Here is a 72,089-nt window from a genome sequence, read left to right as displayed (position 1 = left end):
AGTTATGGCATATAAGAATGTTAGAAAATGTCCAATTTCTATAGAAATTAAAAGTAATTTATATTGTCATAATTTATAAATAATAATATAATAATTAATTTATATATGTCATAATTTAATATCCTGGAATGTTTTATATGAATGGTAATAATATCTCAGAAAAAAAGAACTGTAAAATAATACTCTAAAATATGTGTCATTTGTTGGCAGGAACAAAAAAGATTTTCTCCATGTATTGTACCTCTAGCTTTGTGCTCTAATAACCAGACAAAGCCACTCAGTACTTCTGACAGCCTGAGTCTATCTGCACTTTATCTGAATTTATTACTCACCATTTGTTATACCGCTAATAAAAACAGTATAAGATACTATCTTGTCACATTAAATCTGCAACAGAAATCTTGTTATATTTCAAGAAATGATTTAATATTTTAGTATCTAAAATACTGGTGTAGAATGAGGTCTACCACCATTTCTGTGAGCTGCTAACTAAACACTGACTGGGCTAAAAGTTGCAACATTAACTGCATGGGAAAAGCTTTTCAACTTCTTATTGCACAAAAGGGCACTTTGTGCTTAGGTGCCTTGTGACTAAATCAGTACAGCACAGCCAGGGCTCAGGACCCTACACAATATTTCCAAGTCATAAAGTAATGCTTCTAGCTATCCATAGCACTGTAACTTTTTTGAAAAGTTGTTAATGTAAAGAACAACCTTTAAAAGTAAAAAAAATCCTCGAATGAAAATAAAGAAGAAATATCCTTGATCATTTCTTTAAAGTAGCTACATAAAAATGGCAATACTACAGTAAGCTAGCTTGGAGAGAAAATAAAGCTGTTATATTTGTATTAAGCCATTAAACGATCACTTTTTGTTCCTTAGAATTTCTGTAGTTGAGACCAAATGTTGTCAGGTTTTATCTAGAACTAGCCCAGGGTATTTTTTTGTGTATATTGTTATCAATATATCAAATTATATTAAGATATTACACCAGATTTGGTAATCCTATTTAGAATATATGGAATCAAGGTTTAAAGTGAATGACATGCACAATTTAACTGTTTTTTTATTCCATCTTTATTATAGACTTTCTTGATGGCAGAAAAGAAGCATTTGTTGTAGAATATTCATGCATTCTGTAATATATCACATGAGAAAAACAAGCTTCCCTCATCTCTTTCCATCTTAAGTTAAATATATATGCATATTTTAGCTGCAATTATTCCAAAATGTAGAAAACTTCCAGAAATAAAAAATTTCTTGTGATTTTTAGAAAACATCTTGAAAATGCTCATTTTATCAGGGAGTGAGAGAAAAACAATTCCAGGAAAACTATTCAATGTTCAGTTCCATAAATGCTTACCCTATGACTTATCCACGTACTGATTTTTTCCAAATATTTCATTTTTTATATTAATTTTCTGCTCACACCTTAAGTCTCTTATGTAATTTATTTAAAAATTAGAAAAGTACAAAGAAATGTACTGTGTAAAGTATTACCACTCGCAGTTTTAATCCTCAAGCAAAGATGGTGACAATATTAGAGATAGTGATAATTATTGTTTAGAAAAAACAATGAGAAAGGAAGGAGGAAAAAAGGGAGGAAGAGAAGAAAGGAAAGGAGTTAATATCTAGAATTTCTGATGAGAGTAGTAGACATAACTGATAAATAGCTTAAATTTAACTGGGGGACTATCATATACCTATGCCTCTGCTACAAGGGGAAAAGAAAAATCTATCCACACTATTTCTTCCAAGACTGGTTACCTCATCTAGAAGACTCTGTGATTATTCTTAACATTGGTTGCCTGGAACAGAGGACAGAATGAGCTGAGCAGGTAAGTTATTAGTATGAGACAGAGTGGCCTTTCAGATTCTGTTGTAGTGCAGTTTAAAAGAATTTGCTTCTAAACCCTTGAGTGTATATGTATGTGCATGTGTGTGCATGTGTGTGCAATTTATGTGCTTCCATTTCATATGACCTACTCTATGTCAAGAAGGGAACATGAGAGTAAAATCTGGCACATCTGGATCACTACAGAAATAGAATTTTATATATGTACAAAGGGTACATTAATAAATTCACACTGTTAAAGCTTACAATCAGTTTTTGCAAAGCAGAAAAGTGTCAGTGTAAGCTGTGACAAGACTTTTCTAGACTCAGAGAGTCATTGACTTTGTCCCTAAATGCAGGGAAGGCATGATTATTCTTCCTCCATCACCATCATCACCCCACATCCTGAGAGGAATGATTATCTTTTACTCTAAATCTTCCTGGTGTTTTCCTTACAAGACCAAACCAAGTTTCTTCACAAAAGTTTATAGAAAGTACACAGAGGAGGATTAGATGTAACTTACAAAGGTCACTAGCTAATTAACTAGATCCCCACCCCCCAATCACCTGCAAACTGGCAACCTTCTATGTCCATAGTATTTTAATTCTCAAATTTGGTTTTGACTCAAAGTAATAAAAGCCTTTCTCCAAGATTGCAGATTATGCCTCAATCAGCCAACCAAGTTTTATACTCCTATACATTTTTGTGTATTTGAGTTTCTCACATTGTATTACTGAGATACCCAAAAATGGAGTACAAAAGCCATTTTGAACCTCTGCTCAGGCTTGTTTCTGACCCCTGAAGTCTTGAGTACTTTACACTGCCTTCTGCATAGCCACTCTTCCTTGGCAATCTGCTTTAACAGAGCTTACACTTGCACTTTAGGCACCTAACTTCACAAAGACCAAGCTTTTCCCAGCTCCCCACTTCAGCAAATTCTTGAAAATGGGAAATCCTTTGTTTCTAAAGATCTTTCAAAAGGACCTGGGAGAAAGAGCACGGGCTTTGAAGGCAGACAATTGTGGGAACAATTTTAAGTCCTGCCACATATTAGTTTAGGGATTTTGAGGAGGACATTTGACATCTGTGGGTCTAAAATTCCTTATTTGTAAAATAATAATCATAAAATAATAATGATAGCTTTCCTTATTGTTCCAGATTATTGTGAGGGTTTATGAAATATTGTAGGTGACCAGGTCAAATACTGTGTCACATCATCCTCTGATGGATATAGTGCCCAAATTAGACCATATAGTTCCTATTTTGCTGAACTGATGGTAGGTGTCCACCATCTACTCTAACTGCAAGCAACAGACCAATCATTAATTTCTACTTCATATCGAGGTCACTGCCATTGGCTTCTGAGTGATGAGCAGCAGTTCCTACATCAAAATGTCTCACATAGCAAATGGGGCAACTCAGTACCTCAATTCCCAATTAACCTAGGAACAAAATCCATGAATTAAACAAGAAAACCTTGGATGGCCCACCAAATTGAAGGACAGCAAAGACTTTTCCTTATTTAGAATAGGCTACTTTAATTCTCAGAAGACTCCCTTAAAATCAAGCAAAAGTTTGCTAGCATCACCTTAGATCTTATGGTGTGATTCCTCTGAATTCAGTCAGCAATTTATAATTCTTTTCTCTTATTAAACACTGTATTTTCCCTCTGGATCAAAGAGATGTTCCCTGATAGTAACAAGAGTAAATATTGCAGTAAAATGATTTCCATCAGCCAAAATATCAGTCTTCATGCTTATCTTTATACCAAAACACTTTGAAATAAAAGGTTAAATGGTGCAACTCTAATATTTTTAATTTGTTCAATCTTCATTTTTTCTAGAGCAAGAGCTCTTAGCATGTGGTGGAAAAAAATCCTTTGGGGTCCCTGGGAACTTATGGGCAGTCCATTACATCCTCCCTTTTCTGACTACATATCTGTCTGAGGATGAACTTTCTTCAAACACTCCTACTAAAGCAACACATCACACCAGGTTGAATGCAGAAGCAGATATCTTCTGCTGTCTTCTAATAAACTAGATATTAAAGAAATTGCCAAAGTTTAAAATAATGCCACTCCTCTTGCTAATATTTGGCTTTGAAACATAGAGGGATTTTTTAAAATGTAAAAGCACATTATTTATATTAACAGGTAATAGGTTTATAATTGCTATTATAAATAAAAATAAGTATTTTTTAAAATTTCTGATTTAATCTCTAATTTGATAAACATCTACATAAGAGCTCCCAAATTCAAACAGTCTGATGCCTACATTCAATCTTTTTTGTATTTCTCCTGCCAAGGCTCACATCTTATTTAGGCAATTATAATCATAGTAGTAGCAACACTATATAGGAGTACAGAAATTTGGATTTTTCAAACAATTTTATTTGCATTATCTTATTAACCCCCCCACCAGTCTATCAGGTGAACATAGTTACCACTTGCCATTATTTTGATGAAGAAAGGGTAAAATTTATACAAAATGACTAGTCTGTCAATTGGTAGGTAGTGAAACCAAGCAGGACCCTGTGGGGCTCCTGGGTAAAAAAGCCTTTTTTGTGTCCTTGGTTTCTTGTTTGTAGGCAATAGGCTTCAGCCTCCATGACCTTCCTTGTGTTCCAAAGGGCAGGTTCAAGGAGTTGCTACTCAGAGCAGGGAGGGGATGCAGAGATTAGGGAGGAACAGTCAAGAAATAATAGTGCAGCCTTGGGACAGGATTCTGGTCCTGACTCAAGAGATACATATAACAATATCTTTGAGCTCTTTTGCAGAACTAAAACCCCCAACACATGGAAGATGTTAACTACTTGATAAAGCATTTTTCATTCCAGAGAAAAGGTCACAGTTCGATAACCTCGAGAACCACAGAAGCTTATCAGGAGACTACCTGAAGCCAGATTACAGGAATGCAGGTCCTGCACACACCCTGATCCTTATCAGCAACCCTGCCCATGAACCATTGCTATAAAACTCCTCACCAGATCCTCCTCTCCCCCCGACCCACTGCTGGGTTGGGACACACAGTTTTGAGGGCATTAGCCCACTATATACTCCTTTGCCTGGCAAAGCAATAAAGCTATTCTTTTCTACTTCACCCAAAACTCTGTCTCTGATATTTGATTTGGCACCAGTGCACAGAGGCCAAATTTTCGGCATCAGTAGCAGTGTTGAAATGAAAGCTAAAATCTACTGACCTTTAAACTATAAAACCTCTAATTAAGTTTAAAACTCAATCAGAAGTCAAGCCACACAATTGTTCCTCATTCCAGTCACAAGATTACAGTTACATTTGCATCAACAAAAGCTAATCCCTGAGGAAAAATCTTCTTTCACATTCTTAGGGTAAGAAATGTTTACTAGGGGCTTCCCTGGTGGTGCAGTGGTTGGGAGTCTGCCTGCCAATGCAGGGGACATGGGTTCAAGCCCTAGTCCGGGAAGATCCCACATGCCGTGGAGCAACTATGCCCATGTGCCACAACTACTGAGCCTGCGCTCTAGAGCTCGCAAGCCACAACTACTGAGCCCACGAGCCACAACTACTGAAGCCCGTGCTCTGCAACAAGAGAAGCCACCACTCACCGCAAATAGAGAAAGCCTGTGTGCAGCAACAGAGACCCAATGCAGCCAAAAATAAATAAATTTATAAAAAAAAAAAAGAAATGTTTACTAAACAAACAAAACAAAATACAGTTCTAGGAAGATTGAAATAACCCAAAGCTTTAGGCAATAACTCTTCATGTGCTTTGCCATAAATATTATAGTACAATTTATTTATATTTGTGGAAAGTTTACTAACCTCCACCCTTGTATTTCCATATTGTATCTTAGTTCTAGGCACAGCAAAAAAATTTTTTTGACTTTATTTTACTTTATTGAATTAACTAATTAAATTTTTTTCCTTTTCTTTTTTTAATTTTTAGTTTAATTTTTATTTTATTTGGGAATATAGTTGATTTACAATGTTGTGTTAGTTTCAGGTGTACAGAGAAGTGATTCACTTATACATATATCCATTCTTTTTTAGATTCTTTTCCCATATAGGTAATACAGAATACTGAGTAGAGTTCCCTGTGCTATATAGTCCTTGTTGGTCACCTATTTTGTATATAGTAGTGTTTGTAAGTTAATCCCTATAGACTATCATACTAAGTGAAGTAAGTCAGACAGAGAAAGACATATATTATATCACTTATATGTGGAATCGGAAAAAAATCATACAAATGAACTTATTTACAGAACAGAACTGGACTCACAGACTTTGAAAACAAACTTATGGTTACCAAAGGGGAAAGATGGGGAGGAGGGAAAAATTAGGCACAGCAAATTGTAACTGCCACATACTTCTATTGCTTAAACTGATTTTTTAATCTTGATATTCATGATAATCTATTACTCAGTTTTAGCATCCCACAAAAGTCTAAAAATCTTGAGCAATAATTCAGAGAGTGACCTCACTTTCCACCTCTTGGTGGTTTAAATACCTAATTATATAAGATAACTTCTAGAGCAGATAGCTCTTCCATTTTTGAGCAAATTTAATTTATTTACCAGTAACATGGTTTCCCTGAAGATCTACTATTCCTGGGAGGTAAAGGCATAATATGATTTTGCTGCTCCATAATATAATGATAAATTGTCTACTTTGGGCATTTGTTTATATTAGCTTTTCCCAAAGAGCTTTTATATTTTAAATGTTAATATTACTTACTTCATATATATGTATATATATGCATTCATATTTATATATACATATGTATGTGTATATAAAATGCTTTACAAGTGTGCGATGTTTTACAAACATACTGCCACCATCTCATGAAACTGTTGTTTCAAGGAATACACTCTGGGAGACCATGGGTTACATACTGTCATTCTGAATTTTGATCTAGGTATTAAAGATAGATTTTGGTACATTTTTCTTAGACCATTCGATAACTAGAACTTCCCAGTATTAACAAATACAGGGAGGCTTTTTAATCCAGAGAATCATACTGCCCTACTGTGTTTTCTTATTGATTTGTTTTTGGTTTCATTACCATTTTCTGACTTATTAAAGCCAGGAGTGAGTCCTCTCAAAAATCTTTTTTGTTTTGTTTATCAAGTATTAGAAAAACTAAACAGAAATTTTGGTCGTATTTCTCAAGACAAACCACAATAGGTTAAAACAACTGAGAGCAATAACTGAGTAGAATATGTTCAGACTGTTCTACTGACTCTGTATTATTATCCTTATTTTGTTCTATTTTCCCATGCAATGTCCAACCCAAGAGTCAGTCCCTGTGGATTCCCAGAACATTTCCCTGAACAGTCCACTTCTCTCAACTCCAATGCCACAAGGCTAGTGAATTCCACCATCATCTCTGCCTATTGCAATAATCTACTTCCTTGTTTCCAGTTGTGGTGTTATAACAATTTTTCCAAAGGTTATCACTCACTGCTTAAAATACTTTGACTTAAAAAATTCCTTAATCTGACTTAAAATGTTCTTTCTGATCCCACTTTGTTTTCTTCTCAACTTCCACATCTTTCCCATCATCCACTTTTCCAACCGCATTGGAATTTGTATTCTTTCAAGCTAATTTTTGCTTGAAGGAATCTTTGTACTAGCTTCTCATTCTGCATGATATGCTTTCTTCACTGACTTCCGCTTATTGTGCCATTCAAATTTCAACTAAATGTTACCTTTACTGATCACCCAATGTACAATGGCCACATAATATATTTGCATGGAATTTACCATTACTTGATATTATTTGTGCTTTTTGAAAAAAAATTTCTCTCTCTTTCCACTAAAATATAAACCCAATAAATGCTATCCTATCTTTGACATTTACACTAGTGTCTGATATATAGTGGTCCATAAGTATTTGCACAATCAATGTTGAGTGAATAATTAACAAACCAAATAGCTAAAAATCAATTAGCTTGAATATGTAGAAGATAATTTTTTTAACAGGTTTGCTCTAATTCAAGACATTTTTCAGTAGTCAGGCTGATGAAAGGTGTTTCATCTTAGAGTTTTAAAGTTTTTCCTAGGACTAAGCTTTGCTTTAAGGAGAAGTTTTCTATTACAGTGCAATTTTCACTGCACTACAATTTTCAACAATTATCACAAGAGCCTCATCGAGCTGAGCAATATAAAATGCTTTAACTTATAGCCACAGAAAGTGTTCCCTATATTCTCCAGTTTCAGGACTGGGGGGAAAAAACGTCCTCTTGTTACAAACAAAAAATATTTTTAAATGAATCATCATGTCTAAATTGTACTATAATAAAGTATTATTTTTAGAATAGCTTTGTTGAATTGAACACACTAGTGAACTGTCTTCTCTGTATCACTATCTCAATGATACTGGTAGAGACTAATATATAATTATTTGAATCAAACTTTTGAAATAAGCATCTTTTAGCAAATTTTCAATATTGCTATTTCATATTGAGTACCAGATGTCAGAAGAGTTGAAAACATGTTTATTTTGGTCTTTTGGTCCTTCAGGATTTTTCTGACTCAATACCATCCTTGTCTTGCATGGATGTGTATTTAGCCTCATTGAGTGAACAGGCTTTGAGGAGCAGCAATCTGCATACTCCTAAAAGAAATGATTTGGCCACCTGCACTTTTGGAAAACTGTAAAAAAGCTGTAGAAAGCTTTCTAAGGCAGGAAATATCAATAAATAATATTTTAAAGATTTTGGATCTCTGAGGAACATCGAGTCTCATTAAGGTGCGAGTTCTTAAGTTTAAAGAGAAATAGACATGGAGTGAGCTTGATGATTTACAAATCTGGAAGAAAAAAAGTTAGCAAAGTTTAATGTGATTGCTATTTCAGAAGAAATGGCACAATGGCACATTTGCAATTGTCAAACAGCATGTTCAAATTAGTTTGGATTCTCAGTATTTCTCTCTGTGTCTCTGCGTCTCTCTGCCCCCTCCATGCTCCTGCCACACCCTACCCTTCCCTCTCTTAGAGAGTCTCAATGCATGTTAGCTATTAGATGTTCTGGGCGTTTTAACCAAAGAAACTTAACTTTGTTCCATTCATGTTTGTTTTATCATGAGTCTTACTAACACATTTATGCAGAATACAATCTGGGAAACTACGATGTATATGGTAATACTTGGTTAATCGGGATGCCAGAGAATATGGGGAAGACTATGCCTAGACTCAAATGTTACTTCTTCAAAGCCATCATATGAAATTGAACAAAGCTTACCAATTTACAGAGCTAATTAGAAGTCCCTTTTTGGAACTTCCTCTGAAGTCTGTCATTTTGAGTAATAGATTAAGTTTTAAATTTACTCTCATTTCCCCCAAACTGCTAAAGCTTTCCATATTGTATTTCTTGCTTTAAAACTGGAGAAACTGTGATAATGACCTTAGGCAGAAAAAAGAGGTTAAGTCTGGTTTAATCAGTTTTGTAAGAAACCTAAAGATACCTACCTTCAAGTTTATATTTTTAAATTATTTTCATTTTAACAAATTATTTCCAATTGCTCTAAAGCTTTTCAGAACTTCTACTTCTTTAAAGACTAATTAAATATATTTTAATACACCTGTTATTTGACAAGGGTTCATGAATATTTATCCTTCTAGAGTCATATTTTGGGGAAGATTTTTATTCTCAATTTGCAGCTATTGTACTTAACTAATGCTATTACCAACTTTACCTTTCTAAATGTATGAGAGTTCTTCCAAGTTATACTGACAATTCCTTTAAAAGCCTAATTAATCAATTACATTAAAATATTTGTAACTGGTAAAATGCTATATTTCAAGAAAAATGTTAATATATTGATAGACTATCCAATATATTGTAATAATTATGCATAAGTATATACTTGGAAAAAATAAGTCTCCAAGTCTTACCAATGTTAATATGTTTTTTCTCTACAGAATTAACTTTGCCTATACTGGTTAACCCTCTTGGCCTAATGCAAGAATGTGAAGATCTATCTGAACACAAGAGAATAAGAATGGTTGTTTTATGATATAATTTTTAAACTACTCTAAGTTTTACATGTAAATATATTATGATGTGTAAGTCATTTTCAAACGTCATTACCTTATTATTACTGATAAGTTACTTGAAAGAGCCGACCAGTTGCTTGTAGCACAAAAATAGGATAAAACCCTGTGGCTGAGATGCATTTGTTTAAGATAGTAGGTCTCAAAATTTTTTACTTGAGTTAAGGAGGCAGAAAAATCTCCAATGGAGAAATTTAAAATATCTGAGAAGATAAAGCTAATCAATTTACAGCAGGAGAATATGCACATCCTATAATTTGCTTTCGGGATACACTTATGACAATTCTCATTTGAACTGCTGCACATGTACCATATTTTTATCACTGGTTCTCTAGTTCTGTCCTTGGACAACATAAAATAGAATACCTTAGGGATACTTATGTTACAAACAGGTTACAAGTCATAGCTCTAGACCTACTGAATGATTTAGGATAAACATTTTAAAATAACCCTTTTATTGCCATTAATAAGTAAAGTTTGAGAGACAAGCTTCAGTTATGGTAATCTTACATATGAAAATTACCACATATTAGTGGTTCCCAAATTGGGGTGTTCACTCAAATATCAACCCAACAAATGGACTGGATAATGATGAAGATAAATCTATTATAATTTGTGTTTGCAAGAATAGCAGTCATTCAAAACCACAACACAATCAAAATAATTCTGGTCATGTACTGATTACAAAAAGTCCTCCACTAAAGTTGCAAGATTTCCAATTATTTAAAAATACAAAAGTGCAGGAATAGCTTTACTGTGTTGCCAAACATTGTGTGATAGTGAGAATTCTTCCCCAAATACTAACTTAGATTTATGAACAAGTTTACTAAATTAATAGTTTAGTTTAACATAACAAATATTAGCACTCCTAATCACTTATTTAGTAGGTATTACTAAGTAGCCATTAGTCATATGTAATATCTTAGCCAAAAGTCTAAGATACTGTACAGATTTCCATTAAGAGAGAGAAAGGAATTTTCACTTTCTATTAGTTCTTTGGCCCTGAACTTAGTACAAGTTTAGTACCATTTAGAACATATCCTCCAGTCACTAGTTTGATAAATAATTCTTAAGGTATCATCCCAGTTCTTAAACTCTCAATTTTCTCATCTGTCCACTGATGATAATATTAGTAGTTAAATCTACCTGCCAATAGTTTTGTACAACAAAACCACAGAATTGATATGAAGATAAAAGTTGATGGGTGATTGTCATGATAAGTGATAAACATATTTAATTTATTTAGTTTGGTTCAACCAATATTTATTGATTGCCTTTTACTTTTTTTGAAATTGAACTATCTTTATATTCACTTTTAATTCATTTGTCCATTCAACAAATATGTATTGGGCACCTATTATATGCCAGGTATTCTGCTTGTTAAGGAATTGAGGCCAAAGGTATAATATTCTGGTCCCTTGGAATTATTCATCTGGTGAGGGAGACATAATTTAATCATAAAATTACAATCATGTTAAGTGCTATAAAATACTGTCACATGGCACTCTAAGCACATTCACCATGGGAGTCAGAGGGAATAAAACTTGAGCTGAGATGTGAAGAGTAAATGCAGGTGAGAAGGCATGGAAGTAGATCAAGCAACACTGGGAAGTAAACAAATGCATGAGTATTCCTGAAAAATCCAGAATGAGTAGATCATGACAAATTTTTCTTAGGATTCTATCAGATGGTGGAATTAATTACCTGTGGGCAAATTGGGAAGCTTTAAAGATTGAAACAATGTTTCAGTGAGCTGAATAATGTTAATGTAAGCTACACCATTAAAAATCAACTAATTCAGTCATCATAGATAGTAGCAAACTTTATATACTACTGTATCACTTTAAATTGTTAGGTCAGGAAAAATATGCAAAAATTAAGACAGGTACAATTCAGAATAAAAAAGAATTTGTATGGTCACTCAGATAGTACTGTTTTCTTACTTTAATGTCATGAATTTATTTTAATTCAACTATCTTGTTTTGATGAACCATAAATCACTTTCAAGCTGATGCAATTTGTATTTGTCATCCTTTTTGCCTATCAAGCTTCTAGAACCTCTTTCCTTTGGGGAATTACCCCACAAAAGGAGGGAAATTCTCACCTTAGAAGCTGAAAATATCAGGTATGAATATTTCTGTTTTTTTGTCAGCAATGATAGGGCATATGGGGCAGGTTCCTCAAATCTGGAGCCTCAGTTGCAGCCCCGGCACCTTGAGAATTCTAAGAGTAATCATACATCCTGTTTTACCTGAGATTGCCTTGATTCATGCATATTGTCCCAGTTTAATTATTAATAACCTCTTCTACTCTCAGGAGTCCTGGTTTGGACAATAGATAGTATGGTCCCCTTAATCACATGGAATATTCTCTGGTGATGGTAGGTACAGCAGGACTGAATTCAGAGTTCAGCAATGGCAACTGGTCTAGTGGTAGTTTTTGGTGTCCTATGATAGGGATGCAGGCTACAGCTTTTAGCAGTTGATGATGGAAGAAGAGCTTCCTTGTGTGGGTCAATTCTTGGAATTTTTTGTCCATCTAGCCTTTCCTGGCCACACAATCCTCTTCTCTATGCCTCCCAGTTGGGGAAGTAAACTATATAACACTGTTTCCTTTTCTTTATTTTCTTTCTTCCTTTCTTTATTTCTTGTTTTTTATTCATTTCAAGTTTACTTGGGACCCTTTGAGAGTCAATTCTGCTGCCTGCTAAAAGCTCTGGATAGGCTACCCAGAAACAAATTATTTTCTTCTCTCTTAAAATGTGGGGTAATTACCTTTTCCTCTTAATCACCAAGTTTTAGTTTCTAATTATGGAGCCAGAGAAATAGGACTTCTCAATATTCTCTAATATAGTAATTTATTTTGGGGTCTTTTGAATGTTATACATTCTTCTTTTTAAAAAAAGAACAATTTTGTTTATTTTTACAGCATTCTGTTATAATTTAATTGTAATAATATTCAATTAAAAATACCCTTGACACAGCTCTATAACTGTTGCTGTTTATAATGGCTCAAGGGAAAATATTCAAGACATCGTAACTATTATTATGTATATAAAATTCATTTTGTATTTATTGCTATAAACATCTTGTTAATGGACAACCAGTAAATTATTAAGAGGATTATAATGATGAGAAATAATACCTATAAAATAGTAGATACCAATGATTAACAGCATAATTACTATTTTTCAATGACTGAGTTCATATAAGTCCAAAGTTTGAGTTCCTTTGAACTTGAATTTTTTATTTTCTCTTGAGAGGTCAACATGATTCAATTCCAAAATTATATTAGAAAAAGTTATGGTTTCAATCCTTAGTTGTTACAGAAAATCATCTCAACATATTGCAACTCTAGGCACTGATTTAAGCAGGACTGTGCATCTTTTCCTAATTCTGCACTCAGTAACGTCATGTGGGTAGTTTGAAATTCGCCATGATGGGAAGATTTTCACCATGGAAATGAGCAAACCTACAAATCTGGGCTTTACTCTCCCCCACTCCACCTTCCCTGTTGCAGACTGGTTTTTAAACAGTTACCGGCATACCCCTGATTTAAAGTTCCAAAGGAAGAACCTCTCTTTTTCTTAGTAGGATGAAGACACAACATTTATTTGGACCTAATAAATATAATTACTTTAATTTCTGTTCTTGCATATGATACAGTAGATCATATTAAGATAATGGTCCTACTATAAAACTAGGAAACCCTGATTAAACTGTAATAGTTAAAGACATCATTGCAACAGACTAGATGAATGAAGTACCAGAGAGTAGAGAGCCCTTCAAAGGTAAGCTAACTTTCCTTCCCTGCCCCCCACCCCCGGCAAAGGCATTGGGTAATTGTAGGCTTGGGCTGAACATTATGACTATTATAAGTGATGAGCCTCTATTGGGGGGAAAAGAAGTAAACATTCAAGCCCTAGCTGCATGCAGCTGGAGGAACAACCTGGAATTTTAGCAATAGCACAACATGATGGAGAGCTAGGACAAACACTTTTAAAATGAGTAAATCTCCCATAGTCATAAGTACTTAGGAAACAAATATCTTCTAGGGTAGAGGCAAGTTTCAAGCACAGGGTTAGTCTCACTCTCAAGATATTTGTCAGATTTGGTTTCTTGGTGTTGGAGACTAGAGGAATATGCTGAGAAGTCTAAAGAACAGAGCTCAATTTCTAATACTATTTTCAGGGTTGAGGAAAAGCCACCTCTTGGCACCCTCTTGAAAGCTCCAAAGACCACATTCTAGAATTAGGAACGGACCATAGGAAGACCTAGTCTTACTAAAACTGCAAAGTATTTTCAACTGCTTCAATCACTAATTGGATTGATGTTGTTTCTCCTTCACCACAACTATCTAACAGAGGGAAAAAGAGAAAACTCTTTTGGAAGATAATATCATTTGAAGCCCATGGTTAATTAATATACAAATTCTAGCATACATCCAAAAATTACCGTAAATGTGAAAAATAAAGAAAATTTGATTGTTATTCAAGTGCAAAAAAAGAGAATAGAAACAGACCTATTAGATAATTGAGATATTGAAGACAGCAGCAAAGACTTTGAAATATCTATCAGTAATGTGTTAAATAAAATATAGAAAAAGACAAAATAGAAAAAATGATAGAACATATCAGTGGAAAAAGAAATCTATAAAGAAGGATAAAATAGGCACTATAGCATTGAAAAACCAATATATGTATTAAGAACTCAATGGTTGAACATCAAATTAGATAAAAACAAACCAAAGATTACTGAAATTGAAGAGAGATCAAGAGAAAATATCCAATCAGAGCATAAGAAAGGGAAAGGAGAGAAGTAATGGTGCAGAAGCAACACCACAGAAATAATAGCAGAACATTTCCAAAAACTGATATTAGTTATCAACCTACATATTCAAGAAACTCAGCAACCACAAGCAGAATATTTAAAAAACTGCAATTAGACACATCAGAGTCAAATTGCTGAAAACCAAAGACAAAAGAAAGAATCTCAAAAAAATCCAAAAATGTGATACACACACACACACACACACACACACACACACACACAATGGGATATTACTCAGCCATAAGAAAAGAATGAAATAATGCCAGTTGCAGCACAATGGATGGGCCTAGAGATTGTCAAACTGAATGAAGTAAATCAGAGAAAGACACATATCACATGATATCTATTATATGTGGAATCTAAAAAAATGATACAAATGAACCTATTTACAAAACAGAAGTAGAGTCACAGATGTAGAAAACAAACTTATGGTTACCAAAGGTGAAAGGCAGGGGTGGGAGGGATAAATTGGGAGATTGGGATTGGCATATACACACTACTATATATAAAATAGATAACTAATAAGAACCTACTCTATAGCACAGGGAACTCTAATCAATACTCTGTGATGACCTATATGGAAATAGAATCTAAAAAAGAGTAGATATATATATATGTATAAATGATTCACTTTGTTGTACAGCAGAAACTAACAACGCTGTAAATCAATTATACTCCAATAAAAATTAATTTTAAAAACATCCAAAGAAAAGACACATTGCCTTCAAAGAGTGGGCAGGTGGAGAGAGAGAGAGGGAAAGAGATAGACTGATATCTGAGTTCTCACTAGAAATCATGGTACTCAGAAGTCAATGGGGTAAATACTTAGACTGCTGAAATAAAAAATAACTGCCAACTCAGAACTCTCTCCTCAAAAAAATTTTTTAAATACTTGAAAAATGATATTGAAATAAAGTTGTAAACTAATTTTCAGACAAACAGAAAAGTTATCGCCAGGAGGTCCGTAATAAAAGAAAAAAAAAAAAAACCAAAATGTACTTCTTTGAAAAGGTCATAAAAATGAAATACGTTTGGAACAACTATTAAAGAACAAAGAGAAAAAAACTGTCTATAACAGGAATGAAAAAAAAATCAAGGGAGAGAAGGTATTATCTACTACCTCATGCAAATAAATTTCACAGTTTTATAAATTGGAAAAAAATAGTTATCTCTTTCTCTCTCTCTCTCTCTCTCTTTCTCACACACACACACACACACACACAGACACACACACAGACACACACACACACACTCAGACAGGACCTGATGGCATCACCAGCGAAAGTACTCCTTGGCAACATCTATTGAAGGTGAGCATCTATTGATGAGTACCCTATGATCCAGCAATTCCACTCCTAGGTTCATACCAAATAGAAATGTGTACCTATCCTCACCAAAAGTCATAGATTGGAATGCTCTCACCAACATTATGCTTAATATCCATTTTGGAAGGATTCAATAGCCATCAGTTTTACAGTATATAAATAAATTACAGTATATTCACCCAATTATATACTATACAAAAATAATAATAAAATATAACTGCATACAGAAATATCCATGAATGTCACAAACATGTTAAGTAAACTACAGTAAGCACAAAAGAATATATAGTGTATTATATCAAGTACAAAATCTAACCATAAAATAATTTTACTTATTAAAGTACCAAAAATAATCAATGGCATTAGTAGTCCAGTAATAATTAATCAAGGTGTAGGTGTTTAGCAAACAGAAGGAAGCATGATAATATTTGGGGGTATTAAAATATTTTGATACTATGTATATCAAATTTAAAACTTAAGTTTTAAAAAACATCCTCTGAGACACAAACGATTCAAATTAATTTTACAGATAAAACAAAAATCTGGAGTTTGTTATAGTTTAATAATCATCACTGATTTGGATTATCAATCACATCTATTGATCTTTTACATTTTATGTATAAGCATATGCTTTGCAATTTTGAAAGGGCTATATGACATCTTTTTATAATGTTTTTATAACATCAAATTATTTGTATATTTACCTAATAAATATCTGTTCAAAACAAGAATTAAATTTTATAATATCATTTATAATAAAGCTCCAATAAAACAAAAATTATAGAGAGCAAGCAGTGCTTTTAAAGGTTAGTACATCTCTTCCTTTCTTTTTTTAATGCCTGACATATCTGTATCAGAATTTTCATTGTTCAAGTCTTCAAAAACTGCAAATCTTTCAAGCACTAGGAGAGGTCTTTCAAAACAACATAGTCTTCTATTATTTTCCACTTTACAAGTCCTCTTCCCTTCCCCCTCCCTATAAGGGCCCCAAACCCTTCAGGCCTTGAATCATGTCACTATGATTCCAGCTAAAGGGAACTGGAGAGCACTCCCCTGGGTTCCTATTAACACCTGCCACTTAATCAGCCAGAGGGGCTGTTGGTGACTGATGGCATATAGTTCCATCCATCCCTTCTCCTCCCCTCCCCAGTGGCTGTACCACCATTGTATCCATCCCAGGCTGGGGAGTGAGAGTAACAGATTGGGCAACACAGAGAGTTGGAGAAATATATCCAATTGCTCAAAAACAGGAATTTGTTAATAGTAAAATCCCAGTTATAAACTTGCAAACCAAGAACATGCAGCCGTGGAATGTATTAGTTGAAAATCTGTAATTTTTCAGCTTTCAGATTCATAAATATTTTAGGTATTGTACAACTACAGCAGCAAATAGTAATAGAGACCTCCCTGGATAGAAGGTTACTACAGATAAGAGGTATGTGGCTAAGCGTAGGGGGTCTTACATTTTGAATGAGGAGTAAGTTTAACAGTGCAGCCATCTCTAATTTAGACTGTTTTCTTAATCTGCTGCCAGAGGACCATGCTGAGTGATTCACAGTAATGAACTCCACCTGGATGCTCTGTAAATCTGAAAAGGAGAACTGCAGCCTTGTAACCGTTGTTACCACAGATCTGGTTGAGTGAGCTCTAATTTGATCCTTAAGTGACCATCCCACCAAGGAACTATGAGAAATGCTTGGAGACTGCCATTTCATGATAGCACAAGAAAGACTACTTATTTAAATAAGATTATTATGAAATATAATGACCTACATTGAGAAAAAAAAACAGGAACATTTGTAGAAAAACAAAAACAAGTTAATACTAAATATTTAATCTTGGACCGCTGGATCACAGAGTTAGTTTAATGGGATCAGTATTTTCAAAAATATAACAAAAAGTAATATACATTTTTATAACAGATAAGAACAGTTTACTAAAATTATTTAAACACCATTATACAATTGATGGCAGTTAACTCACCAATGATGACTATAATACTTGTAGCATCTGGCCTTACATAAAGAGTACACTAAAGTATACATTATAATGTATTGCATAATAAAATATACCAAGTAAATAGCATTTTTAAAGATACAGAATGTATATGTCACCATTGCATAACAACGGTAATGAAATGCTAACCATATCCTATAAACCACAAATTGAGCTGTATGGCTTGAATTTATTTCTATCTGAAACTGTGGTCAACATCTTAATAAAGTACTTTGAGAACAAAGTCATGGACACCACTCTGCTTCTGCTGCTTTATCAAGGTCCTTGGGAACCAGCCTGTAACAAGTCCTGCCACAAAACAGACCATTGGTTGATCTTGCAGCTCCCTGTACTGAAATTAATTTTCCATACATTCCTTGTTACAAATTCTTGTTCACTTTAGTGGATATTTGTTGTATTTTCTTGTCCATTTTCCCTACTTCTGACAGAAGAACAAATACAAAATGCATGTTTCTCAGGACAACCACCTCTCCCTTATTTGCGGTCCTTGTGGTTCGAGTGATCATTTTGGACATAGTTCGGATTTGCCAACAAACATCAGCTAAACGAGACAATAAAGAATAAACTCATCCATTCATTAATTTATTCATGTATTTATTCACTGATTTTTGCTTAGAAAATTCTTGGTTCAATTTCAGTTGAATCTTAATAATATCCTGCTCTACAACTGTATAAACCTGATGTTTCCAATAGCCCTGGAAACAGAACTTTGATACCTAGATTTGCCAGTTTGTGCATAGGTGCATATACATGCTTATGTAGATAACCTGAAAGACATATAGAGCAAATTATCAACCCCATGGTTATTTATTTTGTGAATAAGATTTTTTAATTTATGTATTTTATAAAAATTATGGAAGTATATATTCTGATTAATATTACAAAGTAAGACCTATTTTCAGTCAATGTTGAGTATAATTTTTAGTAGATCAATAAAGGAATTGGCTCTTTCAAGGGAGAATGAATTCTTGTTATGGGAAATGTATTAGCAAAGGCTGGTCATTCCTTCGTGGGTATTTTTTAGTGTGGAATCTCACTAAGGATAGTAGTCAGATTAGATGGTCTTTGATATTCCTTTCAACACAGGTAATTTGTGATTCATAAGCTCATATTTGTATAGATTATAGAACACTAGGCACCATGGAGAAATGAAAAAGAAATAATGAGCAAGTACTCCGCTTTAGAATTTAAAATAGACTTAGGTAAAGTCAAATAGAAAATAATACAAAAGTAAATCGAAGTAATATGTCAACAAATAAAATGATACATTTCTAGCTGAATATATAAATGCTAAAGAGATTTTTCACAAAGATATTTACTGAATAAGATTTCTAGGAGAATTCTGAGTCCAATCACAGTGATGGTACATTAACTTCAGTAATTCTTCTACAACTCTGTTTCCTCAAACTTTTCAATTTCCGTTACTTTTCCCATTCCCACCATATATTACCCACAAACATAGTTTAAACCACTTTATCTCTTGGATCCACTGATATCAGAAGATACACAGCAGATTTCTTCCCAACTCAGTAAATGTCAACTGCAAATCCTAATGAGTGTGTATTTAAAATATATATAGTCTAATCTCTTACAATCAACTAACAGACTTATTGAAAAAACAGACAAATCTACTATCATACTTGAAGACTTTAACACTTCTCTCTCAATAATAAGTAGAATAATATGGAAAAATATAAGGATATAAAAGACTGCAACATTTACACCATTATGACCCAATTTATTATTTTTAAGACCTTTTTATTTTTAAGAGCAGCTTTTAGTTTTACAACAAAATTTAGAGGAAGTATAGATATTTCCTATCAACCTACTGCCACACATATGCATAGCTTCCCCCATTATCAACATCATTCACTAGAATGGTACATTTTTACCAAAAATGAACCTAGATTGACACATCATAATAACCAAAGTCCATATACTTTAGGTTTTACTCTTGGTGTTGTATATTCTGTGGATTTAGAAAAAGTAGAATGACATATAGCCATTATTATTTATATCATACAGAGTATTTTCACTGTCCTAAAGTTTCTCTGCCTATTCATTTCTCCCACCCTGCTGTCCCCTATTAACTGCTCATCTTTGTATTGTCTCCATAGTTTGCCTTTCCCAGAATGTCATATAGTTGGAATCGTACAGTATATAGCCTCGACAAATTATCTTCTTTTACCTAGTAGTACGCATTTAAGTTTTCTTTGTCTTTTCATGGCTTAATAGCTCACTTATTTTTAGCATTTAATATTAGTCCGTTGTCTGGATAGATCACAGTTTATTTACCTACTGAAGAATATCCTGGGTTGCTTCTAAGTTTTGGAAAATATGAATAAAGCTACTATAAACATCTGTGTACAGGTTTTTGTGTGGATTAGTTTTTAACTCCTTAGGTAAATACCAAGAGGCACAATTGCTGGATCATATGGTAAGAATATGTTTAGTTTTGTAAGAAATTGCCAAACTATGACCCAATTTATAGCACATTATTTTCAGCTATGGCAGCAAACATGTTCTTTTCAAGTGCATATGGACCACTTAGCAAAATAGACCATATGTTGAACCATAAAACATATCTCAATCAAGTCTAAAAGATGGAAATTATAAAGGGTATAGTTTCCGACTTACACAATTTTAATTAAAATAAATAAAATATATCTAGTAATTCTCAAATAAAGATTAAACAATATAACCTATAGTCACAGTAAAGTAAGAAAAATTTAAAGTATTTTAAAACAAGTGATATTAAAAAGACACTGTATAAAAAAATCTGTGAAATGCTGATAAGCAACTGCCAAAAAGGAAAACTGTAGTTTTCAGTACTTTTGTTAAAAAAATAAAACTTCTAGTCCTCCTTCTTAAAATGCTACAAGAAAAGTGTAAAACAAAGATAAATAAAAGGAATAAATACATAAGTAAGTAGCATATATCATTGGGATAGAAAACAGGTAGACAGCATAGAAAGCCAAAAGTTGATTCTTCAAAAAGAATAATAAAATTAATAACCCTTTGCAAGACTGATCAAGCAGAAAAGAAGAATAAATGAACCATATCAACAATAAAGATAGACTATCACCATAGATCTTTAGATTACTTCATGTTAGATTATTAATATTCATTGACATTTAATGATTATTAGTGTAATACGTTTAATAAGACAAAATTCTTAAAAACTACAGAGCAAAATTTATTTAAAATATTAATAATTAGAATCAAGCAATATGTAAAAAAATAATATATCAATACTCTGATTAAATGAAAATATCACTCATAGTTCCTTCCATCAAGAGGTCTTAAACTTCTTTCCTTTCCATAAGAAATGGATCATATTTTCCACTAAGTAACTTTCTCAGTCTGTTTTCTGTCCATAGAAATTTGGTAACACACAGGCAATTCTGATGCAGTCACATGAGTGAGTCCAGGCAATACCAATAGAAAACCACCCCACTAACACACAAATTGTAAGCAATGATATATCATTGTTTTAAGTCACCGCATTTTGGAGTATTTTCTTATACAGCCCTAGATAACTGATAGAATGAAAAGATGAAGTAAAAGTCTTTATTTGTGGATGACATAATTGTCTATGTGGAAATCCTAGGATATACACAAAAGCTACTAGAACTAATAAGTGAAGTTAGTAACATTACAGGATACAAGATCAATATAGAAAAATCAATTTTGTTTCTAGCAGCGGCCAACTGAAATTGAAATTAGACACAGAATACCACTTATGACAGCATAAAAGTATAAATCTTAAGGATAATTCCAAAAAAAGATGTGTAAGACCTGTGTAATGACAGAATATAAATAACTGTTGAGAAAAATTCACAAGACCTAAATAATGGAAAAGCATACTGTGTTCATGATCTCATGCTTCAAAATTGTTAAGATGCTAACTCTTTCTTGATCAATCTACTGATTCAATGTAGTAATATAGTTCTAATTAATATCCAGAAAATATTTTTGAAGAAATTGACAAACAGATTCCGAAATTTGGATGAAAATCCAAAGACTCTAGAATAATCAAAACATTTTTTAAAAATAACTAACTTGGATAATTTACATTACCTGACCTCTATAAGTATTATAAAATTATTATAATAATGCAACGTGATTTTAGCATGATAATAGATCACTGGAGCTGCATAAAGTCAAGAAATAGACCCACACATGTACTATATGTGGATATTTGACAAAGTTGCAAAGGAAACTAAGTGGAAGAAAGATCATCTTTTTAACATGTATTGCTGAAACCATTAGATATTTATATACAATAAATAAATGAATTCCTACATTTAATGCCATATAAAAGTTATTCAAAATGGGTCATAGAACTAATTGTAAAACCTAAAACCATATAATTTTAAAGGGGGAAACAATAGAAATTATTTTTAAGCGTAAGCAGATGTTTCCTGAATATGATACCAAAATCATGCTTCATAAAATACATAAATGGAATATTAGACTATTGAAATAAGAACTTATGCTCTGTGAAAGTTACTCTTAAAAAAATCAGAAAGAAAAGCCGAACACTAACATATTGAATATTCGTAAACAGTATATCTGAAAAAGGAATTGTATCAAGAATATATAAAGAACATCCAAACTCAATAGAACAAACACACAAATAAATTTGCAAAAAAATAATGAGCATACTTCCAGTTTCCATTTCCACATGTGAGGACCTGGACATTGTCACTCTATTCAAATAACAAGTAAAAGCTGAAAAGACTAAAAAATTAACACTCACTTTGGATCAATAAAAGACGAGAGGACATAGGGCAAACCACTGTTCCCAAGTGGTTGGAAATACAGACAAGCAAATACAGGGAGTCTTGGCTTACCAGAGCAGAACTATGTCAACTCTAGCTATCCTATCCCACCTGAGAAGGTTGGAAAAAAACTGAGAAACTCTGGGCAGTTTACATTCCAGAGGTACAGGCTTGCTAAAAGTCACTTACTAAAACCTCACACCTCACCACCACATAGCTAAAGTCCTATTTATAAAAGTTCCTTTACCTAGTGTATCATATGCAGCTACTGAGAAAAAAAAAATGACAAGGCATGCCAAAAGGCAGAAAATACAAAATGAAGAGACAGAGCAAACATTAGAACCAGATATGGCAGAGATGTTGGAAATGGCAGAGAATTTAAAACAACTGTAATTAATATTCTAAGGGCTCTAATGGATAGAGTAGATAGCATGCAAGAGCAGATGGTCAATGTAAGCAGAGAGATGGAAAGTCTAAGATAACTAAAAAGAAATGCTAGAGGTAAAAAACATTAACAGAAATGAAGAATGCCTCTAATGGGCTCATTAGTAGACTGGATGCAAGTGAGGAAATAATCTCTGAGCTAGAGGACCTATCAATAGGGTCTTTGAAAACCTAAAGCAGAGAACAAAAACTGGAAAAAAAATTAAAAAGCAGAACAGACAACAAAGGACTACAAGACAACTACAAAAGGTGAAACATTTGTATAATGGGAGTACTAGAAGGAAAAAAGAGAAAAGAACAGAAATATTTGAAACAATAATGCTTGAGAATTTTCCCAAATTAATGTCTGGCACCAAATCATAGATCCAAGAATCTCAGAGAACACCAAGCAGGACAAATGCTCCCCTAGTCCCACCAAATTACACCTAAACATATTATTTTCAAACTTCAGTAAAATCAAAGATTTTTTTAAAATTCTGAAAGACGTCAGAGGGAGAAAATATCTTACCTATAGAGGAGCAAAGATAAGAACAGCACCCTGCTTATCCTCTGAAACCATGCAAGAAAGAAGAGAATGGAGAGAAATATTTGAAGTGTTGACAGAAGAAAACTACCAACCTAGAATTCTGCACCTTGCAAAGTTATCCTTCAAAAGTGAAAATGGAAAAAAAAAAGTCTTGTTCAAATAAACAAAAACTAAGGAAATTTGTTGCCAGTAAAACTGCCTCACAAAAAATGTTAAAAGAAGTTCTTTAGAGGGAAGGAAAAAGCGTAAATCAGAAAATCAGATCTACATAAAGAAAGGAAGATCAATGAAGAAGACATAACTAATGGTAAAACTAAAATACTTATTTTTCTTATTTTTAATTAATCTAACAGAAACTCTGTTCAAAATAATACCAATAATGTATTTCATTAGGTATGCTTATATATAAGTGAAATAAATGACAGCAATCATAGAAGGGACAGGGTAGGAATTACGATTATTTTGTTATCATAAGGCACTCACACCATCTGTGAAGTGGTATAGTGTCATTTGAAAGTGGATGTGGATTAGCTGTAAATGTATATTGCAAACTCTAGGGCAACCACTAAAATTTTCTAAAACAGGATAGAAAATGGAATTATATCAAATTCTCAGTTAAAACCACAAAAGTCAGGAAAAGTGTAAAGGATAAAAATAGAAACAAAAACAAAGGCAATAAATAGAAAATAGTAATGAATATGAATGTGGCAAATATTAATTCAACTGTATCAATAATCACTTTGAAATTCAATGGTTGTCAAAGATAGAGATCGACAGAGTGGCTCAAAAAGCAAGACGAACTCAATGTTATTTACAAGAAACATACTTTAAATATAAAATCACATATAGATTAAAATTAAATGGATGGAGAAAATATATATCATGCTAACATTTTAAAACCTCAAAAGAATGAAGGAATATGTATATTGAGCCCAGGAAGAGTACACATCAGGTAAAGAAAGTTATTAGGGATAAAGAAAAGCATTACATAATGATAAAGTGGTCAATTCTCCAAAAAGACATAACAATCCTTAAAATGTATGTGCCTAACAATAGAGTGTCAAACCACATGAGGCAAAAACTAATACAACTGCAAGGAGAAATAGATGAATCTACTATCATATTGGAGACATCAGACCCCTTTATCAGAAATGGACAGATCTTGAAGGCAGAAAATATGCAAGGAAAGCTAAACTCAACACCACCATCAATCAATGGGATATAATTGAGATCTATAGGTTAATTCATCCAACAAGAGCAGAAGTCCCAATATTCTCAAGCTCACACGGAACATTCACCAGATAGACCACACTTTGGGTCATAAAACACACCTTAACGAATATGAAGTAAAGAAATCACACAATCGCTAGTCTCAGACTACAGTGGAATTTAATTAGAATAACAGAAAGAAAATTGGACTATGCTAAAAATATGTGAAGATTAAACAATATACTTCTAAATAACACATGGGTCAAAGAAGAAAACTCAAGAGTATTTTGAAAATTTTGAAATTTTGAACTGTATAAAAATTTAAAACACACCCAATTTATCAAAATTTGTGGGATGCATTGAAAGCACTGCTTAGAGGGAAATTTATAGCAGAGAATGCACATAATAGAAAATAAGAAAGATGTAAAGTCAATCATCTGAGAGTTCACTTTAGGAAACCAGAAAAACACAAGCAAATTAAATCCAAAGAAAGCAGAGGAAAATAAGTAATAATAACTAGAACACAAATCAATGAATTTAAATGGAATCAATAGAGAAAATCAATGAAACCAAAAGCTGGATCCTTGAAAAGATCAACAAAATAAATAAGCCTGTAGCCAGTCTAACAAGAATAAAAAAAGAGAGAGGACACAAATAACTAGTATCAGAAATTAAGGAGGGCACACCACTAAAGATCCTATGGACATTAAAAAGATAAAAAGGAATACTATGAACTCTATGTCCACAAATTTAATAACCTATATGAAATAGACCAATTCTTTGAAAGACACAATCTGCCAAAACTCACAAGAAATAGATAATCTTAATAGGCCTCTATTAAAGAAACTGAATGAATAATTAATAACCTTCCAAAACAGAAAGTATATGGTCCAGATGGTGTCCCTGGTGAACTCTACCAAATATTTAAGGAAGAACTTATACCTATTCTCTACAACCTCTTTCATAGAGAGGAAATACTTGCTAATTCATTCTGTGAGTCCAGCATTATCTTATTACCAAGACCAGGCAAAGACATTACAAAAATCTAAAAGCCAGTGTCTCTCACAAACATATATGCAAAAATTCTCAACAAGATATTAGCAAATTGAATCCAACAAGTTGTACAAAGAATTATCCACCTCGACCAAGTGGAGTTCATCTCTCATATGCAATGCTATTTCAACATTCAAAAATCAGTCAATGTAATCCATCAAATAAGTAGGCTAAAAAGGAAAATCACAGGCTTATATAAATAAAAGCATAAAAATTTGGCAAAATCAAACACCAATTCATTATTAAAAACTCAGTAAACTAGGAATAGAGGGGAACTTCCTCAACTAAATAGAGAGTATCTACAAAAATCCTACAGCTACCATTGTACTTAATGGTGAGAAACCTGAGCTTTCTCACTAAGATCAGGCAAAAGGCAAGGAGGTCTCCTCTCACCAGTCCTTTTCAACATCATACTGAAAGCTCTAGCCAATGCAATTAGACAAACAAAGGATAAAAACGGTAAACAAGCACCTGGAGCCAGCAGCAGCAGCTGAGGTGGCTGCGGAAGAGGAGCAGCCACCAGGTGTGAAGGGGGACGGTGGCTGCACTCCAGTGCAGGCTCTCTGCAATGAGACAGTAAATGCACCTGCCATGAGCTACTGTAGGGTAACATCAGGACTGGGCTCTTGGACCCTTGGATTCTCGGCTTCCCACAAGTTCCCGGATCGACTTGGTGAAAACAGATTTTTCATCCAGAGCCAAGGATCTGGAGCTGGTGGGAACTGGATTCACCTCCTAGATCTGTACCCTGTGGCTGACAGGGGCTTTGTGCTCTGGCCAGTGTCAGGCCTGTGGCTCTGAGGTGCGAGAGCCAGGATAAGGACACTGGTCCATCAGAGACCTCCCAGCCCCACATAATATCAAATGGCAAAAGTTTTCCCAGAGATCTCCATCTCAATGCTAAGACCCAGCACCCCTCAACAACCAGCAAACTACAGTGCTGGACACCCTATGCCAAACAAGTAGCAAGACAGAAACACAATCCCACCCATTAGCAGAGAAGCTGCCTAATATCATAATAAGGTCACAGACACCCCAAAACACACCACCAGACGTAGTCTTGCCCAACAGAAAGACAAGATCCAGCCTCATCAACTAGAACGCAGGCACCAGTCCGCTCCACCAGAAAGCCTACACAAACCACTGAACCAACTGTAGCCACTGGGGGCAGAAACCAAAAACAATGGGAACTACAAAACTGCAGCCTGCAAAAAGGAGACACCAAACGCAGTAAGTTAAGCAAAATGAGAAGACAGAGAAAAACAGCAGATGAAGAATCAAGGTAAAAACACACCAGACCAAACAAATGAAGAGGAAATAGGCAGTCTACCTGAAAAAGAATTCAGAGTAATGAGAATAAAGATGATCCAAAATCTCGGAAATAGAATGGAGAAAACACAAGAAATGTTTAACAAGGACCTAGAAAAACTAAAGAGCAAACAAAGAATGATGAACAACAAAATAAAGGAAAGTAAAACTTCTCTAGAAGGAATCAATGGCAGAATAACTGAGGCAGAAGAATGGGTAAGTGACCTGGAAGACAAAGTAGTGGAAATAACTACCACAGAGCAGAAAAAAGAACAAAAAGGATTGAGGACAGTCTCAGAGACCTCTGGGACAACATTGAACGCACAAACATTCGAATTATAGGGGTCCCAGAAGAAGAACAGAAAAAGAAAGAAGGGAATGAGAAAATATTTGAAGAGATTATAGTTGAAAACTTCCCTAATATGGGAAAATAAAGAGTCAGTCAAGTGCAGGAAGCACAAAAGTCCCAAACAAGATAAATCCAAGGAGAAACATGCCAAGACACATATTAATTAAACTTTCAAAAATCAAATACAAAGAAAAAATATTAAAATCAGCTAGGGAAAAACAACAAATAACACACAAAGGAAACCCCATAAGGTTAACAGCCGATCTTTCAGCAGAAACTCTGCAAGCCAGAAAGGAGCGGAGGCACATATTTAAAGTGATGAAAGGGAAAAACCTACAACCAAGATTACTCTACACAGCAAGGATCTCATTCAGATTCGACAGAGAAATGAAAACCTTTATAGACAAGTAAAAGCTAAGAGAATTCAGCACCACCAAACCAACTTTACAACAAATGCTAAAGGAACTGCCTTAAGCAGCAAAACAAGAGAAGGAAAAGACCTACAATAACAAACCCAAAACATTTCAGAAAATGGTAATAGGAACATACATATCGATAACTACCTTAAATATAAATGGATTATATGCTCCAGCCAAAAGACATAGACTGGCTGACTGGATACAAAAACAAGACCTGGATATATGCTGCCTATGACACCCCCTTCAGACGTAGGGAAACATAAAGACTGAAAGTGAGCAGATGGAAAAAGATATTCCATGCAAATGGAAATCAAAAGAAAGCTGGAGTAGCAATTCTCATATCAGACAAAAAAGACTTTAAAATAAAGACTATTACAGGACACAAAGAAGGACACTACATAATGATCAAGGGATCAATCCAAGAAGAAGATATAACAATTGTAAATATTTATGCACCCAAAATAGGAGCACCGCAATACATAAGGCAAATGCTACCACCATAAAAGGGGACATCAACAGTAACTCAATCATGGTAGGGGACTTTAACACCCCACTTTCACCAATGGACAGATCATCCTAAATGAAAGTAAGTAAAGAAACATAAACTTTAAGTGACACATTAAACAAGATGGACTTATTTGATATTTATAGGACATTTCATCCAAAAACAATGGAATACACTTTCTTCTCAAGTACTAATGGAACATTCTCCAGGATAGATCATATCTTGGGTCACAAATCAAGCCTTGGTAAATTTAAGAAAATTGACAAGTATCTTTTCTGAATACAGTGATACAAGACTACACATCAATTACAGGAAAATATCTGTAAAAAATAAAAACACATGGAGGCTAAATAATACACTAGTACATAACCAAGATTTCACAGAAGAAATCAAACAAGAAATCAAAAAATACCTAGAAACAAATGACAATGAAAACACGATGATCCAAAACCTATGGGATGCAGCAAAAGCAGTTATAACAGGGAAGTTTATAGCTATACATGCCTACCTCAAGAAACAAGAAAAATCTCAAATAAACAATCAAAGATTACACCTAAAGGAACTAGAGAAAGGAGAACAAACAAAACCCAAAGTTAGCAGAAGGAAAGAAATCATAAAGATCACAGCAGAAATAAACGAAACAGAAACAAAGAAAACAATAGCAAAGATCAATAAAACTAAAAGCTGGTTCCTTGAGAAGATAAACAAAATTGATAAACCATTAGCCAGACTCATCAAGAAAAAGAGGGAGAGGATTCAAATCAATAGAATTAGAAATGAAAAAGGAGAGTTACAACAGACACTGTAGAAATACAAAGCATCCTAAGAGACTACTACAAGCAACATAATGGCAATAAAATAGACAACCTGGAATAAACGGACAAATTCTTAGAAAGTATAATCTTCCAAGACTGAACCAGTAGGAAACAGAAAATATGAACAGACCAATCACAAGTAATGAAATTGAAACTGTGATTTAAAATCTTACAACAACAAAAGTCCAGGACCAGATGGCTTCACAGGTGAATTCTATCAAATATTTAGAGAAGAGCTAACACGCATCCTTCGCAAACTCTTCCAAAAACTGCAGAGGAAGAAACACTCCCAAACTCATTCTAAGAGGCCACCATCACCCTGATACCAAAACCCGACAAAATTACTATAAAAAAAGAAAATTACAGACCAGTATCACTGATGAACATAGATGAAAAACTCCTCAACCAAACACTAGCAAACAGAATCCAACAACACATTAAAAGGATCATACACCATGCTCAAGTGGGATTTAACCCAGGGATGCAAGGATTCTTCAATATACACAAATCAATCACTATGGTACACCATGTTAACAAATTCAAGGATAAAAACCATATGATCATCTCAAAAGATGCAGAAAAAGCTTTTGACAAAATTCAACACGGATTTATGATAAAATCTCACCAGAAAGTGGGCATAGAGGGAAACTAACTCTATGTAATAAAGGTCATATATGACAAACCCACAGCAAACATCATTCTCAATGATGAAAAACTGAAAGCATTTCCTCTAAGATCAGGAACAAGACAAGGCTGTCCACTCTCCCCACTATTATTCAACATAGTTTTGGAATTCCTAGCCATGGCAATCAGAGGAGAAAAAGAAATAAAAGGAATATAAATTGGAAAAGAAGAGGTAAAACTGTCACTTTTTGCAAATGACATGATACTATGCACAGAGAATCCTAAAGGTGCCAGCAGAAAACTGCTAGAGCTAAACAATGAATTTGGTAAAGTAGCTTGATACAAAATTAATACACAGAAATCTCTTGCTTTCCTATACACTAATGATGAACAATCTGAAAGAGAAATTAAGGAAACACTCCCATTTACCACTGCAACAAAAAGAATAAAACACCTAGGAATAAACCTACCTAGGGAGACAAAAGGCCTGTATGCAGAAAACTATAAGACACTGATGAAAGAAATTAAAGATGACACCAAGAGACGGAGAGATATAGCGTGTTCTTGGATTGGAAGGATTAATATTGTGAAAATAACTATACTACCCAAAGCAACCTACAGATTCAATGCAATCCCTATTCAAATTACCAATGGCATTCTTTACAGAACTAGAACAAAAAAATCTTTAAATTTGTATGGAGACACCAAAGACCCCATATAGGCAAAGCAGTCTTGAGGGAAAAAAACAGAGCAGGAGGAATCAGATTCCCTGACTTTGGACTATACTACAAAGCTACAGTAATCAAGACAATATGGTACTGGCACAAAAACAGAAACATAGATCAATGGAAAAAGATAGAAAGTCCAGAGATAAACCCACGCACCTATGGTCAGCTAATCTATGACAAAGGAGGCAAGGATATACCATGGAGAAAACACAGTCTCTTCAATAAGTGGTGCTGGGAAAACTGGACAGCTACATGTAAAAGAATGAAATTAGAACACTCCCTAACACCATACACAAAATTAAACTCCAAATGGATTAGAGACCTTAATGTAAGACCGAACACTATAAAACTCTTAGAGGAAAACATATGCAGAACACTCTCTGACATAAATCACAGCAACATCTTTTGATCCACCTCCTTGAGTTATGGAAATAAAGACAAAAATATACAAATGGGACCTAATGAAACTTAAAAGCTTTTGCACAGCAAAGGAAAGCAGAAACAAGACGAAAAGACAACCCTCAGAATGCGAGAAAATATTTGTGAACGAATCAACGGACAAAGTATTAATCTCCAAAATATATAAACAGCTCATGCAGCTCAATATTAAAAAAACAAACAACCCAATCCAAAAATGGACAGAAGACCTAAATAGACATTTCTCAAAAAAAGACATACAGATGGACAAGAAGCACATGAAAAGCTGCTCAACATCACTAATCATTAGAGAAATGCAAATCAAAACTACAATGAGGTATCACCTCACACCAGTTAGATTGGGCATCATCAGAAAATCTACAAACAACAAATGTTGGAGAGGGTGTGGCGAAAAGGGAACCCTCTTGCACTGTTGGTGGGAATGTAAATTGATACAGCCACTATAGAAAACAGTATGGAGTTTCCTTAAAAACTTAAAATAGAATTACCATATAATCCAGCAATCCTACTACTGGTCATATACCCAGAGAAAACCATAATTCAAGAAGACACAGGTACCCCAATGTTCACTGCAGCACTATTTACAATAGCCAGGTCATGGAAGCAACCTAAATACCCATCGACAGACAATGGATAAAGAAGATGTGGTACATATATACAATGCAATATTACTCACCCATAAAAAGGAATGAAATTGGGTCATCTGCTGAGACGTGGATGGATCTAGAGACTGTCATACAGAGTGAAGTAAGTCAGAAAGAGAAAAACAAATATCATATATTACCAAATATACGTGGAACCTAGGAAAATGGTACAGATGAACCATGTTGCAGGGAAGAAATTGAGACAAAGATGTAGAGAAAACACGTATGGACACCAAGGGGGGAAAGTGGCAGGGGGGTGGGGGTGTGATGAATTGGGCAATTGGGATGGACATGTATACACTGATGTGTATAAAACTGATGACTAATAAGAACTTGCTCTATAAAAAAAAGAAAGCAACAAGAAACATCTCAAATAAACAACTTAACCTTATACCTAAAGCAATTAGAGAAAGAAGAAAAAAGCCCCAAAGGTAGAAGAAGAAATCATAAAGATCAGATCAGAAATAAATGAAAAAGAAATGAAGGAAACAATAGCAAAGATCAATAAAACTAAATGCTGGTTCTTTGAGAAGATAAACAAAATTGGTAAAACATTAGTCAGATTCATTAAGAAAAAAAGGGAGAAGAATCAAATCAATAGCATTAGAAATGAAAAAGAAGTAAAAACTGACACTGCAGAAATACAAAGGATCATGAGAGATTACTATGAGCAACTATATGCCAATAAAATGGAAAATATGGAAGAAATGGACAAATACTTAGAAATGCACAAACTTCCGAAACTGAACTAGGATTAGAAAATATAAACAGACCAATCACAAGCACTGAACTTGAAACTGTGATTAAAAATCTTCCAACAAACAAAAGCTCAGGACCAGATGGCTTCACAGGCGAATTCTATCAAACATTTAGAGAAGAGTTAACACCTATCCTTCTCAAACTCTTCCAAAATATAGCAGAGGGAGGAACACTCCCAAACTGATTCTGTAAAGCCACCATCACCCTGATACCAAAACCAGACAAAGATGTCACAAAGAAAGAAAACTACCAATATCACTGATGAACATAGGTGCAAAAATCCTCAACAAAATACTAGCAAACAGAATCCAACAGCACATTAAAAGGATCATACACCATGATCAAGTGGTGTTTATCCCAGGAATGCACGGATTCTTTAATATACACAAATCAATCAATGTGATCAACCACATTAACAAACTGAAGGATAAAAACCATATGATCATCTCAATAGATGCAGAAAAAGCTTTCGACAAATTCAACACCCATTTATGATAAAAACCCTCGGAAAGTAGGCATAGGGGGAAATTACCTCAACATAATAAAGGCCATATGTGACAAACTTACAGCCAACATCGCTCTCAATGCTGAAAAACTGAAAATTTTTCCACTAAGATCAGGAACAGGACAAGGTTGTCCACTCTCACCAGTAATATTCAACATAGTTTTGAAAGTTTTAACCACAGAAATCAGAGAAGAAAAAGAAATAAAAGGAATCCAAATCAGAAAAGAAGAAGTAAAGCTGTCACTCTTTGCAGATGACATGATACTATACATAAAGAATCCTAAAGATGCTACCAGAAAACTGCTAGAGCTAATCAATGAACTTGGTAAAGTAGCAGGATACAAATTAATGCACAGAAATCTCTTGCTTTCCTATACACTGATGATGAACAATATGAAAGAGAAATTAAGGAAACACTTCCATTTCCCATTGCAACAAAAAGAATAAAATACCTAGGAATAAACCTACCTAAGGAGACAAAAGACCTGTATGAAGAAAACTATAAGACACTGATGAAAGAAATTAAAGATGATAGAAACAGATGGAGAGATCAACCGTGTTCTTGGATTGGAAGAAGCAACATTGTAAAAATGACTATACTAGTCAAAGCTATCTACAGATTCAATGCAATCCCTATCAAACAACCAATGGTATTTTTCACAAAACTAGAACAAAAAATTTCACAATTTGTTGAAAACAAAAAAAAAAACCCCAAATAGCCAAAGCAGTCTCGAGGAAGAAAAACCGAGCTGGAGGCATCAGGCTCCCAGACTTCAGACTATAATACAAAGGTAGAGTAATCAAGACAGCATAGTACTTGCACAAAAACAGAAATATAGATCAATGGAATAGGATAGAAAGTGCAGAGAAAAACCCACACACATATGGTCACCTTATCTTTGATAAAGGAGGCAAGAATATACAATGGAGAAAATACAGCCTCTTCAATAAGTGGTGCTGGGAAATCTGGACAGCTACATGTAAAGAATGAAATTAGAACACTCCCTAACACCTTACACAAAAATAAACTCAAAATGGATTAAAGACCTAAATGTAAGGCCAGGCACTATAAAACTCTTAGAGGAAAACATTGGCAGAACACTCTATGACATAAATCACAGCAAGATCCTTTTTGACCCACCTCCTAGAGAAATGGAAAGAGAAACAAAAATAAACAAATGGGACCTAATGAAACTCAAAAGCTTTTGCACTGTAAAGGAAACCATAAATAAGATGAAAAGACAATGCTCTGAATGGGAGAAAATATTTGCAAATGAAGCAACTGACAACGGATTAATCTCTAAAATTTACAGGCAGCACATGCAGCTCAATATTAAAAAAACAAACAACCCAGTCCAAAAATGGGCAGAAGACCTAAATAGACATTTCTCCAAAGAAGATATACAGATTGCCAACAAACACATGAAAGGATGCTCAACATCACTAATTATCAGAGAAATGCAAATCAAAACTAAAATGAGGTATCACCTCACACCAGGTAGAATGGCCCTTATCAAAAAATCTAGAAACAATAAATACTGGAGAGGGTGTGGAGAAAAGGGAACACTCTTGCACTGCTGGTGGGAATGTGAATTGGTACAGCCACTATGGAGAACAGTATGGAGGTTCCTTAAAAGAACTACCATATGCCCCAGCGATCCCACTACTGGGCATATACCCTGAGAAAACCATAATTCAAAAAGTCATGTACCACAATGTTCACTGAAGCTCTATTTACAATAGCCAGGTCATGGATGCCACCTAAGTGCCCATGACAGATGAATGGATAAAGAAGATGTGGTACATATATACAATGGAATATTACTCAGCCATAAAAAGAAATGAAATTGAGATATTTGTAGTGAGGTGGATGGACCTAGAGACTGTCATACATAGTGATGTAAGTCAGAAAGAGAAAAACAAATATCGTATGCTGACCCATATATATGTAATCTAAAAAAAAAAAATGGTTCTGAAGAACCTAGGGGCAGGAGAGGGATAAAGATGTAGACATAGAGAATGGACTTGAGAACATGGGGAGGGGGAAGTGTAAGCTGGGTTGAAGTGAGAGAGTGGCATGGACATATATTCACTACCAAATGTGAAATAGATAGCTAGTGGGAAGCAGCTGCATAGCACAGCGAGATCAGCTTGGTGCTTTGTGACTGCCTAGAGGGGTGGGATAGGGAGGGTGGGAGGGAGGGAGATGCAAGGGAGGAGATATGGATATATATGTATATGTATAGCTGATTCACTTTGTTATAAAGCAGAAACTAACACATCATTGTAAATCAATTATATTCCAATAAAGATGTTAAAATAAAAAAAGAAAAGAAATGAGCCCCTTGAGGACAGGGATTATGCTTAATCCATCTTGTATCCTGGGCCCCAGTGCTCAGCCTTGGGCTCAATAAACATTTGTTAAATGAAAAAGAAAAAAAAAAGAAAGGTAAACAAATGGGAAGAAAGTAAATAAAACTATCTTTATTCACTGATGAAATGATCGTCTATGTAGTAAAGTTGAAAGAACTGACAGAAAATCTCCTGGAATTAATAAGCAATGTTGCATGATACAAGGTTAATATACAAAAGTGAGTTGCTTTCCTATCTACTGGCAATGAACAAGAGGAATTTGAAAGTTAAAAAAAACACCACCACCATATATATTAGCATCCAAAGAATGAAATGCTTAGGCACAAATCTAACTAAATACATACAAGATATAAGTTGATAACTACAAAACTGATGAATGAAACCAAGGAAAAACTAAATAAATGGAGAGATATTCCCTGTTCATGGACAGAAAGACTCAATACGTTAGATCTCCCCAATTTGATCTACATTCAATGCAATCCCAAATAAAATCCTAGCAAGTTATTTTGTGGATAACAGCAAAATGATTCTAAAGTTTATTTGGAGAGGAAAAAGAATCATAATAGCCTACACAATGTTGAAGGAGAAGAACAATATTAAAGTCAGGTTATGCTACCTGACTTCAAAATTTACTATAAAGCTATAGTACTCAAGAGAGTGTGCCATTGTTGCAAGAATAAACAAATAGAAAAATGGAACAGAGCAGAGAATTCAGAAATATACCCCATAAATACAGTCAACTAATTACTGATTTTTAACAAAGTACCAAAGGCAGCAAAATGGAACAAAGATAGTCTCTTCAACAAATGTTGCTGGAACTGGACATCCCTGCCAAAAAACAAAAACAAAAAAATGAATCTAGTTATAGACCTTATATTCTTCACAAAAATTAACAAAAAAAATGGAATTATAGATTGATATGTAGAACACAAAACTGTGAAACCCCAAAAGATAACATAGGAGAAAACCTAGATGACCTTAGGTAAGGTGATGACTTTTTAGATGCAATACCAAAGACACAACCTATGAAAGAAATAAGTAATAAGCTGAACTTCATTAAAATTAAAAACTTCTGCTCTGCAAAAGACAATGTCAAGAGAATGAGAAGACTAGCCACAGAGTGGGAGAAAATATTTGAGAAAGACACATCTGATAAAGGATGTACTCCAAATATACAAAGAACTCTTAAAACTCAACAAGAAGAATCGACCCAGTTTTAAAAAGGGACAAAGACCTAACAGGCACCTCACTAAAGAAGACATACAGATAACAAATAAGCATATAAAGAGATGCTCTGGGGCTTCCCTGGTGGCGCAGTGGTTGAGAGTCCGCCTGCCGATGCAGGGGACACAGGTTCGTGCCCCGGTCCGGGAAGATCCCACATGCCGCGGAGCGGCTGGGCCCGTGAGCCATGGCCGCTGAGCCTGCGCGTCCGGAGCCTGTGCTCCACAATGGGAGAGGCCACAACAGTGAGAGGCCTGTGTACTGCAAAAAAAAAAAACAAAAAAACAAAAAAAAAGAGATGCTCTGCATTATATGTCATCAGCGAAACAGCAATGAAATACCAGTACACACCTGTTAGAATGGCTAAAATCTGAAACACTGACAACAACAAAAGTCAGTGAGGACTTGGAGCAACAGGAGCTCTCATACATTGCTGGTGGGAATAAAACATGGTACAGCCACTTTGGAAGTCAGTTCACAATTTTTTTTAACTAAATATACTATTACCATATGATCCAGAAATTGCAGTCCCTGGTATTTACCCAAAGGACTTGAAAGCTATGTCTGCACAAAAACCTGCACACAGATGTTTATAGTACCTTTATCCATATTTGTCAAAGCTTGGAGGTAACCAAGTGAAGTGGTGAATGGCTAAATAACCTGTGGTACATCCAGACAATGAATTACTATTAAATGCTAGAAGGAACTGAGCTACCAAGCTGTGAAAAGAAGTGGAGGAAACTTAGGTAAATATTACTCTAGGTGAGAGAAGACAATCTGTAAAGGCTACATACTGTATGATTCCAATCATGTGCCATTCTAGAAAAGGCAAAACTCTGGAGACAGTAAAAAGATCAGTGGCTGTCAGAGTTTAGGGGTGGTGCTTAGAGCGAATAGGCATAATACGAAGGATTTTTAAAGCAGTGAAAATAATCTTTATGATACCATACTGATGGATACATGTCATTACATATTTGTCTAAACCTGAAAAATGCAAAACAACCAAAGTGAACTTTAATGTAAACTATGGGCTTTGGGTTTTTATGATGTGTCAATGTAGGTTTATCTATTGTAACAAATGCAGTACTCCGGTAGGGGATGTTGATAATGGGGGAGGGTAAGTATGTGTGGGAATAGGGGGTATATGGGAAATCTCTGTACCTTCTCCATCAATTTTACTGTGAACCTTAAACTACTCTGAAAAATAAAGTCTTAATAAAAAAAGAATAATGAACAAAATATCTGAACATATTTTTCACCAAAGTAGATATATAAATTCTTAGCAATCACATTAAAAGATGCTAATTATTGGTAATTAGGGAAACTTCAACTAAAACCACAATATGATACTAGTACATATGTCTTAGAACGTCTAAAATTAAAAAGACTGACCACACCTAGTGTTGGTGAAGATGTGGAGCAACTGGAGTGCTCACACACTGCTGGACAGAATGTAAATGGTAAAATTGTTCTAGACAACAGTTTGAATATTTATTGGGAAGCAGCTGCATAGCACAGGGAGATCAGCTCAGTGCTCTGTGACCACCTAGAGGGGTGGGATAGGGAGGGTGGGAGGGAGATGCAAGCAACTCAAATGTCCACCAAAGAGAAGAATGGATAAACACACTGCAGTATATTCATGAAGTAAATTACTACTCACTAATAAATTTAAACAAATACTGATAAATGTAAATATACTGTTGAATCACAAAGAAGTATTATGATAAATGAAAAATGTCAGATACAAAAATTGTATGTTTGATAATTCCATTTCCATGAATAATACTCTGTAGAAATAGAAATCAGAATACTAGTTACCTGTGGACCACCAAGGAGAACGACTAGGAAAAGGTACACGGAACATTTCAGAGCACTTACAGTGCTCCTTATGTTGATATACTCACATAGAATTAAAAACTCCGTACAGTGTCTGTACATTGGAATGAATGTAATTTTTACAATTACTGTAAGACCATCATGATAACAATAAAATATGTTGACAGATGAATCATAAAGAAATTTACCTAAACATACAACCAAAGGTAAAATGATGTAGAATAAGAGAAATATATTAAAAAATAACAATTTCTACCTAGGAGGTCTCATAAGCAAATAACAGTAGTTCCTTAAAGAGCAAACCAGTGGAATGAGGGTGAAGTAATTATCAAACAAACAAAAATATAAGACTTTTTATTTGGACAGAAAAATCCATTTAACGTTTGATTACAAAGACTCTAATGCCAGAATCCCTGGGTTAAATTCCATCTACCTCTAACTAATTGTGCAATTTCCAGTGAATTACTTAACCTCTATGCACCTAAATTTTCTCATCTTTGAAACTGAGATAATAATAGTACACCCCTCATTTTTACATTGTTGTGAGGACTACATGAGTTCAGATATACCAGGCAAAAGCACTTTGAATAGCACCAGGCACAAATTAAGTGCTATGCAAATGCTAGTTCTAGTATTGTTATTGATATTACTATTATTATTAAAGGATATATATGAGTTTTCAAAATAAAAGACATCATTAAGTATTGAGTAAATCTAATAAAAATAAATTCACATCAAGATACATTGCCATGAAATTTCAAAAGCCTAAGAACAAAAGGAAAATGATAAAGCTTCCTGAAAGAAGGAAAGAGAAAAAGGGGGAAAAGAAACTGATCACTTACAAAAGCTTGGATTCACAATGGCAATAAGTATTTTAAAAGCACTAGAATATAGAACACAATGCAGAATATGGTATGAGAGCAAATTATATCAGACATGCAACAAATTTCTTACCACATGAATTAACGAAAGAATAGGAGAATAAATAAGAAAGTGAAATACACAAGACTAAGGAAAAAAGAGAATTCACTCAAAGAATTATGAGAAAGCCCAGGATAAATAATAGGACCAGTGAATAATGGGTCCAGACTCGAGCAAGTGGTAGAGGATTCCCAGAAATATTTTCAAGGAAAAGAGAGATTTCACAGATCTGACAGTATTATTCTAGGAATACTGGAAGAACTATGCACTTTAATAAACAGTTATTAAGCAATGTTTACATAGTCATAACAATGTTTATTAATATTTGACTTAGAATCAGTCTATAAATTCAAAGGAAAAAGCCAGTTAAGAATGACAGTAGTTGGAAGATAAAAGGGGTGAATTCTGGAATTGCTAATATCCTTGACTTTCAGAGTCAGGATTTAAGAGACAATGTCTATAGAGAATGGAACAAAAATAAAGGAATAACTATATTCTTTAAAGTCCCAAAATAACCAATAAAGTATCTAAAAATAGTGATGTGAATATATTGGGGTGAGAAAGAGGAGGCATGGAGAGTTCAAGCAAACTAAATAATCAGAAAATAAAAATTGAAGTCAGAGAAAAACAAAAATCATATGATATCACTTATATGTGGAATCTAAAAAAATGGTACAAATGAGCTTATTTACAAAACAGAAATAGAGTCACATATGCAGAAAACAAACTTATGGTTACCAGGGAGGAAAAGGGGGAGGGAAGGGATAAACAGGGAGATTGGGACTGACATATACACACTACTATATATAAAATAGGTAACTAATAAGGACCTACTGTATAGCATAGGGAACTCTACTCAATACTCTGTAATGGCCTACATGGGAAAAGAATCTAAAAAAGAGCGGATATATGTATATGTATAGTACAGTTTGCTGTACACCTGAAACTAACACAACATTGTAAATCAACTATACTCCAAGAAAAATTTTAAAAATTAATGCTTAACGTTGTATATCAGTAAACTAAAATTTTTTAAATATTATTTAGAGATATGCTCTAAGGAAAACAAAAATTTTAAAGTGGTAGCTCCTTCAGAAACTGGCAGTTGAGTTTAAGAAAGCAGTGGACATGTGCTTGATTATAATCTTACTATAATTTCTATTATTTATCTTTTATGAATATATGTATTTCATACAAATTAAGAAAAATACTGAAGAATACCACAAAAATATAAAATGTTAGCCAGTGAGTACAAAATGATGAATAATTAAATGAAACAGAGTCTACAGGCAGACAAATGAAGATATATGGATGACACTTATGATTATGTTAAAGATAGGATTTCAAATCAGTACTGGAAATATTAATTATGATATCAGGACATCAGTTACAAATGAGGGAAGCCTAAGATTAGATCTTTATATTACACAACGCACAATAATATATCCCAGATGGACTTCAGAAACAATTTTTTTAAATAAGCTTAAGGTATTGAAAGAAAACACAGGGAAAGGCTTTTTATAATTTGGGCTGAGAAGCCCTTCCTAAAGCAAGAGCAATAACCCAAAACCGCAAAGAAAGTCTGCAGGGTTGATTAATAGTGTGCGCTTCTGTTTAAAAATAGCCATAAATGATGTCAAAAAGCAGGTAACAGACTGGAATAAAATACTTGCAATATACCTAGCAGACAGTATATGTAAAAATAAAACTGTCACATGACATGCACTATAAATTAATGAAAAGATTATCTAATTTTTTTTTTAAATTTAAGATTAAAACAATGTTACCGTTTTACTGATTCTTTTGGCAAAAACAAAGTTTAAGTAAAATTCCCCGGTGAAACCTCTTATGCCTGGTGCCTTTTGGTAAATTGATAACTCTGTATTTCTTGTATGGGAATTGTTCTAAGTAAACTTGCTTTCTCTTAGGGATTAATTAGGGGAAGTATTTTTTTCCTAGGGAATTATGTTACATCATGTTTTCAAATTTATTTGCATGAATGTTGCAAAATAGTATGAGTTTTAAATTTTTTTCTGAAATTCAATGGTTACTTTCTCCTTATTTAATATTTTACATATTTGTGACTTCTTCCCCTTTTTCTTGATTAGTTTCTCTAGGGTTTGTCTATTTTAATAATTTTAAAGTATTTCTATTCAATTATTGGTTTTGCTGTTTTGCTATTTTCTAACGAATTTATGACTGTATTATTTTTTATTTTCTGCTTTCCTTTTATTTTTGTTTTGTTTCTAACTTTTTTGATTTACACCTTAATTCTCTTTTATTCTTTATTTCTCCTATACATACTTAATGCTATTAGTTTTCTACTGCACTCCCTAGCTCTTGATCTGAAGTTTTCATTGCCATTTTTTGTAACAACTTTCTCAATTTTAGTTTGATTCCCCTTTGATGCAAGGCTTATTTAACAACTAGCTTCAAAAGTTTCTTGGGAAGGTTTGTTGTTTTGATTTTGTTATTAATTTCTAGTTTTATTGCCACTTGATTGCCTAATATTTTTGGTATTCTTTCTATTTTACAAAAGAATAATTGTTTAGATAATTTTCAAAACAGTAATTTGAGGGAAATAAACAATTAAAAAAAGTATAGTTACCTTTAGATTCATGATTCTATCCTCACCATTCTATTACCACTCTGGTACCACTCCATAGAAAGATGCACAAAAGTGAAGTTAGAATATTGCTTATAAGTTTAGTTTTTATATTTAAATATTCAGAAATGATTTGTGTTCATCAATGGGGAAGTTATAACCATAATATGATGCAACTATGTCTTGGAATATTATGCAACTTTTAAGAAGAGTGGCATGGACCTATATATACCCAGAGCCACATTAAGGAAAAAATAAAAGCAAAATCTCAAGAAAATATAAAATATACTAAATTTTATTAAATGTAAACAGTATATTTACAAATACATGTGTAAGTGAATGTAAGAGAGATTGGGAGTTTGCACACCATACTGTTTGTGGACGTGAGATGGATAAGTGAGTGGGTAAAGGGACAACTCTTATGGTCTAGACCCCCCCCCACACACACACAACCCCAGTGGACAAGGTCAAGGCTAGATTTTATCTAAAATCCCATCCTTGCTCAGGGCTATTTCTACTTTTGACTTATTTCTTCTTCACAAATTTGTGTGAAGTACACCCTCAGCAAAACACAGGCCTTCTAATCCCTAACTGTAGTATTCTAGGGAACCCAACATTGACTGGCAGGTATGAGTGTAAAGGGATATGGTTAAATCAAATTAAAGAATCAAGTATAAGACAGAGTTGGAAAGAGGTTTGTAGATGTTTTTGCATGGAATCAAGGGACAGTATTCCCTTGTATGAGGAGCACAGTATTCTTCAAATAGAAAGATAAAGATGAGAAAAGTTTGGGAAACAGTAGCTATAACTTCACACACACTGTTAATAATTTTTCTTTAAGAATTTTTATTTCCAGTATCTTTTAAAGAATGTATTGGTCTTACACTTTATACTGCAAAATCAAACATTTGTTCTCAGGCATTGATTTCAGCTGTCCAAATTATTGTGAGAATTGCCTTTTGTATAGCACTCATCTTGTTATGATAGCATCTTTAAATAACTAGTTATAATAATTGGCATGATGAGAGATGGACCTATTTTGCATCTTTTAAAAATATTTTGATATATATGTTTCAATCTAAATTACTGAGTATTTTTATAAAAATTGAAAGAACAGTATGAGCACTAAAAGCGTGTTTTAGGAAACTACACAGCCCCATCAGAGTTGGAAAAACATTATCGCAATCCTTTGTTTTTCTGAGTGTTCACAGGAATTGTATTTTACTTTTAAACCTAAGGAATTAAAAGTTAATCAGATGTTGGTGACAAGTCAGATAAAATACACATCCATATGCTGTCTGATGAGGACAATGAAACAGTTCTGATAACATTTTAAAAAATTTTATTTCAATTTTTTAAAACCTAGAAATCACTAATAAAGGGCACTTAGTCCTATGAAAGAGGACATTAAAGGATATTTGCCATCAGAGATTACCTACCAGCACTATAAATCACATGTCATTTAGTGATGTATCTAAAACTACTTAGTTGGCATGACAAAATCGGAGAGTGATTACATGATTTATGAGGTATAGAGGAGAACCCCTCGAGGGGAATATTCACAGAGACCAAAATATTTGAACATGGAAAGACTATTTTACTTTCCTTAATATCAATTCAGATTTACATGAGGGGGAAAAATCTAGTGGGTAATTTAAGCACAATTTTATGGTGTTAGATATAAAAGATAAAAAAATTAGAATGCTTCTATCAAGATGATAAACAAGAATAAAAAATGCCTGCAGTACTATAAAGACAGGATATAAACTCTTTTTTTCCTCTCAAGAAATAAAAAATATGATCAACAGAAAAAAGAAGGCAGCATATTTTAGAAGATAAAACATGAGCTTGTATTCCTGGTTTAGATTCAATTCCATGATGTATTAATTTTTCAATCTTTGCACTATTATTTAACTTCTCTGTGCCCCAATTTACTCATTTATACAATGGAAATTAAAATATCTATTTCATAATACTGTTTTTAAAATTAAATTATCAAACATAAAATCTCTTAGAACCATGCCTAGCATAGACTGCTGCTCGGTTTTAAATTGATAGCTCTCATTATTTTTAGTATTGGGAAACAAGAGTAAATCAACCATGCATATTTTGTTTTTCTATTGAAATGGCTTCAACTTTACCACAACTTCTATTTAAAAGAATACATGGAGGTAAAAACATAAATGCTTGTGTTGTCTGAATGAGGTGTTTCAGGAGCATTAAAATTAATGAAACTAGATAATGGCCTGCAGAACTGATGCTCTGTTCAATGCACTGTTCTGTTTCCAGTAGACTTGGTTAAGACATAGTGGGAGGAAGGCAAGAAAATCTTTTTCAAACAGCTCTTTATATGGAAAACTCTTTTGTGGTGCTTCTACATGGTTAAGATGTTTAGAAAGAGACTGATTTTAGACAATTCATCAGTTCTCTCTGGTCTAGTCAAAAACAGTGGCTAACATATCTTAAGGCCTGTTTCTCACACTATTCAAAACATGTTAAATGTATCGATTCCTTTAATCTTATGATAACCTTATAAAGTAGTACTTTTATTCTCATTTGGGGTGGTAGAGATAAAGGTGGCAAGGCTCCTGGCTTCATGTTCTGCCAGAGATAGAGGCTCATGAGTTTAAAAACAAGCAAATCAATAAATACACAAATACATAAAATAATTACGTGCATAAGTCAGAGACAGGCAAAACTGTGGGTTAATCAAGTCTACCGAAGCCTGGTAGTGTTTTCCTCTTATCTTTGAAGTTTTTACCCAAACTTCCATTCTAGACCTAATATGTATTTTTAGACATCTAACCGGAACATCTTCCAGGACTCTAGGATGGAATGGAACTCAGAATAAAGCAGCCACAGCAGCCTTTTCTTTCTTAGAGAGAACCAGTCATGGCCAAATAAGAAAAATGAGTGTCTCTCTTTTGTTTTGCATGGCTTTACTTTCAATTCATCACTTCTAAATAGTTGACTACAATTCTAATGGATCTTTCTGACCCCTCCCATCTCAACCAGTATGTATGCATCCCTTCTCCTTCCTAGTAACTTGCTGGTCAAGAATATTTCCTGAGACAACCAAGCTCTGACTTTCCCAATCTTGGGGAAGTTGCTGCTGAGATAAGCCTAAATTCTGTAACTAGGGACGAGAAGAAATTAAAATGAACTCCTTTTTCTCAAAAATTTTAAAAACTTTTATGTTATTCAACTCATTGTAACTTTTTCAATATCAAAAAATAGTGAATACGTTTATTTTTTGCATCTTTCTTGATATATTGTTTTTATACTTCTCTCAATTCTACTCTAACTGGTAAACGCTAACAGTCTTCAAATATAGCATAAATTGAAAAATAGATGAGCATAGTGTTTTCACACAATGTGTACTGTGTGGTGTTTGCTGATACCATTTATGAAAGAGGTCAGATTTAGCTCAAAGAGCAAAGCCACAGTGTAATGTCAGCCTGGTGTCAGTGAAGGACATTTAAGGAATGCCAACGTCAAGGCAACTATGGCATTTTTCTTCATCAAGTCCTTGGAAAAGGACCAAAACTAGTATTTTCTGATACATAATATGACTATCACTGATGGCATGAAGTTTGGATTTTGGTACTACATAGATACATATTTGAATTAGAATAATTATAATTCATTTAAATATATATTGGAAAATACTCATTTTCCATTAATATGATATTAAGTTTTAAAATATTCCATTTGAAGCAAAAATTATTAGTTAATTTAAAGGCAATAAAGACAGTATTTAGAGAAGGCCAAGTTCATAAATTTGGTACGCGAATGAGTAAAACTGGGGAAATGATGGGCTATACAAATACTATATCCAGGTTGAGACTAAAGAATTTAAAGTTCCTTTGTTTATATCTTGTCTGTGCAGATGGATCATACACTTCCTGAGGCTCCCATAATATCTGGCACATGCCTGAACACATGCCTAAGCAAGGTATTCAAACACCTTTGTGACCTAGATTGATGTGCGTTCAGCTTTACCTTTCCCCACTCCCTGACTTCTAGCCTCAGTAGGTTCCTGCAAAACTTCTGTTTTACCACTTCAACCACTGCAACTCCCTCTACCTACAAGGCCCTTGCCACTCTCCTGTGGCTAATGCCAATGCCTACATATTCAGCTCTGCCTGTCTTCCTTCTCAAAGCTACCCCTAAACACCCCAGTTGGGGAAGAGCCTCATATCTATCGTCCTATAGCCTCCTGTGAATACCACTGTTCACAGTACAGTAAGCCAGGTAAGCACAAATTATTTCAATACCCTGTGGCAAGATCTGGAAGACAGGGACTTGATTCAAGTCACCTTAGTATTCCCAATACATTGCACAATAACTGGAGCTGTAGGCATTCAATAAGTGTTTACTGTATTTTCTTTATAATAGACTTTTCTTTTCTTTTTTTTTTTTTTTTACTTGCCTTAGAGAAAGTTTTGGAGAAAAGTATTCCCAATAATACAGTCTCTTCTTCCATGAATTACACAAATGTTAGCATTTCCTAAAGTGTGTCTGTACAGAAAAATGGTCTGTGGGGAAAAAATGGTCCTGTGGCCAAATATATTTGGAAATGACTGCCTATTTTCACTCTCATTATGGAAAACCAGCTCTCATCATGATACATGTTAATTCAATAAATATTTATTGAGAATCACACTCAATATAAGAGGTGAATAAGACAGAAATAAACTATGTCCTCATGGATTTTATGATCTATCAGATCTCTGAGAAGTCTTGAAATAAAAAAAAAAAATTTGCCTTGTTCACCAACATGTTCCAATATATTTGATCAGAGATCCTTAATACACATCAATATTCCAGACACACATTATGGAAAATATTGCCCAGCAATGTTACCCAGATTAGATAATGCTTTTTCCTCTCTTAACCTAAGTTTATTCTTTGTATTACTTCTAATTTCCATGACAACTAGGAGAAATTGATAATTCCATAGTAACAGTACATATTATTACTTAAATATTAAAACTAATAGTTAGAAATGTTTAAATTGCAGTTCTATTTGAAGATGCTTTATATTGTTAAAATGCTATTAATTGATTAAAGCATTGAAAATAAAGTGAGGCAAAAGTAAAACGTCATTAAAGACTTGTACTATAGGTAGACGTAAACAAAGGTTTGTAAAACACTAATTTACTGATTTGCAGTTGCTAAATGAATACATACTGGATTTACATAGAGTTTAGTTGAATACATGTTCCAGCCTGTGCTGTGATACTGTAGCTTGGTTTCTATAAATTAGTCTAGATTTTTACTACCAGACTAAAATGGAAAATTAGAAAAATTAAAAGAAACAAATCAGGCACCACTCTTCTGTCACATGTAGTTATTTCTTGGGGGAAAAAAGTTGTTGTAAATTATATGGTCAATTGATTTTTTTCTTAATTTTCATATTACTTTCATGAGTTACTAGCCAAAAAAAGAAGTCATTTTATCAGACTTAATTTATCTTGACACCTCACAGTTTTTAAACACCTGTTTCATATTAAAATTTTCTCTTTCTTTGGTGTTAGTAGCTTTTTATATGTTTGTCTCCATCTACTCCCATGGATATTTTTTCTATATTCTCTCTAATGATAACACCTACTATTTTCATCTTTTCACTGGGGGCGTTACCCAAGATTTAATTAGGAGATCTTTTCTGTATAGTTTTCTGTCTATATTTACCTCTATATCACCAGAGATTAAATCAGTACCTCCAACATGCCAGGTGCTCAGAAATATTTGCTAAACTAATGCATGAGATAAAGCTGAATAAACTATGGCAGTTGTGGATGGCATAAAGTAGGAGAAAAGGGGACAGTAGGAGGGATTAAGGCTCACTTAAGGTGCCCCAGGCTTCACTCTTTTGCCACATGAGATATTGACATTACAGAAATTTGAGCTAAATCATGGCTTTATCAATACTAAATGGAACTCTAGTGTTGTTAGAACTTATGTCCAAAACATACGTGTTAGCAAGAGGGACCATGTCTATTTTATTTACCCTTTTATTCCTAGTGCCGTGAACAATGCCTGGAGACATAGTATGCACTCAAATATTTGCCAACAAATAAAGCCAATCAATTAATTGATGAGGAAAAGTATCATCAATATTGTGCCCACAGAATTTTCCACCAGGATGGAAATTAAAAGAGAAATATCTTTTAACAGTCAATTCATCAAATCACAATCTCTGCTTAGGAAATTTCTTGAATTTTAGCATTTCCATGTCTATATTTCTTACTCTTATACGCAATTATGTTAATATTCTAATCATAATATAATATACATTTTCATAACTAAACATAAGAATAATTATATTTATTTTGAGGTCCAAATTACCAGATGGACAGTGATACAACTTCATATTTTATTCAATCATTCCCTATGTATAATATTCCAAAGTTAATTGCAATTGAAGTCATATTTTTAACATTCCTTTACAATAGGACCAGTGTCATACCTTATAATACATAGTATCTAGCTTTTTTGCTATTCATATAGTTGATGCTTAATGAATATTTGGTAATCTAATGAATGATCGAATATTAGGGCTTACTGATACCTTGAGAGCCATAGTCTTCTCAAAGTTTCTTTAAAGTTTGAATTATTTTACAACTTGAATCAACTCAAAAAGATGGCAAAGCCAGTGGTCAGCATCTCTTGACCCTCCTTACAACGGTGGGCTCCTCATTCTTTCTAACTCTTTATTAACTAAAATTCCAACTCTGAATATGCCACTCACTTAAAAAACTTACACTTCTCTTCCTCATTTCTCCTAATAAAAAGCTGCCTAAATAGTCTCTTGTTTCCTGAAAAGCAATTCTCTGAAATCTGGAAATGATGAAGCCCAGCTTTCCTAAATAGTTCTGTCTTTACCAATCCTTAGGTGCCACCAAGATATCGAGCATTGATATTTGGTGTATAAAATGTACTTGACTAAACTAAAACAAAACTAAGAAATAAGCAAATGCATTATGTTATACAATTCTACTAGATACTTAAAAGTTTTGAACAGTTTTCTCCTCTTTAGAATTTTCTTTAATAATTGTACTTTAAATGTTATTCCTCCCATGAAGCGAGATGAAGATGTAAAGGGGTAAAATGGAATGGACAGAGATAGTGGGAGAGAAATGTCAAGTCCACGTTAAGCAAATTGTATAACAAAAGGAAACATTTATCAAAAGGAAACATTAATATTTGCCAATAATGACAGTCAAAAAAGAATCAAAGGTCCATTCATGAAGATTACAAAGTCAATTATCTAAAGCTTTAAAAAATGACCTCAAATCTAATTAAAATAAAATTGAGCTAGCGTATTATAATGTTGAAATAGTTGAACCAAATATACGGGTGTCTTGTATGTCCATCTGGAAATTTGAAATTTGGGACAAATTTACTTGACACATTTTTATGTTTAGTTATAAAACTACAAATTGTGTTTAGAATGTTAACATCAACAATTGCATAATAAGGTAGAAATGTGCCCTTTTTAGTGTCTTTTCTAGCCTTCTAAAAGTTCCTGGATGAGTAATAAAATATCTATTAATACTTTTATAATGAGCTCTCACTGTAAGAAAAAAACATGTAGCATTTTAAAGCTAGCTGTCATGTAATGTACAAAATAGTGAACATGTTTGTTATTCATTACCTGATACTTTATAGTTATGAATTTTTCATATCCCTGTAGTGTCATCTTACCCCAGCTGCCCTGGCATACATCTGGTTCAAATCAGGGCCAGCCAAACATAAACAAATAAATGAAGTTGAACAGGTAAGTCTTAGAGATCCTTTTCCATGATACAGAGAAAAAATCTTTGTTTTGATTTTAGAAATACTGTAGTGAGGAGGTATTGGTAAAAGGGATTGTTGGTTAATACTAATGAATAATTGAAATTCATTCATATTTTAAAATAGTTGCTGGATATTAACTCTAGAAAACTCAGAACATCCTTAGAACTATGTCATTTTCATATAGCAATAGAAGTTAATAAGTCCCTAGTCATCCATGCTGCTATACTTGGGACATTACCTCCTGAATTCTTAGAGTCATGTTTTTATTGCCTTAAGAAATATATTAATTTATATTTCATACATCTCTCATATTCACTTGGCAAAATAATTCTATCATAATATCTCACTAAAGATATTTCAAATATCCCTTTCTCTAAAAGAGAGGTAGATTTAGAAGCATGCCTTAAATTGGGATGCCCTAGATTAGTAAGTAAAGTGTACTGTACAATGAGCTGGTTCTGTTGGCACTCTTATTTTCACCATGACACCAAGAGAAATAATATTTACCTAGGAGACACATGCAATATTTTGTGTAATTTCCCAAGAGTTTACTGTAATTCAGTCACCTATGTTCTTATATTTTTTTAAATCAAAGTAAGTGAGGATAATGATAGTATAAAAATAACCTTGAATCTTTTCTCTATGGTAAATAAATCACTTATGAAATTTCATATTTTAGTTTTTGTTAATAGAAAACACCTTGGGGGAGATCTCACATGAGATTTTGCCACATACCTCTATAACTGTTAATGTAATGTAGCTGCGTTTTGAGTTAACTTGACTCTTTGTTTTGTTTTTTGGTTTTTTTTTTTTTTTTTTTTTTTTTTTGCAGTACGCGGGCCTCTCACTGCTGTGGCCTCTCCCGTTGCGGAGCACAGGCTCCGGACGCGCAGGCTCAGAGGCCATGGCTCACGGGCCTAGCCGCTCCGCGGCATGCGGGATCCTCCTGCACCGGGGCACAAACCCACGTCCCCTGCATTGGCAGGCGGACTCTCAACCACTGCGCCACCAGGGAAGCCCCGGGAAGCCCCCTAACTGGACTTTTTTGGACCTAAAGTACCTGTTCTCATATCTGAATCAAAATGGTGTCAATATTAAACTAAAGTTAATGTTGAACTTCCATTGGTTCCTAGGTAGAAGTGGACCTGAAGCTTGTTCTATTAAAGATGATCCAGGTTCTTATCTCATCAATTCAATCAGAATCATACAAGCTTTCTCACACTATAATAACTTCCAGATGGCAGATGAACTAAAATAAAACTCAGATTTCAACAAAAGTTTGGGAAAATATTAGCAAAGTACAAAAGACTAAGAACACTAAGGTAGTTATTTTCAACCTAGTTTTTCCTTGCTTTAAAAAATGCCACTGGCAAGAATAATGATGCTTCCATAATGTTACTAGAGTGCTATATTTTTAAAGCAGCATGTAAGCCTCATAAAAGGGTAATGAGTTCCTTAAGTGATAGTAAAATAAGCTTTCATGTAGAGATATGCTGAGGTACTACTGTTCATGGGCAGCACTAGAGTTGCATTACCTATTTTGTATTGCAATTTTCACTAACAAAAAAAAAAGGAATTACAGTAATGGTCACATTTTCTTCCTCTGACATATAAAAGAACGCTAGTGGAATTCAACTAAGAAAATGGATAAAATCTTATATAAAATTTATACTTATTTGGCCATTCTTCTTTATATAAGCATGTCCTTTGAGTAGCAGTAAATTTCTCTGGCTAATCATAGAATTACCCCCAGATACCTATTTTCAGTTGATTTGGTCTCTGCTCGATTTATCAATTATTACAACTTCATAAAATATGCATACGTCCTTTGACATTTCTATTAAGTAACACTTGTCTTCTCCCTTCCATGTAAAATAACAGTCAATAAAAGGAATCATTCAGTATTGGTGAAATATAATTTAATAGAAGACATAAAAAATTGTTTTAAAGTCCTTCAATCTAGTTTCACCCTTCAGGAGAAAAATCTTGTCTATCATGTAATTGAAATCCCCTAAGAATAGAAATTCCATATTAAATTCCATTGGTTAATTGCATACACAATCAAGAAGACTTTTCTATCCTCTATCACCATTCTTAATTGGATTTCTTGCTCTTTAGCAACAAGAGGAAACAGATGGTTCCAGAAATCAGAAATTTCCAGTAAGCGGCAGGTACATGAAATGTCTTAGTGCTTTGTCATATTAAGTTTGGCAAGGCAACATGTAGAGGAAGGAGAGATTATATCTAAGAAGCTTGTGAGCAAGTTTCTAAAGGATTCAAATGGAAATTATGACTTCCGGGGCAGGTATTTAAAAAGAAATGCTTTTGAATGATAGACCGCAGACAAATAATATAGACGATGGTGAGGAAAAGCTCTTATTCTTAAGTCTGAAGTTAAATCAAAAAAAAAAAAAAAAAAGCTCAACACGGAAGACTAGAGGATAAAACTTTCTGTGGTTTCATAAAAAGCTAAGCCCATTAGCACCCAACTATTGAAGTGCTTTCTTCCTAACAAATATATGAACTTTTTGCATGAGTTAAATCAAGAAAGATAAAAGTGCCCAAATGCTAAATTCTATTTTCATTGGACAGGGTAAGTGTATATTTCTATTTAGATTATAGACTTTATTTAATAGAAGAGCCAAATGAAAAACTTGGTGCTCCTCTGTAGCCACTCATGTGTAAAAGTCTGTGCATATTTGAAAAATAGAAACAAAGGCAGCTTTTTAATCCTTAATTCTGAAACTAGTTGGTGGGTAGGGCGATCTGCTCAGCTTGAGTGCAACTGGCTCCTCAGCACATAGTCTCAGGCCAGAGGATCATATGAAGCAATTTTAAGACAATTTCTGTATATTTTTATTCCAGATTCCCTATAATTAAAAAAATTAAAATATACCAAGGAATTTGTACATACAAATATACAATGAAATGAGTATTTCCTTCACAGGAGAGGGGGAGAGAATAAGAAATTTATGTTAAGTTCTTCCTAAAAGTCTGGATTTTTTAAAAGTTTTTTTTGGGGACAATTATAATTCTTAATGATATTCTAATCAATTTTAATACCTTATAGCAAAAAAGTGAACTATAAACCAATAATACCCTAATTTATTTTAAACATCTAGACAATAATTGATAAGAAAAATGAAAACCAAAATCAAAATAAAACTTTAAAAGCAAAAATAATTGAAATATATTCTATAATAAAAAAACACTGTTCTTAAAAAATAACTTGAATTAAGTCATAATTGAAAAATGGATATTAAGTTTTTAAAAATAATGTGTTAAGGAATGGTTTGACTTAAGGAATAAAATGACTGAATATTCAGAGTTAATATTCTCCACCCTAACCAAATGGAGAATAAATATGACAAGTCCCTTGCCTCCAGTCTCACTTTTATTCATTCATTTAATAGTAATTTATGAAGCAATTGTTTGGGCAAACAATGATATATGAAAAATAGCACACAATGTATATGTTGTTAAAATATTTGTTGATATTATTTGACTGTATTTCTTCCTGTGATTTTCTATTACACTATTTGATTACAAAGCAGATCTCTAGAGATCTTCACATATCTACCGCCAGAATGTGTTTGCAAAATTCTAAAATAGTCCCCATGACTTTTATCCCCTAGTATTACACTTGTAATCATGTTCTGTTACATGGCAAAGAAATTTTGTGAATATCATTAAGGTTACTCATTAGTTGCCTTAAAATACGGAGTGGGCTTAACCTTTTTTTTTTTTAATTTTATTTTTTTTATACAGCAGGTTCTTATTAGTTATCTATTTTATACACATTACTGAATATATGTCAATCCCAATCTCCCAATTCATCCCACCACCACCATCACTCCCCCACTTTCCCCCCTTGGTATCCATATGTTTGTCCTCTACATCAGTGTCTCTATTTTTCTAGATTCCACATATATGTGTTAAGATATTTGTCTTTCTCTTCCTTACTTCACTCTGTATGACAGTCTTTAGGTCCATCCACGTCTCTACAAGTGACCCAGTTTCATTCCTTTCTATGGTTGAGTAATACTCCACTGTATATATGTACCACATCTTCTTTATCCATTCATCTGTCAATGGGCATTTAGATTGCTTCCATGACCTGGCTATTGTAAATAGTGCTGCAGTGAACACTGGGGTGCATGTGTCTTTTTGAATTATGGTTTTCTCTGGGTATATGCCCAGTAGTGGGATGGCTGGGTTATATGGTAATTCTAATTTTAGTTTTTTAAGGAACCTCCATACTGTTCTCCATAGTGGCTGTATCAATTTACATTCCCACCAACAGTGCAAGAGGGTTCCCTTTCCTCCACACCCTCTCCAGCATTTGTTGTTTGTAGATTTTCCGATGATGCCCATTCTAATCGGTGTGAGGTGATACCTCATTGTAGTTTTGATTTGCATTTCTCTATGAGCAGAGAGTTTTCTCCAGTTGGCAGCAGAAGGGGAAATCAGGGACTGGAAGCCTGAGGGGAATTTGATGCACTGTTGCTGGCTGGGAAATGGAAGGGCCATGTGGAAAGAACTTCAGAGAGATCCTTAGAAACTAAGGGCACCGCGAGCCATCAGCCAGCAAAGAAACGGGAGCTTTGTTCTATAGGTGCAGGAAACTGGATACTACAACGATAAAGAGGAGCTTGGAAGCAGATTCTTCCCATAAGCCTCCAAATAAAAGCCCAGGCTGGCTGACACCTTGATTCTGACTTTGAGAGATCCTAAACCAAGAGCCGAGTGGAGCCCACCTGGACTTCTAACCTACAGAGCTATGAGCAAGTAAATGGGTATTGTTTTAAGCTGCTAAATTCATGATAATACATTACACTCCAATTAAAAAAGAAACAAACAAAAAAAGAACTACTACACCAGGATAAAATTGTTAAAGTAAGCCAAGAAAATAATCTTGAATTTGGAAACCTTAGACCTCAAGGAGACACAGGCCATAATAAATGTATAATAAATCACATGTGGGCTTTAAGGCTCCCAATCCTTTCAACATAAGGAGAATGGATAAAGTTTCTTATGAGCTTGGAAAGGAGGTTTTTAAAGGACAATGTTAATAGTCAATTCCATATTCAAGAACTTAGATGGTATTGGATTTCTGAGAAGGAGATCTGTCGCCTTTCTCTTCTTCAAGACTTGGCTGAAATTAGGGATTTAATAAACAGATAGGTTTGGGGATCTAACCCACAGAGAGATTTGTGTCATCTTTCCTGGGAAGAGCCCAGGAAGAGGTAGTTGGTGATAATAATGGTAAACAAATGGCAAATCATGGTAAATAAATTATAATTATTAACATTTGTTAACTTTATTAAATGTCAGACACTGATGTAAATTAATCAATTATTTCACCTAAAACTTACAAAAAACTTACAAAAATAGTAAGATTAAACTACTATTTCCCCTACTTTACAAGTGGAAAACAGGTACAGAGAATTTAAATACTTTCCCAAATCTCCACAGCAGATAAGTACAGGAGCCGGGATTTGAATCCCAGTACTCTGGTTCCTTGGTTTGGGCTCTTAAACCTAAGTGAACCTAAGGCTTTCAGAAAGTAGGAAAAAAACAACAGAGGAAACTATTTTCATGATGTTTTTAGGCAAATGGTCTAGAGAGACACTATGATACACCTGTTTGTCCCATCCCAATACACACATCTCTAAATGCCATAAGGGCAAGACAATAATTCTTCTGTGTCCACATATGTGAGTAGTGAAAGATCATAGATGGATGGCCTCACCATTTTTCCAATATATAGTGGGATCATCAGAAGAGTAAACATTCTTTGCACCTGAAAGGGGCAAAGCATTAGTAGAGAACTGAACCTAAAAATAGCTAAAATCAGGTAAAAGAACAAGAAGGCCCCCAAAAGTTTGGTCAACCCTGGGAGCTAACTATGCCCATTTCTACTCCACCTTATATAAAGCATTCTTAAATACAAGTCTCACATTTTATTTTGATATTGAAATACATGGATGTTTTACAAATAACAGGATTTAATCCATTTTGTTCATTAGGTATTTTGTACAAAGGGGTTTCCTAACTTACTTTGTATATATCTATTATAGGTTAACCTTCTGAAAAAAGTTTTCAGTATTAAAAAAAAATCTACATTATCTACATATTTTAATTATATAACTATGAATGTATGGATATCAGGTAGTCTAAAATATAAGAAATAATCTGGAAAAACTAAATATTGATCCACATTTTATCAGAATTGCTTTGGTATATAAGTAAAATTTTAATCTACTTATGTGCTTTATTAACTTTATATCTACATATTCAATGGAAATTTTAGATATGTACATATGTTTATATTTACTTTTCCTTTATTGTCAAATCTTATTTTAGTATATGTCAGCAAAGCAAAATAAACAAAAAGAAAACAAAAACAACAGATGTTTCTTGCAAAGACCAAATAAAAAGTGTGCATTACATTTATACCTCTATTTTTAGCAACCAGAATGAGATCATATATTAATTCTATGTACTGATAAATGATGCCAAAATGTATAATATCATACATTTAGTTTTAAAGTGAAACCTAGAAATTTTAGTTAGATCTAAACTTAGCTGTGTCTCTTCAGATTCATCACTTGGTACCATATGTTGTGTTTCTGATCACAATTCTCATGATCTGTGGAGAGGCTACAGATGTCTGCCTTTAAATAAAAACAGCGATCAGTTTGCTAAAGAGTGGACATAGGCCACATTTCTAATTTTAAGTTGGAAAATTTGTTCCATTTTACAGATTTATTTTTACCCCTGAAAAGTCCTAACAAGATTTGCTAAGTTTGACTATTATAGACAGTTCATTTTTTATCAGTTTATCCATTTCAGGTAATATTTTTCAAAGATCCATACTAAGGCTATGTTCTGAAATTTAATGCAGTAGTTACTTTCACTTACTATTTTAAAAAATTTTTTGAGTGTAAGTGAATTTATAATTTCCTCTTTCCTGATCATGAATGACCTCAAAACACTTTCACTCTTTACTCTCAATTGTGTAAATCTGTCAGTGAATGGAAAAAGATTTCTATATTTACATTCGAGACATTCCTAGAAATTTAATCCTACAAGTTAGGAATTGTTATTGAATAACTTAACGATTGTTATTGAATAATTCATCCAACTTATGGATAAAGAAACTAAGGCTCAGAGAAATTGAGTTGAGTCACAAAACTAGAGTGGCAGATTTAGAGCCCAATCAAGGAAAAGTGATTCACTCAACTAAGTTAAAGAAGCTATACTTAGAATTGTTGGACAGTGTTAGCTAACACAGGCATATTTTGTATTTCCGTTTCCAGGTTTTCAAACACTTATATTTAATTATTTTCCTATGTTTAACTACTCCCTTGAAGTTCAGACATGAAGTGGTACTGTATATTTTAAAAAACTAAAAAGCATACAATGTGTATATAAATGTGTAGATGTTCAGCAGTACATAATATTATTAATCCTTCCAAAGCATAACTTTCAGAGGGAATGATCTACATATATTTAAACATAGAGTTTCAATGAAAGTGATTATTTCTGGATGCTGCCATATCTATTTCTAAATATTTTAATTTTGCCTAATTTTATTGGAATTCTATAGTAGTTATTTATTAATAATTAATTTAGGACCTCTCTTTCTCTCTTTGTAGGTCTCTTTATTCTTAAATTATTTTCTAGGAATGGCTTTCCTTCTTGTAAATCCCAATTCACATTTTTTGAACTGTGCATAAACAGGTAAAAGTTGATTCCAGAGGGAATATATTAGCTGGCTCAGGACACATCTGATACTCCAACTCCATGATAAATCAAGAAAACCATGTCATTTTGGATAAGAAAAATGACATGGTTTATCTCCAGTACTGTTAATATTCTTTGGTAATTTCTTAAAACTGTCATACAGCTAGAACTATCATAAAAATTGATGAAATAAATGTGGCATTTCCAGAGGTTAAGTTGGCACAATTTTTCATTAAAAAAATACCATTGATACAGAAAATTGCTAAATTTACTGAATGCGTGTGCCTTAGATGTTTTGTATTTCATTAATTTAGTCATTCTAAAAAAGCAATAGCGACTGTTGGTTAAAACCAACCAGCGCTCTTACTCTACAAGAGTAATGCTACCTGTTACTGATATGGAAGAAGTCTGGGCATAGTGATCATTATTAGCATGACTGCATCATCATAATAATAAATAGTACTGCCAGTAGTGTTTTTGCAAGTTTCTGTTACTTCCTTATTGCTCACTAGCCTTTCTTTACTTATATAAATAAATAAAGGAATTTGGTTTGTAAATCTGTGATAATCATTATTAATTTATCACCCTGTTAGTTAGGACCACATTCATTGTGGGATTTCTTATCCATCCCAGAATTGTTTTACTCAGCTGGTTAGATGATATTTTGTAAGATAAGATAACATTTCCTTAACTGTGCCATTTTAAAGCAATGTGTGTGGTTTATTGATAAAATGAAAGGCCACTATGCTCAATACTAATTCATTGTTCCTAGTTACCTGTGAGATTTAGTCCTCAGAATCTTCCTTACAGGGCCATTTATTTTATCAACATGATAATGGTGATGAAGATAGATAGATAAGTATTTATATTTAAAATGTGAAGTATGTAAAGGTAACCAACACTGTATTAATAATACATTATGAAAAACTAGACATATCCCAGAAATGGAAAAGTGGTTTTACATTGGGAAATATACTAGTGTGCTTTTCTTCATATTTAAGATTAATGAAAACTATGGAGAAAACATATTCAACAAGATTCAATATCCATTCATGATAAAACTCTTAGTGAACTATCTCTACATAGTTCTATACTATCTCTACAACTTTCTTAAACTTTTAAATTATAACTCTAGATATCATTTTAATGCTACTTCTACTCAATATTGAATAAAGAAGTCCTAGAGTATAAGGATTGGAAAGTAAGAAAAAATATGTTCATATTTGGAAATAACAAGAGTGAAATGGACAAATTATAAGAACTGGTCAGGGTTTCAGCAGTAGTGCTGGATACAAAATGTCTATATAAAAGGCACTGCATTATCATACACCAGTAACATAATGTTATAATACAAATGATAGTAACAATAACAAACAAATTGAGAGAAAAAAAAAGCATGTTGAAGAACATAAAAATTCCATATCAAAAACTACCAATTTCCCCTAGGTTAATCTATAATCAGTGTAACTGTAAACAAAATCTCATAGATATCATCACAATGTGATTTATATTTAAAAAAAAAAGGGCCAAGAACACTCAAGACAATTTTGAAGAACAAGGTGCAGATACCAGATCTCAAACAATAAACCACTAGAGTCATTAAGATAATACTAACACAGAGACAGACAATCCAATGGAATATTATCAAGAACCAAGTTATTGACCTATTTAATATAAAAATTTTATCTATGAAAAATGTGGCATTATATATTGATGGCAGATACTCAATATTTTTGCATCTGTAATTGGAAGTGAAAACACTATGACTTATTACTTGTATGGCTCTGATCTGAAGGTACCAGTGAGGTTTAAAATGGTTAAAAAGTCCCTCTTTTTCATTGCTTAAAAAAAAAATGTATATAGATTTGAATTACTGGCTTTTAAAAAAGTCTTTAACACTTGATAATAGCTGTATAAAACTCATGGACTTATTTTACTAAAGCAGTCATTAATTAGAAAATACTGATGTAATGTATTTAATGACTGTAGGTATTTTATTTCTTCTATACAAATAAACTAAATTTTGTTCTAGGAAAAGTATAGAATTAATCTAAATTCTTATTTTTTTGGAATAAGTTTCTAAAATATTCTATTTTTCTCAATTCATTTTTATATCAGTTTGTCATTTATAATAATGCCAAATTTGTGTCTTCTCTTTATTCAAATTTTTTCCCAGAGAGTTTCCTATTTTATTAAATTTTATAAAGAACTAGTTTTTGGCCTTATGGTTCCTTTCCATTATATCTTTGTCTTTTATTTCCTTAAGTATTGTTTTTATCTGTTATACCTCCATTGTATTTAATTTGGGTTTGTTCTATCATTATTTTTTTCTTAGTAATATTTTATAGTTTTATTCTTTTCTAATGTAATTATTTAAAGCTATAAACTTCCCTTGAAGCACCCCTTAATTTAATTCTATAAGTGTTTATAGATATTTATATTATTGTTTACTTCTCACTTTCATTAAAATGTATTCTTTAAAATGAAAGTTTAGGAGTATGTATTTCCAAATATAAAGTCCTTGAAGTTCTCTTTTTACACTAAACACTAATTTCATTTATATTGTAGTCACAAAGGACTGTATGATTTACATTCTTTGACTTTTGTTGATGCTCAGTCTACAACTTGATGCTGATGCTTGAGATCGATATGTGTGCTTGAAAATAAAGTATATTTTGATTAGTCCCACTCAAATACTCATTCTTGCTCTGCTAAGAAAATAAACTAAAGCTTTGGCTCTGATGTTAAATTTGTCATTATCTCTATAAATCTCGATTTTTTATCTCTATTGATATTATTAAATACATGCATTTTATGATGTTCTATCTCTCAGGTGAACTGTAGCTTTAATCACTGATTAAGTAGAATTAATAAGGCTTTCTTTTCTTGAAGTACATTTTCCTTGCTGCTAATATAGATGCAATATATTTCTTTAGCTTAGTGTTTGCTTGGTATCACTTTTTCTGCTCTTTCATTTTCAGACTTTGTTTTCAATCTTTCCTTTAAAGGTTTTTATAAGAAGCAGATATATTGTGGTTTCTTTCAGTTTGTCTTTCTGGAACTTTACATTACATTGATTATGATTACTAATAGTTTTTTTTAATGTTATTTTAATCTTGCTATTTACCATGCTCTTCCATTTTTTTTTGTTTATCCCTCCTTTCTCTTTCTAGGTCTTCTTTTGAATCAATTTATTTTTAATTATATTCATTCCCTATATTGTTCTGGGAGTTTAATTAGTCTTTCTGTCCTTTTAGTGGTTATTACTACAATTAATATACCTTAAAAATTAATCACCATCTTTGTATTCTCCTCTCAATGGAGAACCCGAGGCTTAGAATATTTTTATTTTTGACCACTCCTCTACACTTTGAGTTTTGTATTTACTTATGACTACATCCTCTAAAATCTTTATTTTTGCTTTATTATAAAGTTAAGTATAACTTTTGCCATATGTTTACTGATTTTATCACTTCTATTTCTTCTTGCAATACAGACACACTTCAGGGGATCATTTCCTTCTCCCTGAGGTATATCATTAGAAATTCCTTTAAATAGGGCTGGCTTATCACAAACTATTTGGTTTAGTTTGTTCTTAAAATGTCTTTATTTCAACCAGGTGGTGAAAGGCTGCTTGATTGGGTATAAAAATCTAGATTGCTAGTCATTGCCTCCTGATTTTGGAAGTTATCTTTCCACTTGTTTATTGGCTTCTATTGTTGAGGTGAAATAGGTTGCTAATTAGTTTTTATTCTCAGGAGTTGTATTTTCACTTTTACTGCTACCTAGATTCTATGTTATGAAGTTTTACTGTTATGTGAATCAACATTTATTCTTTTTATTTGTTCTGCTTTGGATTTTCAGAACTTCCTGAACCTGAAAAATCATGTATAGTAAATGTTCTGGAAAACTGTCAGTCATTATTCGATTTCCATCCTGTGAAACACTAAATAAACAGGTGCCACATTTCATTCTACTCTCCATGTATTTTAACCTCTATCTAATACCTTCCATTCTATTCTCTTTGAGTTATATATTGGGTACTTTCTTCACATATGCCCTCTAGTTCACTAATTCTCTCTTTTGCTTTATCTAGATGTTCAATTTATTGATTTTTTAAATTTTTTAAAAATTTCCACATGTCTAGTTGAAGTTGTTTTCTTCAAATATATTTTTTTACATTTTATTAGCTCATTTTCTCAAAATTGGTAATATTTTAAACATTTTAAGTTTCTCAAAACTTTTTACATTTTGTTCCTGGCAATTCTGTTAACTGAAGCTTTAAAAGTCCTACATAGCCTTTTTTTTTTTTTTTTTTTTTTTTTTGGCTTCATCCCATGGTAAACCTTTTCTTTAAAATTTGTATTTGAAACTCATGTTTGATGGAAGTTTATCTTTGGGAACCTTGAGAATTCCAGGTTGAGGATGTGTCCTTTCAGAGACTCAAATACCCAATAAGATCACTTTAAGTGAGTTTTACATATTGGGGCTTGAAGAACAAACTGTAATATAAATTACATATTCAAACCTGTAATTAGAAATTCTTAGATGAGAATTTTTCCTCCTACTCCCCCATACGTGGGAGTTCAGTCTGAAACATAATAACTACCTTCTTTTCTCTTTTTGCTAGTTGGAGAACCTTAATCTACTTATTTGCTAAGATATAGCTTTTTAAGTGTTCCTATTCATCTTACTAGAATCCTAAGTGTTGGCTCTTATTCCTTTTGTTTATTAAAGGCAAGACTCTTATTTACTGTGACTGGAAAATGTTATGGAACATCTGTAGCTTCAGCTTGAACTTACTATCACAGATTTTATCCCATGATTTCAGGCTGCTTAGCCCTGTTTATTTCAGAATTCTTAGTATTTTTCTTAATTGTTCACTTTGTTTACTAAGTTATTTTTCCTACATGTTTAGATATGTTCTCTCATCAAAGCACTTGCAGGAACATTTTGACATTATTTAGCACATCAATTTGTCAGATGTAAACCCATTGTTCTTTTTTTTTTTTAAACATATTTATTGGACTATACCCTTCCCCCTCCCCATATCCTCAAGTCCATTCTCTAGTAGTTCTGTGTCCTTATTCCTGTCTTATCCTTAGGTTCTTCATGACCTTTTTTTGTTTTTTTTATTAAATTCCATATATATGTGTTAGCATACGGTATTTGTTTTTCTCTTTCTGACTTACTTCACTCTGTATGACAGACTCTAGGTCCATCCACCTCACTGCAAATAACTCAATTTCATTTCATTTTATGGCTGAGTAATATTCCATTGTATATATGTGCCACATCTTCTTTATCCATTCATCTGACGATGGACACTTAGGTTGCTTCCATGTCCTGGCTATTGTAAATAGAGCCACAATGAACATTTTGGTACATGACTCTTTTTGAATTATGGTTTTCTCAGGGCATATGCCCAGTAGTGGTATTCCTGGGTCATATGGTAGTTCTATTTTTAGATCTTTAAGGAACCTCCATACTGTTCTCCATAGTGGCTGTATCAATTTACATTCCCACCAACAGTGCAAGAGGGTTCCCTTGTCTCCACACACTCTCCAGCATTTATTGTTTCCAGATTTTTTGATGATGGCCATTCTGACTGGTGTGAGATGATATCTCATTGTAGTTTTGATTTGCATTTCTCTAATGATTAATGATGTTGAGCATTCTTTCATGTGTTTGTTGGCAATCTGTATATCTCAAAATGTATAAAAGACCTAAATGTAAGGCCAGAAACTATCAAACTCTTAGAGGAAAACATAGGCAGAACACTCTATGACATAAATCACAGCAAGATCCTCTTTGACCCACCTCCTAGAGAAATGGAAATAAAAACAAAAATAAACAAATGGGACCTAATGAAACTTCAAAGCTTTTGCACAGCAAAGGAAACCATAAACAAGACCAAAAGACAAGCCTCAGAATGGGAGAAAATATTTGCAAATGAAGCAACTGACAAACGATTAATCTCCAAGATTTACAAGCAGCTCATGCAGCTCAATAACAAAAAAACAACCCAATCCAAAAATGGGCAGAAGACCTAAATAGACATTTCTCCAAAGAAGATATAGAGATTGCCATTGTTCTTTTAAAAGTATATTAGATTTGATTTCCTAGCATCTATATTCCAAAAGGATATTAGCTGTAATTTTCATTTATTATGCCAGGATTTATTTGGGTTGCAGTTTACTGCTATTGTTTACATAGCTATCTCAATGGCTACACAGTATTAAAAGTGCTTTATTTATTTATTTAACCCTAACACACTGTGAGGTAAATATATTATGATTACAGAAATTTTAACTAATAGAAAACTGGAGTACAAATGTTAAAACAACTTTGAGGATCATATACCTTGTAAGTGGAGAGGTAAACGTAAGTATGCTAGCTTGAGAATCATTATTTCCAAATTTTATGCTATAATGCCTACCAGGTTTTCTACTCTGGTGATTAATATTTGTCAATTATATTTGTCTTAGAAAACTAGTCACCTAGGGTCTTAAACCTGTTACTAAAACCTCCTTCATAGTATTCATTACTGATTGTTTTATCTCCCACACTTCTGTATTATATTCTCTCACCCAACGCTTTGTATTCTTCTCTATCCTTTTGATTATTCTCTATTTTTCTGTTATAATTGCAAAAGATGTTTTGACAATTTTATTGTTTTCTTTTAAATGTTGGTTTTTACATTTTAACAATTATATTTTTCTGCTTTAAAACTTAATAATTTATGCTTGTACCTTTGCTATATTTTTTATCTTTTTTAGCACATAAACGTAATTTTAATTTTAAAATGGTTGTAAAAATAGGTAAATAAAGCGTGCAACATCAATGATCCTTGTATATTCATTCTCCAGGATCAGAAATATGGGGTAGGTCAAAAGCAATCATAAGAGTGACATGAGTAATTGAATAGGAGTCTTCTCCTAGTTAGATTTTAAAACCACTAGTAATTCTTGACTCTAACATACTGTCCTCTGTATCCGCCTAAAAAATGAACATGGTAATAATACTGGCTTTTTATTAAAACTTCTGCTCAATTTTATTTTTTTAAACTCCCAGTAGAAGGTCTGCAATTTTCTGAGAAACTGTTTGAAAATAACTAGGAGATGGTAATTCAAAGCAAATTAATTTTATACAAACTTGAGCTTCAACACTGTACAGAGTTTTGTACAGAGCAGAGTTTTTTAAAAATTATCTCTAGTGAGAAAACTCATGGACTTTTCACAGGTGTGTGTGGGTGTCTCAAAATTTTGATTTTCCTTTTTTTTTTTTTTCATTGATTTCTGACTTAGAAATTTCCAACTTGGAAAGGAAAGTTGCAGAGATTATAAGTATACACAAATACAACTTGTATTTTCCACAGTAGAATGCATATTTCTGTCTCACAATCAAAGAGTAGCCTAAATCTTTTTGGGGCATGGAAAGGAAGCCATCTTTCTAGTGGGGACAAATAGATACATAAAAAGCCTTCTGAGATGTATGAGCAGCAAGCTTAGAGATTACTGATAGAGACTTTCCTGTTCTTTGAGGCACTATATGGAAATAGCTTTTTCCTTAAATCAAAATAGGAAAAAAATAAGGCTGATAAACAGTGATCAAAATAACTGAAATTTAGGAAATTATTAATTTGCACTAGGTTATTATGTTTCTTTAAGAATTAGTTTAGATTGTGTGAACATGTATCTTACAAAAATACCTTTATTCTTTTTTTTTAATAAATGGAAAAGTGGAATCATGGAGTATTTGCCTCTGTGATTAGCTTATTTTATGTAGCATAACGTCCTCAAGGTTCATCCACATTGTCAAATATTGTAGAATTTCCCTCATTTTTAAGGAAAAATAGTATGCAGTCAGCCCTCCATATCTGCAGGTTCTGCATTCATGGATTCTACTATGGATCAAAAATGATGACCTTAGCCTATTTTTTAATCAGGTTATTAGGTGTTTTTGCTATGTAAGTTTAAGAGTTGTAGGCTTTCCTTATATATTTTGGAGATTAAACCCTTATTAGATATATAGTTCATAAATATTTTCTCCCATTCTGTAGGTTGCCTTTTACTTTATTGATTGTTTCAGTTGCTGTGGAGCTTTTCAGTTTGGTATAGTGTGACTTGTTTACTTTTGTTTCTGTTGATTGTGTTTTTGGTGTCATATCCATGAAATCATTGCCAAGACCAATGTCATGAAGTTTCCCCTATGCTTTCTTCTCAATGTTTTACAGTTTGGGGTATTAACGTTTAAAATTTTAATCCATTTTGTGTTGATTTTTGTGTATGGCCTTCTACCAGGCCAAGCAATCATGTCTGTCTTCCTCTAGGTAGCCAGACTGTGCTGGTCCCATCAGAGCTCCAAGACTGGCAATACAGAAGCTAGTCCTCTGGGGAGACCTGTCAAAAAACTTGTGGTGCTGGACGTACAAACCAACTCTTTCCCTCCACCAGCTGAAGGTGAGAACTAGGGGGTTTCTTCCTGACATATGGCACTGCACAAAGGTAGGGTCTCTGGAGAGAGGGTGTCTGGAGTCTCCCTACAGGCTTTAGGGAGTCTGATTTCACATTCCCCCAACATGCAGGAGCCTTTCAATTAGTTTCTGATTTCTCACAAAAGAAGTCTGTTCACTAATTTTTGCTGAATTGGAGTACTTTAGGGGAAAAGATGCTCCTGGGCTTCCTACTCTTCCATCTTCCTGATGGCACTTTTATTCTGCTTTCTTCTTTTTTTATATTTCTTTAACTGGATCTTTACTTAATTTCCATATTTCTGTTCTTTCTACATTTTAGTTTTGAAAGAATGAATAACGAAGACTATGCCTCTCAAAATATATTTGTCTGTATCTAGTACAGTTTTAAAGTAATGGTAACTTTCTCAATAGTGTTCTGGTCTTCACAATATACTCCTTTGGTTATGGTTGTCCCAGTGCAGGCTCATCCATGTAGGAAGGGATGATTATAAATTAGGAATTATTGACCTAATCTACAGTAACTTCAAAAATTCATTTCTTCATAATTTTATAGAAAACTAAGCCTAGAAGTTTTAGAAAAATCCCTGTTTAAAGTATTCTGCCTTGCTACCTCTCTATATATTATGCCTATGAAACTAGATTTTAATTTAAAAAATATATTCACTGGTTTTCAGAGTCAGTGAAACATTGGGCACTATTATGGCATTCAGTTCCTATCTACAGAGAATTTCAAATCAATAAAATACAAAATACTATTCAATTTTTCTGTCTTTCCTATATGTATGGAATTATTTGGTTCTAATTTCTTAATGGTTTCCATACTATAGAAAATTAGGTGACTTTGCTTTTCATGTCTTAAAAAAATAACTGAAACATCAATTCATATGAAAATGGAACAACTCACAGAAGTAAAATTTTTTAGATAACAAATGAACATATTCCATTATAGGCTATTCTGCTACTACTACACACAGTTACTTAGATATTTTCTTTAGGCTGCAATCTAAGAGACATATTCAGGAGTTTTATAAATCTTGTGTGATTTCTGATATAGAATCAGACATAGCTTATCAGGATTATCTACTTTAATTTCCAGTGGAGCTGACCCATTGGAAGTAATTTGGAAATGGTCTGGATGATATGATAAAATTTGAGACCAAACTGAATTATCTCTTGCTCTTCCTGAATTTTAGAGACAACATATTCCTTATTTGGGTGTACTACTCTGGCCCATTTACCAAGTGACCTGAAAACCTACTAATTTTGAGTAGGACCTAAAACAAGAGAAGGTTCTACAATAGGTCCAGGCTGCCATGCAACCTGCTCTGCCACTTGGACCTTATGATCCAGTAGATCCAATGGTGCTTGAAGTGTCAGTTTAAATAGGGATGCTGGTGGTGCCTTTGGCAGGACCCTTGCATGAAGGCTGTAGGTTCTTGGTGTAAATCCTGGCCATCCTCTGAAAATCACTACTCTCCTTTTGAGAAAAAGCTTTTGACCTACCACTGGACCTTAGTAGAGTAGAATGCTTAATGACAGACCACCAAGTGCCATGTGACCTGAACTGCTCATCATGAACTGGGTGTTATTTAACCCACCAAGCCATAAAGTTGGGCATATAGAGCAGGACCCCATTATTAAATGGAAGTGGTATATCAAGATCAGGCCCAAATAATCCCTGAAGGCACAAATAACTTACATAAAGAAGTGGCCCCAATCTCCTTGGTTCCTACTCCTGCTATACTAAGGTTTCATCGGGAATTCCCAATGGTCAACTGATACAGGAAGAGAAAACCCAGGCCTGGTTTACTATGGTTCTCCATAATATCCAGTCACCACTCAAAAGTCGACATTTGTAGCACTACAGAGTCCTTTTCTGGGACATCCCTGAAGGACAATGGTGAAGGGAAATCCTCCCAGTGGACAAAATTTCAAGTAGTACAGCTGGTTGTGCACTTTGGAAAGAAAAATGGCCAGACATGCTATTATATACCAATTCACAGACTATGAACAGCAGACTGCTTTTGGACTTGACCTGTAACTCTTCCTGGGGTATCCAGCCTACTAGCCTAACCTGCAGATTTTATATTTACCAGGTCTCCATAATCATGAAAGCTAATTTCTTAAACTCTCTCTCTCTTATATAAATATAAATATGTATATATTTATATTTATACATTTATGTATTTATATAATTTCTTTAAAAGATAATTGGCTATTTAAAGCAAAATCAGAAGCAAAATATTTTTAAAATTATAACGTAAGTAGAAGTAAAATGCACGACAATCAGTAAAATGATGAAAGGGGAAAAGGAAGTATACTTCTGAAAGGTTTCTACATTAAATAAATGTTAGATCAAACTATTTGAATGTAGACTATGAAAAGTTAATGATGTATATTAAAACCTTATAACTACCACTGAATTATATCAAATAATACCTGTAATAAGCCACTATAGGATACAAAAACGTTTTAAAATCAATACAAAAACAGAAATCAAAAGAGGAATAAAAAAGAATAAGAACACAGGATCAATAGAAAACAATTAGAAAAATGGTAGACTTAAACCTGAGAATATTAGTAACTATAATAAATGTAAATGATCTAATTAATCTAATTAAAAGGTAAAGATTTTCAAATGGATGTAAGGCAAAATCCAACTACATCCTGTCTTTAAGAAATGCACTATAATTTTTAAATACAGAAAAGTTAAAATAAAATTATGGGGAAAGATATAGCATGCAAAACACAAATTATAAGACATATGGAGACACATACAAAGTTACCAACATACAAAGTTAGCTTCAGAATAAGTAATATTACAAGGTATATAGAAGGAAATAGCATAATAATAAGGGATCAATTAATTAAGAACACATAGCAAAACTAAATGCTTATGCAGGTATAATGATATATATATATATCTCTCTAGAGCTACAGGTATATAGATCCACACATATACGTATATATTCATATGCATATATAGCAAATATAACAAATACATATATAAAAATATATGTATATATAGCAAATACAGCAAATACTACAGAACTAAAATAAGAAATATATAATTTTGTAATTATACTGGAGATTAAGCTCTCCTCTCTTAGTAACTGATATTACAAGTAGCCAAAAAAAAAAAAATTAATAAGGATACAGAAGACTTGAATTTAAAGAATGTATAAAACAAATAATTTATAAAACACTACATTCAGTAACAGCAGAATATACATTATGTCTCATTGTACATAAAACATTCACCAGTATAGAACATATGCTGAGGCACCAAAACACTCAGTAAATTTTAAAAGATTAGAATTACAGAGAGCATGTTCTCTGAACACAGTGCAATTTTATGTAAAATAAACTATAGCAAGAACAACTCAAATTTCCCTCTAAATTTTGAAATTAAGAACCTTATATCAAAATTCCTATAGCAAAAGGATAAATCACAGTAAATTCAGAAAATATTTTTAAAAGAATGATTATGAGAGTACCACATATGGAAATTGGCAGGACAAAGCTAAAACAATGTTTTCAGGAGAATTTTTTAGCTTTAAATGATTATCTAAGAAAGTAATAAATGTCTCAAATCAATAATGTAGGTTTCTACCTTAAGAAATCATGATAGAAGAGAGAAAAGTTCTGAAGTAAGTAGAAGGACACAAATAATGAAGAAAAGAGCAGAAAACAATGGCCTAGTCAGTGGAATAGACAAAAAAAAAAAATTAAGGAAATCAAAAGTTAGTTCTTTAAAAGAGTAAGAAAATTGATAAATCTTTAACTGAGCAAGAAAAAAATAAAGACAAAAACTACGAATATCAAGAAAGAAAAAGTGTCATCCTACAGAATCCATATGTTACAATGATATAGGAAGAATATTATAAATAATTGACACCAATAAATCCAAAAATTTAAATGGAATGCCTAGAAAGACATAAGTTACTAAAAATTGGCAAAAGAATAAAGAGAAAACATAAACACCCCATCACTATTAAAGAAATTGAATTTATAATTAATTTTCTGCAGTCACCTAAACTATGACAAAGGAGGCAAGAATATACAATGGAGAAAAGACAGCCTCTTCAATAAGTGGTGCTGGGAAAACTGGACAGCTACATGTAAAAGAATGAAATTAGAACACTCCCTAACACCATACACAAAACTAAACTCCAAATGGATTAAAGACCTAAACGTAAGGCTGGATACTATAAAACTCTTAGAGGAAAACACACGCAGAACACTCTGACAGCAAGATCTTCTTTGATCTACCTACAAGAATAATGAGAATAAAAAGAAAAATAAACAAATGTGACCTAGTTAAACTTAAAAGCTTTTGTACACCAAAGGAAACCATAACCAAAATGAAAAAGCCCACAAAATGGGAGCAAACAGTTGTAAATGAAGCAACTGACAAGGGATTAATCTCCAAAATACACCAACAGCTTATACAACTCAACAACAAAATAATAAATAACCCAATCGAAAAATGGGCAGAAGACATAAGTAGACACTTCTCCAAAGGAGACATACAGATGGCCAACAGGCACATGGAAAGATGCTCAGCATCACTAATTATTAGCGAAATGCAAACCAAACTACAATGAGATAGCACCTCACACCAGTTAGAATGGCCATCATCAAAAAATCTACAAACAGTAAATGCTGGAGAGGGTGTGGAGAAAAGGGAACCCTCCTACACTGTTGGTGGGAATGCAAACTGGTGCAGCCACTATGCAGAACAGTATGGAAGTTCCTTAAAAAACTAAAAATAGACCTACCATATGATCCTGCAATCCCCGTCCTGGGCATATATCTGGAGAAAAACATAATTCGACAAGATACATGCATGCCAGTGTTCATTGTAGCACTATTTACAGTAGCCAGGACGTGGAAGCCACCTAAATGTCCATTGATGGAGGAATGGATAAAGAAGTTGTGGTATGTATATACAATGGAATATTACTCAGCCATAAAAAAGGACAAAAAATGCCATTTGCAGCAAACATGGATGGACCTAGAGATTGTCATACTGAGTGAAATAAGTCAGAGAAAGACAAATATCATATTATATCACTTATATGTGGAATCTAAGAAAAGTAGTACAAATGAACTTATTTACAAAACAGAAATAGAGTCACAGATGTAGAAAACAAACTTATGGTTACCAGCAGGGGAAAGCAGGAGGAGGGATAAATTGGGAGACTGAGATTGACAAAAACACACTACTGTATATTACACAGATAACTAATAAGGACCTACTGTATAGCACAGGGAACTCTTCTCAATACTCTGTAATGACCTATATGGAAAGAGAATCTAAAGAAGAGTGGATATATGTATATGTATAACTGATACACTTTGCTGTACACCTGAAACCAGTACAACATTGTAAATCAATTATACTCTAATAAAAATTTTAAGAAAAAAAGTTTTCTCAAATGAAACCCTGGGGCCACATGATTTCATTGGTGAATTCTATCAAATACTGAAGAGATTATTCTAACTTTAAGCAAGTGCTTTTAGAAAATAGAGGAGGAGAAAATACTTCTCAAGTCATTTTTGGAGACCATTATTACCTTGATACATAAATCAGGAAAGGACATTCTTGATGCAAACTATCAGACAAGATCACTATTAAAAAAGGAAATTACAGACCAATACCTCTTTTGAATATAGATGCAGAAATCCACAGAAAACTATTGGCAAATTGAATCAAGAACAAATACTTAAAATACACGTATCATTCCCAACTGAGATTTATCCCAAGATCTGCACACTGTTAATTACAAAACACTGCTGAGAGAAATTGAAAAGGACCAGTAATTCCACTCTTAGTCACCTACGGTAGTTACACAAACAATTTACCTACATAAAGCATCATACATGAATGATCAAGTAACGTTATTCATAATAGCTGAAAAGTGAAAACAAACTAAATTTCTATCAACAGATG

This window comes from Pseudorca crassidens, chromosome 3 (assembly GCF_039906515.1).
Source record: "Pseudorca crassidens isolate mPseCra1 chromosome 3, mPseCra1.hap1, whole genome shotgun sequence".
In the NCBI taxonomy this organism is placed as follows: Eukaryota; Metazoa; Chordata; class Mammalia; order Artiodactyla; family Delphinidae; genus Pseudorca; species Pseudorca crassidens.
The sequence above is the reverse complement of the archived record's forward strand: the minus strand, read 5'-3'. Positions refer to the sequence as shown.